A 72089-nucleotide genomic window follows, 5' to 3' on the forward strand; every position below is an offset into this window, starting at 1 on the left:
ATTTATGATAACTTGCAATGAGTCTTTCACATGTGGAGGAATTTTGGTTTCTTTGCAGAATTGTATTAATTTAACCACACTGGGTCTTCGAGGATGAATGGTCTGTTTAAGGTCATGCCCACAGCATCTCAATCAGATTTAATGCGAAACTTTGACTAGGCCACTCCAAAACCTTTCTTTTGTTTTTTTTGTTTTTTTAGCCTTTTAGAGGTGGACTTGCTGGTGTATTTTGGATCTGAACTGATGGCCAGATATTCTCCTGGAAAGAGAAAGAATACAAAACAGCAGACACAATGTGATGCTCTGGGCAATGTTTTGCTGGGAAACTTTTGGTCCTGGCATTTATATGGATATTACTTTGACGCATAGAACCTACCACAGTGGCCTCATTCAACAGAATAATGCTCCCTGTCACACTGGAAAAATTGCACAGGAATGGTTTGAGGAATATGACAAGTTCAAGGTGTGGACCAACCTTCAAATTTCTCAGATCAAGCATCTGTGGGACATGCTGGACAAACAAGTCTGATCCATGGAAGCCCCACCTCACAACTTAAAGAATTTAAAGGACCTGCTGCTAACACCTTGTTACCAGATAACACAGAACACCACAGAACTACTTTAATTACTCAAAGTTGTTTTGGTGGCACAAGGGGGACCTACATAATATTAGATGGTTAACGTTTTGGCTGTTTCTATATTTAAAACCACTTTAAAAATTCCACTTAAAAAAGATTTAAGGTTTGAACACATTCAGTTTGAAACAAAAACTTCTACAACACACCATGTTACCTAGTTGCAAAAACTTAATTTATTAAGAGAAACACACTAACTACATAAATACAATTTGTAGTTCTAGGGTTAGGGTTAGGGTTAGGGTTCTATTTCATTGCATTACATTGTGTTTCATTGCGTTAATACAATGTATTTTATCCAGTTACTCTTCATGGATATATATATTAGGGTTGTCAATCGATTAAAGTATTTAATCGTGATTAATTGCATAATTGTCATGAGTTAACTTGTGATTAATTACAACTTAATTGCACATTTAATCTGTTCTAAATGTACTTAAAATGAATAATTTCAAGTTTTTAATAATCTAATCAAAATGGGCATGGACAAATATGGATGCTTTATGCAAATGTATGTTTATTATTAGTAAAACTATGCTCAACATTGAGCATGAGCTTGTAAATGTTTTAAAGTAATTATGGCATTTTAATTTACATTAATCATCAGGACACCAAATGGAACTTATGCTATGTTTCCACACGGACGGTTTTAATTGTCAGATGTGTGCATCATGGCGGATTTTGGTGCTTGATTTGAAACTTGCCGCATCAGTAAAACAAATGTTTAGTGATTAAAAATTCTTTTTTGGAGGAGTTTTTTTTTTTTATATCTGAGAGAAGAAAGGACATTGTGAATAAATGTGCATTGTGTTGAAGGTTTTAACATAGCCTCTTTTATATTTATTTTTTTATTTATATTTGGAAATGACAAAACAAACAAATGCAAGCTGCAATAATCGTGCGTTAAAAAAATAAAATAAATATATATATATATATATATATATATATATATATATATATATATATATATATATATATATATATACACACACACACACACACACACACACACACACACACACACACACACACACACACATAGGAAAGGAATAATAATAATAATAACAACAACAACAACAATAATAATAATAATGATAATAATAGTAGTTGTAGTAGTAGTGACGTGTGTGTGTGTGTGTGTGTGTGTGTGTGTGTGTGTGTGTGTGTGTGTGTGTGTGTAAAACTGTTGTCAGCGCGTCACTTAGCTTTTTATAGGAAAATTAGCGGCCTCTGTCATTTTGAGGTATAACTACAGGCAATCACGAAATACTTGCTGAATTACAGGTTGTTCTGCTTACTCGAAACGAGGTTACATACTACGTTAATTTCAGGAACCGCTCCCTAAATTAAGAACAGTCTTAAGTACGAGATAACCATGCAAGATCGTTAAGATCTCAAACGTGCTCAGGAACAGATTAATTCCATGTAAACACGATTGTTAAACTCGATTGTTCCTGTGATTTACGTGTGTGTTTATAAACATTATATTGTTATATTATAATATTTGTTATAATGTCATTTCTATTAGTGTTCGCATGTATATAAGATATATTAACATTTCTATCTACTGTGTACAAGTATATATAGGTATATCTATATGACACCTTAAATGATTAAGTGCATGAATACATGTATTAAATTAAGGACATTAAATAATTTAATACAATAGTTATCTCTTTGAGATTTTCATTGAGTGTTAGTTTCGCCACTGACTTGTATTGCCCAGTATTCGCATTAAACTAAACTACCGCATGTCTTGCTTTAATAAATGCAGGCCAGGAACAAAAAAACATCTTTCTGATGTCGCTAGGCAGTAGTAGTTTTTGCATTACCTTATCATTTAGGTAAATGAGTCTCTGTGTAAATGCCTCACATAACGACAAAGAAATATGCTATCTCAAACACCTCAGTCAAGGTCTCAGCTGCGGAATTAACCCGATTAGTAAACATGGAATAGGTTTAGGTCATTTCTTTTAACATGTCTGTGTCAGAGGAATTAGAAAGTTGTGTCACAAGGGGGCGACATTTACACCCAAGTAAACGCCAAGTTGAAAAAAGCAATAAAAAAAGATACATGGGAGAGGAATAATAATAATAATAATAATAATAATAATAATAATAATAATAATAATAATAATAATAATAATAATAATAGAAAATATATAATTGTTGATAAAGATCCCTTCAATGATCATCGCGAATGGACGTGCAGAAAATTCTTCCGAAATACGTTATTCTGAGATATGCTGGACGATTTTGGAATCCAGATAGATGGACTATGTTTTACCATGTTTTAAAAGTACTTAAACGAGAGCAGAGCTTCAGAGGAACTCTCATTAAAAGATCAAAGTGCATGTGAACATCAAAGTTAGTGCTATTGTAAATTACTTCGCGAACCACTGCTTTGCGTTCTTCAAAAGGATTTATTAAAATCTTTTTCTCCCTTAACACAGTTTTTATTATTATTATCATTATTATTATTATTATTATTAATATTATTATTATTATTATTATTATTATTATTATTATTATTATTATTATTATTATTACAGCGTCCACTTAGGGAATTGTAAATTAGTGTCAATACTTTTTTTTTTATCTAGTGTCCAAACACTGCTGTATTTGATATGAGAGTAAATGCACTATAAGCAGATAATAATAAGGAAACAACTAAATATATAATTATGTATAAAAGTAAAAACAATTTAAAAAAAAAAGGTCTGCAAGATAGATTCCGAATCGACTGAAACGATAAATAAATGCTTCACTATGCGGGAAATGGAATACAGCATAGAAAAGCGACAACCCTGTTAACTATTTTCAAAGTGTATACAAAAGAATTTACCTAACAATAAGTGGAAGTATCGGATCTTTAAATACAATGAGAAATATTTGTATTCGTATATTTTACATTCTTTTCGCCTATTATGATAAGATAAAGAAAATGGCGTAGCATCGTATAAATCTTATAGAAATATATATCGCAGGTCTATAAAATGCGGGTAACAGACAGACAGACAGACAGACAGACAGACAGACAGACAGACAGACAGACAGACAAGTTTTAATAAAGTTCGTATATATATATATATATATATATATATATATATATATATATATATATATATATATATATATATATATATATATATATATATATATATATACGAACTTTATTAAAACTATATATATATATATATATGAATTAATATGAAGTCAATGATGAAGTGAAAAGCGAGATATTTCAACAAGCAAACAAACTTGTAAATTTACTGCATAACCTATTTATTATACAAATATTATGCAGTTGTGTTGCCATAAATTGCGGGATCGAATCATTGTTAGCCGATTATTATTTTTTTTTTACAGAATAACTTAAATTCGAACAGAAATAAATATCTCGCACAAATCGAACAGACTAGATCGACAAGCGTTCGATTTCAAACGTATAAAGTCATAAGAAAAGGTACGAAGAGAGACCCCGCCCCTAATGTCCCAATCAGTCGTGCGAATTTTTTGCGCATTTTTAATGGCTAGGCCATGTTGGAAATCATTCCGTTCCAGTCTAGATGTTGCGCTTACCTTCTAGCTCAGTAATCCAGTTTCTTTGACGCAACCACCTCACTGCATTAAAGCTGGTCAAATTTAAGTCTATATTGAGTGTAAATTAGCCCCTCCATCCCTTCCCTCCACACCCCTGTCCTCCTGAGCGTGTGCGCGCGCTGGCGTCAGTGGCGCACGTGCCACACACCTGCAACTTAGGTGCCTCATTTTGTAGTGGGAGGGCGAACAATAGAAAGGGTTTTTAATAATGTCATTCTCTGACTTTGCTGGTCGTGTGAAGTTTCAGTGTGCTTATATTTTCAGTATTTAGGGATACTAACTGTGAGGCCAAAGTGTCACGAAACCCAAGCCATTGTGAGTCGATTGCTTTGATTGTTTTTTTGCTGATCCAGTGGGGCCTGTCTTTATGAAACACTTCGTAAACCATTGACTGGCTTCCAAAACACGGGCATTTGGCTGCACTGCTGCATGCAAGCCAACGATGGCGTCGGTAGTAATTCGGTACGGGTTGTGACAATATGTTTTTCGACTTGTCTTTATGCTTTTTTTTTTTTCTGGCGTGTGTTTTAGCAAAGCATATGCACTTTCCATTAAAATCTTTGATGCAGTGGTCGATGGACTCGAAGGCTAGATTGACTATCATTTAAGCCATGGTGCATATGCATATTTCTAATTCTGTTTACCTATACACAAGCTACATACACGAACGCCTACTAGAGAGTACGTCTAAGTGTACGCTTGTGCATTTCTCCGCAACCCTAAAGAAGCCATGTGTTTTCAAACACCAGGGGGCGTCTTGAAAAGAACAGACAACCTTAGCTTTTAGATAATGGAGCGGGCATTCTTCACACGCGCTACAAAGGACACCCTGTGAACTTATGACAGCAAGGTAACCGATCTCTCGATTTTCTGATACGGTAGTGTCATGTATGTTTTATTCCTTAATTAACAAAGGGTGACGTTGTGTATTCCGCAGTTCTCCTGAACTACGGCCAGGCCCTGACTATTTCCTTTATTGCGTGGAAATATTAAGTGTTTTAACCCAATAATAATAAAACAGAATAATAGCAAATAATAATAACAACTAATATTTTGTAGTTGATTGTGTGTTGTAGCCTATATATTAAGCCGTTAAAAACCACATTTGAATAGTCCGAATGATGCTTCGCAGATTGTAGTATTCACTTAATTTATTTTCCGCGAAATTTTTAGTGTTACAGTTAAATTAATTGAGTTTATTGCCTTTATTTTTATAAAAGAGAAAAATATGTTTACAGTGTTGATGTGCAGTAAATGTTATTGGAAAGTAAACTATTAAAACTGCAACCATTGTTTTATCAATTTTGTCTGTAAAAAAAAATATTGTTACGAAAGAACAGAATTCGTGCTTTGATTCGGCTGGAGGAAATCAAGTTGAACGCTTAAATGCGGTTCGAATATTTACATGTTCATATAATAAACGACACATCCGCATATACTTACTTTAAGCCAAGCGAATCATTTCAACGAAGGTCATTTCGAGGATATCGTTTCAAGCTGATGACAGGTTGGTTTTCGTTTGACGCTGAATGTTCTTGCGTATACCTGAACATTTATTTCACTGGATTTGAAAATAGCAATAAATAATAACCATAGAAAAGAACCTGGATCCTTTTTTAACTTCCCTGTTTTTTATAAGATCTGGCCCGTTCACTTTCGAAATGTATACTTTGTGTCATCTAATGTAGCACCTTTGGAAGTTCACAGTGAAGAAAAACGAAGTATAACAACGACTTTGCGTTAAGAGCAGACTAGGACGAGGGGAACGTGTGTGTGTGTGTGTGGGGGGGGGGGGGTGGATGTGGGTGTGAAAGGAGTGAACACACTGAGATTGGAGGAGTGCTTGATCCTCCAGTGTAAATGACAAAGACGGTAGAGTGCACTAGGCTGAGTGTGAAACACAGAAAGTGACTGGTGATGGAATAATGTAATGGATAAGCTGCGATAGATGAACAGGGTATAATAGGCAGAGAGTAAGACGGATATTTTTAGCGTGAAATAATTTTTGTAAAAAGCTATTTTTAGGGCATAGCATGTTCAAGGTCAAGGCAATTTAATTATATTATAATATTGCATATTACAGCTTAAAAAATGTTTAGTTCTGGCATCCATATTAAACACAAAATCACGTGATATTAGTATTTCTTAATTTGGGGGTTAAATATTGTACATTTACTTACTGTATATTAAATGCTTTAATATTATATGACAGCACAATCTTCTAAAATTGTGAACAGAATTTGATGAGGCTTAGAATGTTTGGTTTTATACAAAGTCTTTTTTCGGGCTTTGATTAATCTCATGTTTCTGGTATTTGGTTCCTTTTAGTGTGAGCTATAAATACTCAAATACTTAAAGTAATATCTTAAGTTTTTTGTATATAATTTTCCCGCCACGTGTATAAAAATAAATAACAAATCATTTTAAATGTTAATCTCTAAATGCAAAAAATCTTTTTTTTCACTATTAAGATATGTGTATTAAAAACATACAACTGTTTATATATATAGATTTTTTAATTGATGTATATATATATATATATATATATATATATATATATATATAATATTTTTTTTTTTTTCCAATTCAAGATAGGGCACATATTGTCCTTTAAATACATACCACCACCACACCACCCCCCACCCCCCGCACTACGTTTATCAGGCTTGATCGCCAGGTGCATCTCAAACCGAAGGTCAGAAGGTTCGAAGCTCCGTAACACATACAAAGGCTAAAATCGGGCGAACGGCCCATGCGATGCTCCACTACCTAATATCAAAGCAAGCTTTCACATGGGAAAAAGAAAAAATCCCACAAAAAATATGTCCATTCAACCGAGACAGTGGTCCAATTCTATAATTATAGAGTTAGTATTTTAATGTGATTATGATTAAATAGCAAGGAACTGTATTATTATAATAATATTTATTAGTGTAAGTTGTCGTTTAGTTGTTGTTGCAGTCACACGTTCGATACAGGTTATGATGAATTATCGTCTTAATGGTATCTCACAAATGGTTTCCGTTTATTTTTAAATGGAGAAGATCACGTGAACGATCAATGCATTTTCTCTAACGAATTAATTACGTGTTATATGTTTCACAATCCAATTCACAAAAAAAATATTTCTTTCTTTCTTTCTTTCTTTCTTTCTTTCTTTCTTTCTATCTTTCTTTCTTTCTTTCTTTCTTTCTTTCTTTCTTTCTTTCTTTCTTTCACACACTCACACACTCTTTCTCTATCTCTCTATCTATCTATCTATCTATCTATCTATCTATCTATCTATCTATCTCTCTCTCTCTCTCTCTCTCTCTCTCTCTCTCTCTCTCTCTCTCTCTCTCTCTCTCTCTCTCCTCTTTGCATTGGTATTTTTTGCGTCTTTCCCGTCTCTCGCTAGCTCTTCGCTCTGGTACCGCGCGTTTGGAGGCGGACCGGCTTAGTTTCCACTCGGCACCAATCGCGTCCTGGCGGCAGTAAACAGACTGAGGAGTGACGCGGTCACTAAGGGGAGGGCGTATTCCCTCACTTCTACCTCAGTTTAGGGATCTCCTCAGCGCTAGGGATCTGAATGGCACACTGTTCGCACTGTGACATCTCAGACAGATTTCCTTGGATATTTTTGTTGTATGTATCGGAGCAACTTTTTGTGATCGGTACAGAAAGAGAGGATCTGCAGGATATTGAAGTTCGCCATATCGCAGGAGGGATAGAACGAGTGCTAAAAACGCTTCTAACCTCCAGCAGCTCGAAATAACAGGTGATTATCAGCGCAGATTGATAGGGTTTACTGTCCTTGTCATGCCTTTGTTGTTGTTGTTGTTGTTGTTGTTGGTGGTGGTGGTGTTGTTGTTGTTGTTGTTGTTGTTGTTGTTGTTTTTGTGGTGGTGGTGGTGTATTGAAAGTCAGCCTTCGGACGGAGCAGTGATGTTGCTAACTGCACTGAAAAGTTTCAAAAGTTGGCCATTTTAGCTACAGGCACAACAGCATTGAGATGATGTGAGTTTAATACTCATGTTGTCGCCTTATACTGGAAAGATAACTTCGAGGAAGTCTAACGATATATTGTACGGCTATTGCAACAGGTCCTGAGCTCCAGGCGAGGCGCTTCTCAGCGGGGAAAGAGTCTCAGCGCGTAACAATGTTGGACGGTATCAAAATTGAAGACCATCCGCTTCGGACCGGACCAGCTACTCTTGGAGTTATGCTAGGTAAGCCTTTGCAGGCTACGATATGGAAACTAAACGCGGCCGTGAAGCGTGAGTACACGTTCTGTTCAACACAATATGCAAAATGATTGTCATTTAGCCTGTCAAATGATTCGCTGTGAAGTTATTTCAGAGGCTGGTCAGATGCATTAATGATCCCCTCTTTCCTGAATATTACAGTTAATTAAATGGCAATTATTAAATGCCAACATTTATCCTAACATTCAAACGCATTCTGTACAGCATACAAATTGCGGATAGTATCTGTGTGTTGCAATTAAATATACCTAAACCAAAACAACGTGCTGGCCGCTAATTTATTTGTGGTAATATATTAATACACACATATAAGAAAGAAAACAAATACATCTGAAGTATTACCTAAGTGAGGTGTCTTTTTAATTTAGGAAGCATTTGTTAATGTCATTTGTGTCAAGGTTTTTTTTGTTTGTTTTTACTTTTTGTATTTAATAGGGCATTATAATGCATTTGTAAAGTGAGAGCAACTATGAGATAATGTCGGCATTCAGATCGAAATACGTGTGTACTTTCTGTGACTGGAGCATTGATTATCGGTTCAAATGAAAATGGACAATCATTACCCGATGTGTTTTTTTGTGCAGGCTCGGAGTGCCATCAGCAGGCGGTGTGTGAAGGTTGCCAGCGGCCCATAGCCGACCGCTTCCTGATGCGCGTCAACGAGTCCTCGTGGCACGAAGAGTGTTTGCAGTGCGCCGTGTGTCAGCAGCCGCTCACCACCAGCTGCTACTTCCGAGACAGAAAACTCTACTGCAAACACGACTACCAACAGTAAGCGCAGATGGCTTATTATGTCTAAAGAAAAACACCCTTCCAACCATTCAGCGGGTAATAGAAGTATCATGGATTCTGTTTGTCTGCTTGTTTCATTCGAATGACTACTAATCCCAGTGGATGCCGTTTTCCCCATGCATCTGCTAATTTGACCATCATTTTAATAGTTGAGTATTTCGATTCCAAAGAGTATGTCTACGTTTGAGGATAAGGAGGTGCCTTCGCTGACTGCCGAATCCCAATCATTCACTTCAGCAACAGTATAAAATTTTTCCACAGCTTTCCACGAACCGTAACGTGCTTATACACAACATAGAGCAATGAAAAAAAAGCTCCTGATTTTAGTGCATTATTACAGAAAAAGAATAGATTGTAGTTTATGTAATATAAATACGTGGTTTTGGTATCAGTTATTTTAATTTAATTTCCGTTTAGTAATCCATACATGCTGTTTATTATTACAATTAATATTATTATTATTATTATTATTATTATTATTATTATTATTATTATTATTATTATTATTATTATTATTGTTATTAAACAATGCTGGTAATTTGGAATAGCCCTTCCAGTTTTTAGGGTACAATTAGTTAAAAATTGTGAACCTGGGGAAAAAAACGTTTTTCAGTCGTGAAACCAAAATATTGGACATCATATTTATTCATTCTAAAATAACCCTGATAACGAATCGTATCAAAATAATTTAATATCTGACACTTCTATGCTGGTTAGATCTATTTATTAATTTATTTATTTAAATTGTCAAGCCATTTGATCTCTTACTCTGATGTAAGAATTATGGAATCCAACATTTGCCCAATTTATGCAGTCCAATATTTCTGCAAAAACAAATACAACTGTGTACATTTGACATTATATGCATGTTTTACGGATGCGATTTTTTTTAAATTATTCAATTCGATTTCAATTTGTCATTAATTTATGTTAGCATTATACTATATATAAAATATTGGTATAGATGTATATATCCATCTATTTATGTGTATTTCTTTATTTCACAACGTTAAGATAAGCAATATTAAATTTAAATAATTAGTTTTGTAATAGCATTTTGAACTTAAGTTGCCGGCATGCAAGAAAAATATTATCTTTCTTATTTTTATTTAGCTGCAGAACATTTTTTTTTTTAATTGTCGTAAAATACATAATAGAAAAGCGACCCCTTTTTACGCGGATTCATTAAATATGACTATATAAAGTTTAATAATGATTAAAATAATGAAGGAAAAATGAAACATTAATGTCGCTAAATTGTCGCCAAATCCTTCATTAAAATTTGTATTATTAGGTCTATTGTTACATACGTATGTGAAGATGTAGAATTATTACAATAAGGAGCAATATATTTTGAACAGTTTATTAAGTTTGGGATTAATATTAGCAAAACATCGTGATCTATTTTGCCATAACTTAAATTCTGATGGTTATGCCAGTGGCGGTAAAACCACTATTTCGCCCACATGGTATGTTTTACGGTTTGGTTAGAGGAATGGTTCAACTAAGATATTAGGACAGAAAAGCTAAATGTCCCCCAGTAACAACCGACTTATTACATCTCTCAAGTACATTTTGGCATTAATTAGTTTTAGAAGCAGTTACCACGTAGTCGAACATTACGCAATTAAGGTGTTTTTTGCTGTTGTCTCTTTTTTTACTATTAATAAGATCACATCCTAAAAGATCACGTTGTTATCATATCGCGAAAAAAGAGCAACACTTTTTTTGCGGTGAAAATACCATGCAAAATGTGCTGATCAGTTGATGCGAAGACTGCTGAAGATAAAACTGTATAATAAATGGTTATTTGGTTAAGTGCTGTAGAATGAAAGATTTTAATACATCGCGGCGGATTTACGAGGAACTCTTTTAGTACGAGCAGACAACAAACAATAGGCTGCATGTATGGCATGACTGTTCTTCCAGCATGGCTAACATGGCCGTGAGCAGCGAGGGTTAACAGAAGAATTTTCATAGCTGGAGCTTTGCTGTCCATCGCCCTGGAGATGTTAGCAGTGCGGAGACACGTCCAGTTTAGCTCCCGAGGGATTGTTTAAGCGGGCTGTTGGTACAAGGTGTGTGTGTGTGTGTGTGTGTGTGTGTGTGTGTGTGTGTGTGTGTGTGTGTGTGTGTGTGTGTGTGTGTGTGTGTTTTCGTGCATGCGAAGTGTAGGCTATTTGCTTAAATATGTGTTACTTTTGATTGTTTATATTATGTGCATTTTTATGGACTCGAAATTGTAAATACCTTTAAGGACAGTGGGGTAATTTCTTTCTCTCTCTTTCGCGCGCGCTCTCTCTCTCTTACACACACACACACACACACGCGCGCGCGCTTACATGCCACGCTATGTCAGAACCATCGGGATCTCTCACGAACGCGTACATTCTTCCGCGTAGCAGCAACGTATTTGTTTATTTTATCCTCAGTTACCGACTACTTTGAGATGTAATTGGCACCTTTTTGACTTTTATTACATTCATTTAGGTTGTAGGCTTGTCATCCCGCAGAGCGCCCGTGGCTCAGAGCGAAGCGTCCTGGCCGTTTGGTTGGAACGCTGCCTAATGACATTCCAGCATCAAACTGATTCATGCCCTGTAATCATGAGCACCATAAATCACAACAGTGGGCAAACGGTCATATTCACACCTCTCACACTGCTCTCTACAGCGCCGAGCTCCACAGGCAGGGATTTATGGTTGCGGCCCAACATCTCCGCTCATCGCTATTAAGAAAAATACATTTACCGGACGATTGACTTTGGATTAATGACAAGCATTTGAGATTTTTTTCAAAGGAATATATTACTACTGCTTTTACTACCACTACTACTACTACTACTACTACTACTACTACAATAATAATATTAACAACAATAATAATAATCATTCTCATCATCATCTTCATCATCATCATCATCATCATCATCATCATCATCATTTATGTTGGTTAGTTAGTAGCCTAGAAATATCAACAATAATAATAATCAACAGCTATTATTATTATTATTATTATTATTATTATTATTATTATTATTATTATTATTATTATTATTGATGTTACTAGGCTACTAACTACACCATGATAATGATACATAATTTATTTGTTCATTTACCGACTTACTTATTTACTTACTACCCTACATATTTATTTAGGCTATTTATGTAATCATGATTTTGACGCCAATTAAACAGGCTTAATTGGGCTAATATTTCAGCAGAATGAGGCGGTGATTAGCTTCATGATTAATTAGTACTGTGACTGATAGTTATATTGTAATACCACCTATTACACTGACTCCTCCCCTGCGCCATGAGTGCATGCTAACAGAAAAAAAAGGTAATTATTACCCTTTTGTAACCTCCAAGCACATTATCAATGTTAATGCAGGCTATAGGATTATTTAGTAAATCCCATTGCCTGCGAAAAATCTAAAAAGCTTATATATAAAAGGTGTTTAATAAATAAATGAAGAACATATTCTAAATAATTATTTGATAGAGATATGCTGTTTTTTTATTAATTTAAACATCTTTTGTAAATGATAAACTCTTCTCAGATTAATTTTTTTTTATAATAATAATAATAATAATAATAATAATAATAATAATAATAATAATAATAATAAGTGATTTTAGGTATTGAAACCTGTTGCATGGGAATAATGGGATTTCACATGGGTGGCATGTGCAACCTCAGCAGTGTGTGTGTGTGTGTATGTGTGTGTGTGTGTGTGTGTGTGTGTGTGTGTGTGTGTGTGTGTGTGTGTGTGTGTGTGTGTGTGTGTGTGTGAGTGTGTGTGAGAGAGCAAAGGAGAGAGCGAGCAAAAGAGAGAGGGCAAGATTTGCTGAGAGGCTAGTAACCCCAGCAGAGAATTTTGATTCAGTGTTGTGACTTTGGTTAGTATCCCAGAGCAGTATTTTGTGCTTCAGGTTTTTCCCTGTAGCACATTTCTGCAAAATGGCTGGTTTATATATGTTTGCATCAAATTATGTAAAAAAAAAACAAAAAAAACAACAACAACAGTTTAGAAACACTGTTTTGACTTTCTTCTTAAATATGATTTCACTTTTCAATTGTGGATATGTTTAAAACTGAGCAATAGCATGGTATTATCTAATATTGTTTTTACTGTTGGTTTAGAAGAATGTGAGGTTGTGAATGCTGTTCCCTGGTGTGCTGATGGGTGTATTTTAATGCTGAGGGGGTGTCCTCCTGCCATGTGTTGTTTTTAATTAGTCCTGCTTGGCGCATGGGACACAGTGTTAGCGCTGACGAGGATGGATTTAGGTGCTGGCTGTGTGTTTGTTGTATTATCACAGCTCTGAATCCCTGTATCCTCCCAACACACTAGGACACAAACACACACACATACACACACACACACACACACACACACACACACACACACACACACACACACACACACACACACACACACACACACACACACACAAACACATACACTAGCTTTCAACCCCTGATGCATTTGCTGTGTAATACTTGTCATTTCTTTATGTTCTTCTGAGTATTTTTACAATATAATTTTCTTTCTTCAATGATGCAGATCTATTTGATAGTAAAAGCAATTACTACCAGTTACACATACAGGCATAGCAGCAAGGAAAACAAACAAAGAACACTGCTTTTAAATTTGTATAGTTAAACATCAGTAATAAACAGACAATGTAAGTGACTTGAAAATGTTGAGGTTGCTGTAGCATGCCTCAGCTCACTTCTCTACTCTAGGCTGCAGGTTGAAACTCAGCCTGATTGTTTGACCCAGTCTTTCCCAGCAGCATTAAAACAATGTAATTATTTAACGTTTCTTAAAAAAATATAGCATTTTATCCTGAGAGGCAATCTTTTGTTGTTTGTTTCCTACATTTTTGGCTTAATCACTAATATTTCAACTAGCTCTCTTTAATTTAATAATATTACATTAATCTTGCATAATTTTTGCAAAAAGCTTTTTGAACTTAATGCATTAAAATAATCAATGGTACATGTACAATTATCAGAAACAACTAATAACATTTTTTGTTATTTGTTTAAATAAATTGTATCCACCTTTGTCTGTATTATATTGATAAAATTACTTGTAGTATACCAGTTCGGATAACTCATATAAAATTGTTCTCATGATATACCTGTAAATTGAAAACAAATAGCATTATCGTTACTGACAGACTGACCCACTCTTGTTGAAATGCAAATGCTTGACCTTGTCTAGAAACATCAACAAGAAGTTAGTGGTACCCCGAAAACATGGTCTAATATAGTAAAACAAAGGCAAGGAAGTCCTTTACATCCACTTTTCACCTTCCATTATTGTGTGGTGTATCCTGTGGTGGGTTTTTGGATAGTTCTTTAGAACAAGCAGTACACTCATTGATCAGCTGAGAAACCAGATTGTTCAAAATGTAGGCATATAAGTGGGCTTATGATGAATGCTTTTCAAGTTCCAGTGATTTCATAGTGATTATATATATTAATTAATTAATTTTATTTTTGCATTCTTGTGTTCCTGTCCTCATATGATCGTGGGCATGATAACCTTCCAGAAGTTTTTCCTCAGAAGGTACTGTAGAATGTACCGAGCTTCTGACAAGTGAGACCCAGCATTCCATCTTTAGCTGTGGTTCAGACCAATGTGATGCTAACGCTGAGGCTTCCAGTACATTTCTCATGCACTCAGACTTTTTACAGGGATGCTAGAAAAGCTTGCACATTGGTACCATGTTGCCCCAGGCCATGCGGACTGCTTTAGCACCCTAGTCACACATTCTAACAGAACATGCAGTGGCTGCTCACAGGCTTGGGTGTAGCTCCAAGCATGGGGCTCACTTTGCCACTGTCTTGTCACGTCCTCACAAGGTACTTAACAGCTCCAACACACATGCTTGCTCAGAGGCCAATGTTAAAAGTGCCAAAACAGAGGAGTTGACACGCGCACGCGCACACACACACACAAACACACACACACACACACACACACACACACACACACACACACACACACACACACTTACTTTTGCCATCTTTTCAAATCCACAGCATGTTTCCATTTATTTACAACATGATATTTTTAACAGCTTGTGCGTGGGCATCAGTCTGAAGCATGCCTGGGGTGTTGATTATGAATTTGGTGAAGGTTGATTTCCTCCTTTTTTATTCTCTCTCTCTCTCTCTCTCTCTCTCTCTCTCTCTCTCTCTCTCTCTCTCTGTCCTTTTTCCCTCTCTTCTTTGCTCTCTCATCCTTTCCATATTATAATAAGATTAGATTCTCTGCAGCAGTAGTAACTGGTCTAAGTGTCAGAGACCTGTTTGTGTATCCTAGGCTGTCTGACTAAGCCCTCGTCTGCTTTGTCCTGAATGGAGGGTCTGGCGGAAGCTGTATGCTCTAATCCCTTTATTCGTGTCGGGGGGAAAAAGCGGCAAGAAAAGGGTGGAACAGGAAAGTGCTCTGGAATAGCACTGCAATGGTTTTGCCTTCTAAGCCCTCTCTCATAGCCAAGTGAGCATGAGAGAGATCTTATTAGGCATATGCATGCACACACACACACACACACACACACACACACACACACACACACACACACACACACACACACACACAGGTTTTCAATTTCTCAGTTGTGCGTGGATACACACTCACTCACACACACACACACACACACACACACACACACACACACACACACACACACACTATTCATGTGTATAGAGTAAAGATATTAAAGAACATAAGGAACGTGGAGCATGTGGTGTTTGAAAAAGTTCTGCACACTAGCATAAAATATTATTCCGTTTCTGTATTTAAGGCAGTGGGATTAAAATGATTAATAAGTTTTTATCTTTGTGTCAGCATGGGGATATTTTTCTGTTTTTGTTTGTCAACATTCAAATGGTCTAGGAAGAACAGTAGTCCAGACTGGAATAAATAAGCTCCACTTTTTTTCCCATTTCTATGAACACTCAGTCCTCTTCATCTCAGGCTTAGTGTCTTCTCTGCTGCACTCACTCTATGCTAGAAGTAATCTTTCTCCAGCTGGAGCACCCAACAGCTTTTTATTTACTCATTCAACTGGTTGGAAGTCTGTTATACTGAGGATCAGATGCACTGAAACCAATGTGATTACAGCAGCTGGACAGTTTTAGCTCCTCACCAGATTGAGCAGCACATCCTACAGCAAGAAACACAAAGATTTTTATGACCTAGTTTTATCTGGCCAAAAGCTTTTATTTTTAGTGTAGATCTTGAATTCCTTTTAAAGTGGTACTATAAAAAAGTATTTAGAAAAAAATCTTGACAGAGATGAACATCTGTGTAGGTGCTCGAAAGCTTAGCACAGGTTCACAGTAATGCATATAACTTTGCCTTGTTTAATTTTTTTTTTTTCTTATGATACAAACTGTGTAAGTTCTAATGCATTATACTTCCTATTAATAGAATCAGTTCAGTCTGAAAGAGAATGGAAGGCTCAAGACCAGCAAATGTTTTGAGCTAGGCAGTCAAAGACAAGTACTCAGTGTGTGCATCCGGGGGCAAATCCTGAGCCACAACCTCAGCAGGCTGTCAAGAACTCTAACTATGCCTCTAACTTGGCCTGTGGTGATGGAGGTGGTGGGAGGTTTAATAAACAAAAGAACAATGTTTAGATCAGTAAGAACCCCAGCACCCTGATTTTGTTTCTAGTTCCATCCCTCAAGTTCTTAACTTGGCTTGGTTTGGGGATGTGCTGCCGATCAGCTCATCTGAAACTGGACTAGCAAAAACAAATGCAAGTGCAAAACTGGAGTGTATTGTGTTTCAATGTCTCCCAGTCTCAGCGGGGCAGGGTGCTCCCCCTGTAAGTGACTAAAATGATTTGTACTGTGGATCGGCTAACCTAAGGCAGCTTCAAAAAGCAGGAAGGGGAAATATTTGGAAGATAGAGAGGTTAGGAGGAGTGGAGGAGTCAACAGGAGGCAGAGTGATGGGACGATGAGAGGAGTATGAGTTGAAGAGGAAGGAGGCCTTATGCCAGTGATAAGCAATTTTACAACTATAGAAATGTTTGATTTACAAAAGTGCTTGGCTGGAGATTTGGAAGAATGGAACACACAGGCCAGTCAAAGATTACTTGATACAAGAATGAGATCATATGACTGATATAATTATAAATTTTCCAAGTAAATGCAAAAATTCCTCAAGATAAAGGATTTTGTTTTTGTAGTAAAGATTGCTTTGGCTATGTTTTGTGTGATGTCAGTCTTAGTTCAGATATGTTTTACCAGTCAACAAAGAGTCAACATCTTTCAAAGATGGGCAATAAAAAAAAAAGAAAAGAAATATAAGTTTTAAAAAAATCCCAACCTGACAGAAAGATAGCAATCATTATTGGCTGTTTCCTCTATTCATTCTCTTTCTTTTTTTCTTATAACCTGGCTAATGCTGGAATAAATTGCTCCATTTGCTAGCACTACAGCTATTTTCTTTTCCTGTAAAAAAAATCAGTTTTCAGTCAGCTGAAATACAAATGGCACATAATGAACACCATTGAAAATGTAGAATTATTTAAACAATAGTAAGTCCGCCATCAAATGGTTTTATTAATATAGCTTTTTTGGTTTAGCTTTAGATATACTATTTGTGTATAGACCTAGTTTGATGCGATTTTGATAATCCTAATAATTCGCTGGCCAGGTGGGATTGCAATAGGGAAAGGCTAGCATCAGGAAAACTATGATTTTTTTTTGTTTGTGGAGTTGTTTGCCATTTCATAGCAATATTATGAAAGCATTACAGGCATTTTAACATGATAATAGCTTTGATAATTGTTTTCTTCTTGCTTTTGATTTTTGAATTGTTCCATTAATGTATCACCAGAGCCTAATAACTATTCTTTAACTTTCTAAGAACACAAATAACCTAAAAAGGAATAAGGACAGCCTTACATTTAGATGAGTGCTATATGCAGAAACCAATCTATCTTCCCACAGCATGGCTGTCCAGTCATGCTGTTTCTGTCGGGTGTGCAAGCATCCCCTTCTCCTGAGGTGGGCCCCTGTGTGTTTTCAGCCGTGAGGAGTGTTCTGTTAGCAGGGGGAAGCTGTCTTGACCTCCATAGACCCTGGACATGAAACTAGAGACGGTGTGTGTCACTCGGATCTCAGCTGGAACGGCGGTGGTGCCATGACCCAGGCTGCATAGTACAGCATGTGGCAGGCTCCTCTAAGTCCGCCTTTCAGGTCTCTCTGTCTGTACACAGTAGAGAAAAGGCCATCGTGCCAAGCCACCTGTGGTTACATGCATGTCTCAAAAAACATCTCCATCTGCACATTAAGCACTGTGCTGACAAAATTAACTTGCTTAACACCAGGATTTTCTCATTGTGTACACACAGTTTTTGAGTGTGCTTAATGACAAGAAGTTCTCTGACCAGATTTGTCTTTGGAATATACATTATCCCCTCAAATGTTTTGCATATGTTCACCCACACCAAAATTTTATATACCAGTTTGGTTCGTGATGGCAAAAAAATCAAGTTTTGCAGACAGAAAGAAGTTGATCGTAGCTGTTAATTGTTTTATAAACCACTAAATCATGTATCTTGTATGTCTTTCACTTTCTGCCTATCTAATTTCTCTACATTTTTGTGACAGACTGTCTGGGCTTTTATCAAAGGCAGTTACAGAATTTATCTTTCTTCTCTCCACACATTTGCTGATCATGCTTTCAACCCAAGCCACAGTAGACTATGCACAGTGATGAGTCATATTCCTTGAAGAAATCATGGTAAATACTGTATATCATAATATACAGTAATATACAGCCATAAGGACAGCACCTCCAACTGAGCAGAAAAAAACCCTCTCTGAAGTGTTAAGTGCTGCAATGTTTTGCTATCAAATGGAGCATGAAGGCTTAGATAGAGGTTTATTATTTCACTCTCAAGATCCTTTTCATTGCTTTTTCCTGTTGCTATTTCTCAACCTTCAAGCAGATTCTTGACAGTTACAGACTATATTTGCCTACAGATGAAGTTCAAGGCTAAACCGCGATTTACACTGTGGCCATATACATTTAATCACAGTGTCAACGGATGAGTTGGCAAGGTCTTTCGAAATCTGTATTAATAAATACTTAAAATGTGGAAAGATATGTGTCAATGTGAAGGGTGGGGGATTTTTAGAGCTTTAAAGAGGTGGTGCTTCTCTTTGCTACCCATTTGACTCCGCCTCTGATGTTATGCCTTTGTTTTAGAAACTTGAGTAAAACTCTGTCTTGGCCCCACAAGGGAAAAGAACATTAGTTGAAGTATGTTTCTAATCCTTATTAACATTCTCCATAGTCATGCATGAAATATAGATTTTGTTCCATGTGTTTTTCTTTTTCTCCACATGGATCTTTCAAAATGTAACTCACTGCATGCACTGCTGTGCATTATTTTATTATAAATCCACATCTCTGAGAAAGTAAAACTGAGAAGATCTCTCTCTCTCTCTCTCTCTCTCTCTCTCTCTCTCTCTCTCTCTCTCTCTCTCTCTCTCTCTCTCTCTCCCCATGTCTTTTTCATATTATGGCCAGTGATGTCATGATTTTTAGAATTCTGTTGTTCCTGTATAAGAATGGAAATTAACATTATCCAGCATCAGCCATCATGCATTCACAAAATTGTAAGAAACCATTATTTTAGCATACTAAAATAAAATATTTTTGAAATTTCATTTAGCAGATACAATTGTCTACAGCAATATGCAAGTACATTTACCATATTAGAAGGAGGCAGAATTTGAAAGTCATTTCAGGTTTATTGAGATAGTTGTTGTGGTAATGTTTGATCACTACCACCACTCTTTTACTCCTTCTATTACATTGTAGGTGAGGGGAGTAGTGCAAAAAAGACCAAAACATGAAAAGCCACAATAACGTGGCTTCTATTGGCAGAACACTGATTTTATGACAATTATATCATCTTCCACAGATTTGTCTTGCTTAAAATCTCCCCTGCATTCAGGAAAGCTATAAAAGTAAGTTAATAGCTCTATGAAGGCTAACGTGCATATAATGCTATATCACAGTCTTCAGTTCCTATTAGTAACGGTCATTAGCTGACCATAGACTGCTAATGCTACAGGCAATTTGCAAGTCTATAAACAACTTCGTAGGGATGCTGTATTTTTCTTCTGTGATGTTTCTTCACCGTTTTGGAGTGAAGAATGTCCTGAGCTCTTCTCTTTGGCTGTAAAGGCAGTACTCTGATATTATGCTGACGGCAATTCTGCCATGCTGTGGTGTTTGATGTTTTTTCTGAGCAGGAACCAAAGTCTTTTGAAGCGTGGGGTCCATGCAGTCCAAGAGTGGTTCTGCTTATTGTTATATGTCATTCTCCCCTCAGCAGTGACCAGCAGGCCCTGATGTGCCCATAACATTTAACGGTGCCTTGGCAACCACAAATGGAAACTCTTACTTTGCCCCTGCAATCAATGATCGTTTGCGTCTCAAGTTGCATTTCTTGCTGTATTTTTTTTTTCATCGCTGCTCCTTTGTTATTCACAGTAATTATTTACCCCCTTGTGTTTGATATTTGTAAGCAAGAAAACATGGGGTTTTAAAACAGGATAGCAAAAAAACCTGTTTACTATTGATTAGATAAATAAAGCAGAAAGGAACAACAACGTTTGTCTTAAGTAATGTGTTGTTCCCTGTATATGCTGCATGTTGGAGTAGGTAAGGAATAGAGAGGGGACAAGGCGGAAACCTGCCTGGATGCTGTGGTTTGATGACATAGTGAAAGATCATGGCTTTGCTATGTGGGTACGTGTATGCATGATGTGTGTGAGAGAATATGTTTTCACTGCAGGCTCTTTGTTTTTTTATAACAGGTTTTGGGTGCAGGGTCTGCTTTAAATTACTCACTGGGATACTCTAATGATAAACAATTCAATCTGTGTGTCCTTTATAATAAAGTTCCCTTAAATAAATTCAAAATGTTTCCTATTGTGGAGTAACTGCTTGATAAAACGTAACGATTGTTACCTGAATAATGTAGCGAATGGAGAACAACTTTGTGAAGGTCAGAGAGCACTTGCTCTAAAGTGAGCAAACATTCTTTAGCATGTTTATCATGTCTGAGCTGTCTTTCTCCAAAGAGAAAGTTGCCCTGCAGTGGAAAACCACCAGAGGCTGGTGAGTAATTGCTGAAGCGGCTGACATTTCAAAGCCCCAGTGGAATCACAGTGTCTCAAACACATTCAGGTGTTGGGCTGACTGCACAACAACGCTTGGTAATTCTGCCATGCTGATGACATTTTAGAATGCTAGGGGTGTCATTTTGACTACTTTTGTATTGATCAAACATGGCACAGACATGGAAAGTAGTAGAAGGAATTTCATCAGGACTTTCTTAATATTGTGATATGAAATTGAGGGTGTTCATCATCTTTCCAGGAACAGGTGACAAATTGCTAGCAGTTTGGTCTATGGAGCTTGTCGGCTGATTAGTCCAATGCATGATTTGATTGTGAGTCCATGTAGACATCTTGCATGAAACCCAAGAGGCACTAAAACTGTCAAAGGCAAGTAACCATTAATGGAGAAGATTCATAATGTCAGTAAGGTCAAAGAGCTAAAACTGTGATATGTAAGGAAACTGATTTTTTCTTTCATGATAGTAATCATGCTGGCATTTTTCCCAGGCCATTTAGAATAGGGTTCATGCCTTTACATTCAGAATTTTTGTTATTCAGAACGATAACAGTCATAAAAGAGACTAAAGGGGGGTCTAATGTTATTTCATGCATTATAAATGATCTATACTGTTAGAGAGTTATCATACTAAACATGGCTAAGGTTTTGGAAAAAAACTTGGACATATGATGTACGATTTCTGTGCCAAATACACTCCTTCTGGATTCATATACGTTTTGGAAAGTTTTTTCGTGTAAACATCATGATGTCATGAAGGGTGGAATACCTTGTATAAGCACTGCTTACAGAAAAGCACGCACAAGGAACCCAGAGTGAGATCATCAGCCCATCACCGTGCTTCATTCGGTTACAGAAGTCGTTGCAGCGATGCACAGGACATGCTAGAAAAGAATGTCTTTAAAACTGTGTGTTTTTGGATGTGAGTGAGGGATCACTTCATTCAGTACTTACCATATAGACACCTACTGCTGTTGCTGCTGTTGCTGCTGTTGTTCTTGATGTTCATTTTTAGACTCGGGATCCGATACTGAATCAAATATGTACAGCTGGATCTAATTGTTAGCTATAATTCATTTAAGACTATAAAGTTTTTGTTCCTGTTTTATTTATAATAAAAATTCAAGGATGTTCTTTTCAGGGTACCTTTACCTAAATTCATAAAATAAGTATTTTCTTAGATTTGGAGACTGATGGGTTTTTTTTCTGCAGAAAAACCTTGTATAAGCTGCTCTGTGCATTCCATGACTGTGTACTATAAAAAAAAAAAAAAAAAACCTGACCCGTTAATAGTGCAGCAGTAACTCATGCATATAATTGTCCTCTGCCAGCAACACCAGTTGGGCCCTTGGCCTGGTGGCCAGATATGCAGTGTCTGGTCCATCATCATTGTTGGGTGAGCCCTAGAGACCCGCATAGAACAAAAGAAGAGCTTTGTATTAGTAATGCAATAGTAGGTCTGACTTTTCAAATGCAATCTCCTACACTGTCTGGCAAGCAGTTTTTTCTTTGTTTTTTGTTTTTTTATCCCAACATGCTGTCAACCATAAAGGATTAAGGCGATAATCTGCTGCCTGTCCTGGGTCATGGATCTGACCACTTTGTCTACATGTGCACTAGTTTAAATATCTGGTGATGTCCGAGTTTGCACACTATGATACAAGTCTCAATACAAGGAATCTGGATGTTTTTGGAGTGGTTGTTCTTAGATTTGAGTCCTGCAGATTAGAATCTGCTTGCTTATTTTTTTACTTTTTTTTATGAGATTCATCTTAGACATATCCATAAATGATTACTGTTGTGATAAAACACAAGCATGCAAAACTATTGTTGATTTATTAAAGCTTTAAGGGCACACAAACCTGAAATGTAGCAAACTCGCTTTGCCCCATAATGACAATTTATTTGGAATAAGGATTGAGTGGAATTTCTTTCAATCTGTCAGATAGAGCATGAGTGTGAGTGAGAACTGGACAGGTGCTGATTGATGGGTGAGGAGTCCTTTAAAATCTTTGACCCTGTATTACAGTTGTACAGTTACACTCTCAGTTTTAATTGGTATTTATTGCTTGTGAGATAAGTGTGGGATATAAGCCAGCACTTTTTCTTACTGATCTATGAGGTGAGAGGATGTTGCTAGTGTGCTAGTGTTGTGTGATAATGTGAGTGTTCTGGATTCAGACTCGACCTTGCCGTCACTCCCCTACTATCCTTCACTGAGGTTGTGATCTCTCACACCTTATTATTTTTACACCACTTTTTCTTCCTTGATGAAAACGGCAACTTATAATTATTTGTTTCTTACCACAAAATATAAAAATATTACATAGAATATTACCACACGATGTCCTTACACCACATTAAAACATTAGCACCCTTCACTTGTTTTTTTTTTTTTTTTTTTTTTTTAAGGTCACCCAAAACATTCATTAAGAGTTATCGGAGAGTATGCACATTTTAATCAGAAAGTGTTTGGGGGATCCTCCCCACACATGTGATGCATGCATTGCTGTGTAGTGGCAGAACATTCCAGACCCAGCAATGTCTCTTCTCAGCCTAAGGGGGCTACAGAAGAATCTAGCTGCTTTGAAGTTGCAAATATTTCCCCTTCTACTGTTTTTCCCTCTTGCACATTCTGCTAACACTGCTCCCTCTCTTTTTTTCCTTCTCTTATTTTAACTTATTGCCCTACCTATTTGTCACCTGTAAGACGATGGTGAGGATGACGGATTACATCTCTTAACGCTCACGTGGCTTTGTTTTGCAAGGATTAATGACAATACGAGAGCTTTCTCTTGGCCCAAACAGACAAATCCAAGCATAAATTAGTTGACACTGACATTCCGAAAAGCATTTGGCCAAGCACCAGAGATTTTTTTTTACATGATTTTTAAAAGCTCTTTTGATTTAATGAAGGGTACTGAGGGATTATATAAATACATATACAATCTTAGATTTTTGTTGGCAAGGTGAAAGAAGCTAATTAAAAATAAAAACTAAAGAATGTAGTTCTGTTGCTTTTGTGTATTCTTTATTTATATATATATATATATTTTTTTTTTTTATGGCCTGTGATGATCTATCTTTATTAACACCAATTAAGAGGTATAACATTAAAAATAGGCAAGAACTTGTGGTTCTCTTTGACTGTCAAAATTAGTTGTCAATTCTGAGATCTCTCTCTCTCTCTCTCTCCCACTCACTCACTCACTCACTCACTCACTCACTCACACACGCTCTCTTTATTAATCATTTGACCTGTGCTGTTATACTCTGGTGGGGCACTTAGATGCGTTTAGCCGCGCCTGCATCTCTGGACCCGCGGGCTGCCACCCTCAGAGCCCACACCAGAGCCTCCATTATTAGCTTTGGATCCAGAGAGAGTGGTGGCCGTCTTTTTTACCCCGAGGGAGATCTGTAGCCGGGATGAGAGATGAAGACAGGCAGGAGTGGTGGGGAGAGGAGGGTTGCATGTGCTGTAATTACTCCATTGATATTCATTCCACAATAACGCTGTCACCGTTCATTTGCATAAGGGCTGTTACCCCCTCACAGGGAAGCAGGTGAGCAAAGGCATAGAATCTGAGAGCTGCTAGACTTCTGCTTTCTTTTCTAGTCCATCTTCAGAAAAGAGAAATGTTGATTTTAAACTAGCTGTCTAATGTGTATGGTAGATTTTAGAAGTCAAAATCAAATTTAAAATATCTATTTTTTAGCTCTCTTAGCTATGCTGTTTGTAAAAGTCATGTCTAAAACTAAACTGATTGGTGCTGCCTAGGTGCCAATAGCTTATTTAATCTATGGCATCACTAGGATCAGCAGGCAATGCAACACTGCAAACATCCATCAAACTAAGTCTTGGCGTCTTACAATGTGCACATCAATCCAGTTTCCTCGAGGCACCAAGCATGCTGGGCAGGTTGTGTAGACGTGTGTTTTTGTGACTGATCCTCCATCTTTGCAGCACAAGGTATTGGGGATGTTTATTTAATGTCACTGATCTTTGCCTTAGTGCCAGTGTGATGAGTATTGGTCATTTGCTGTCTCTGCTGTATTGCTTTTTCTCAGCAGGCCCTGTCCCTCTTTCCCTTCCCTTTACAGTTAGACCCTCAGGTTCCACATCATTTATTGCTGTCAAAAGTCAGGAATACTAAAAAACAAAAAACAAAAGATAGGATGATGATGATGATGATGATGATGTGTGTGTGTGTGTGTGTGTGTGTGTGTGTGTGTGTGTGTGTGTGTGTGTATGTGTGTGTGTGTGTGTGTGTGTGTGTGTGTGTGTGTGTGTGTGTGTCTGTGTGTGTGTGTGTGTGTGCGTGTGCGTGTGCGTGTGTTTGTGTGTGTGTTGGGGACCAAAAAGGGGTGTAAGAAGATGAGAGAATTATCCTGGTGTGCAGCAGAGAGAGAGTAGCGACTCCACAGGGACCTAAACAACCGAAACATAGACAGTTTAGTCAAATCTAAACTGTTGAATATTTAATGGAGCCGGGAGTGTTTATTTAGTTAGCCTGTCGATTTTTAGTGCACTGTCAATAGCAGGTTCATGCGCTGAGCCCTGATGATCTTTAGTGTCTCTGTTCCCTAGGGTCAAAACACTAAATGCAATTATGGGAGCCCCCCCCCTCCTTCTTTCACCAGTGCAATGTGTTTGATATTTTTACTGATCTAATTTGCAATCTGGTAGTTTATTGTTTGGCATTTTAGTGGTGCTCAAGTGGCGAGGCAAATTTGATTTCACCTCATAATTCTTTATAACATCATTAATGCAGTTAGCGCAGTGGAGCAGGTCTTAAATAAAAACATGGGAATCTGTCAGTAGATGGGCACATCTCTGCTTTTATTGTCTCTCCCCTCACCTTAAATCCAGTCATTCAAATTTTAATAAAAAATTGTCACCAGTGTCAATGTAAAAATATATTACTATAAAAATCTGTTCCATCTGAAATGATGCACGTAATGTTTATCAAACATTTTGAATATTTTGATGAGTAAAGCCAAAACTATCAGGAATTAAATAGTTGAAATATGTTATTGAATTTAAAAGGTTAAGATTAAGAAGTTTTTTTATATATCCTTTCCTGCCTGTTTCTAAGGATTTCTGGTCCATGCTCACAGTTCTCTCATGGTTAAACTTCCACCTTGTTCCCACCTACAATATTTTCTTAATGGCCTTTGTTGGATTTATTTTAAAAGATATAATCAATCTAATAATGTATGTATTTATTTAAATTTATTATTATATTATTATTTTGTATTCAGCATGGCCTGTATCTGTCAAAATAGCTTCATACCAATCCAATCGCATGAAAATAAAATCCACCTGCTTCCATATTTATTTGAACTTCCCCAATCCCGATACACATCTCTGCTGAGAGGTAAATTGCTTAAAATAAAACTAGTTGGTTGAATTGAGCATGTAAAATCGGGCCATAGATTGTATTAACTGTAAAATAATAATTAAGCAAAAAAAAAGGCATATGGTTGAAAAAATACATTGTTTTGGCTAGCCTAATTGTAATTTAAACTCTGCTGGTTGTGTGATGCTAGCTAGACAGGTAAGAAGGCTAGCATTAGGGGGTTCATTCAGTAGTAGCTATAATACGGCTAATGTGCAGGGCTCTTGTAAGGGATCTGTTAGTCGATGATGGATGAGAGGCAAGCCACCCAAGCCTGAGCCTTTCCTCACTTGAGAGTCTGTCAGCTTCTTGAGTGGATGAGCACAATTAGCGTTGAAACCAGAGATCAGGCTAATCTGATGGCATGCTTCAACAGCGGAGAGGGGGGTGGTGGTGGTGGTGGTTGGGGGGGTGGGGGGTGTGAGCCTTGTGCAAGTAACTACAACTGAGAAAAGTGTTAGTTTCCATTTCCACATATGAGAAAATATTTCCACACAATTTCTAAACAATATAGAGAGATTCATATGAAAGCTAGTGATAGATAGTGAAGTTGTACTTTTCACTGTACTCTTTACAGATGTTTAATATTCAGACCAATCATATATTAAAATATCACAAAATTCACAATCTCTGTTTTATTTAGAAAATGTGTTTTCCATATGTTTGTTAAAAATGGGTGTAGAGTGTCTGTGTTTGCACGTGTGTGTGTGTGTGTGTGTGTGTGTGTGTGTGTGTGTGTGTGTGTGTGTGTGCATGAGACTGCCTGTGTGTTAAGTTCAGCGCGGGGCCGGCGGTGCACATACCATGTGTGAGATGATATGTCGGGCACGTCACAGCAGTACAAGTGTGTTTCATAAGCTAGCTGCACATCAAAGAGCGGCACTGTCCCTGCCCGTCAGCACTGTGTGTGCGTGTGTGTGGACGTGTGTGACTTAACCTGTTCTCACCTGATATATACCTGCCATTGCTTGAAGGATTAACTAGGTGTAATTGAAAGCCTCTTTGTTGATGGCTATTTTAACACATTGAGGTAAGAGTCAACCTTTAGACTTATTAGGAACGCTGCATTTAAAGTGTTATGTGAGTGTGGCTTTTTCATAGGCCTTTTCAGTGCCTCGCTGCATGAGGCTGCCATTTATTACACTGTAATACAATGAGAGAGGGGGAGAAAGAGAGAAACCACAAATAGCAGCAGCCAAAACAACAAAGGCACCACATAGTGGTAGGATTACTTTCTGTCAATGCCCCTTTTCTTTTCCATAAAAAAAAAAAAATGTAAATTATTTGATAATATTACACAACGTGTAATAAGTGTAAAAGTTTTCCTTTTTAATTAGATACTAGTTTCACTGAAAAAAAGAAAGTGGAAAAAAGTTTAAACAGGTTTTACTAAGCATTCACGTAAAGTTAGCTGTGTTAATGTTAACATATTTAGATTTTCTTAATAGAATTGTTTTAAAATATTAGAAATAATGTACATTTTATGTAAATGGAAATTTCAGAAGATACGAGCAAAGCTTTCTAGATTTTTTTAGTACTACATTCAAGCTGCAAAGTGAAGGGCTATACGAAACCAGAAGGGAAATATTTACTATGTTTTGACCTTTTAGACTACCTCATACTTTCTTCTTCTGCTTAAGAGATTTCATTTTAGCTCATATTTTCTGACATAGCACATTTGACTGCATAATGAGGGATGACAATTAGAGCAAGCCAAAGAGAATCAGAGGCTCTCGGTTGCTCTTGGCAGAGCGGCTTCTTGTTGGAGCTGGCTGGTGGCAAAGTGGAAACAGATGTGGGCTTGAGGGTCTCCCAGCAGGGCCTCTGATGCCCACTGCCATCCCCACATCGTCCTCTCCACACAGTGACACACACCACGCTGGGACCTCACTCATGCTGGTAAGATTTGGTTTCCAGCAAAATTTGAAAAGCTCTCTTGCTCTTTTCTGGAGTCTCAGTGTTAAGGGCTTTGGAATTAGGAGAAACAAGCAACCGAGTGTGTCTGATCCATGTTTTCTGTCTACATTCATATTCTTTAACCTCTCAGATTATAGCTAGTGTTTTGTATTTTAGTCTATTGCTTAGATTTTCCCCCTTCCTTGCTCTTTTTCTACCTCCCATTTGCACACTTCTGACTATTCCATTCTGTCATGCTGGTACATTTGGTCTATTTTCTCTAGTTCTCTGTATTCCCCTTTGTGTCTATCCATGTTCTTTGCCATTCCAGTGTTTCCCCATTCTCTCCATCTCACCCACTCTGCCCAAAGATACTTTTAGCTCTAATTTGATCTTGCTGCCATATCTGAGGAATATGATTACATTTGCGAGAGGAAAACTGTGGTGGAGAAAAAAGAAAAGATTTAGTGCATGATTTATTACGTACGGGCTCAGTTGCAGCTGCTATATTTCTGTAAGCCATGCAAGTTTAGCCTGGTCCTCAAAGATTACATTAGAAGTTGTGTACAAAATCTGGGGTATCAGATATATATTTTATTGTTATTATCATTAATATTATTATTATTTTTATTATTATTATTATTATTATTATTATTATTATTATTATTATTATTATTATTATTATTATTATTACTAGAGTGGTCCATGTCCATTTTGAGACATTCACACACACACAGTTAATGACTTATTTGTTCTGAAGAATGTTAGCCTGTTGTTTCTTCTGGACAGTTGTGCCATCTTGCCTCACAATATTGACATCTGTGAATAGAGATGAGGGCAGTAAGAGAAGGAGGGAGGGAGTAAGTGAGAGAGAGCCAATAGAACTCTATTGATTTGTTTAACAAATTAGCAATGATGGCAGGTGCAGTTGCTGGGGCTGGCTGACGGGGTCAGTACGTCATATGGTTGCTAACAGACAGAATATTGCTCTGATCTCTTCATACTCACACAATGGCTTTGGGGAGACCCCTGGGAAATAAGCCATCTCTTGCACTCTCTTGTGCGCGTGTACACAAACACACACACACACACACACACACACACTCATCAATGTCGCTCCTCAAATTAACTCCCTGTAAGCTTAAGCTTCGATTCATAATTATTCAGTGCCTCCTTTTCAACTCCAACCTTTCCTCCCTCTGCCACCATCATTCGCTTCCTCTCCTCTGTCACTTTTCCTGAGTGACACTTGGTGTTTGATCTGGGGGAATTAAATTAGCTTCACTGACCTGAGAGCTTTGTAGCCAGATGATGGACATGGGGAATACAGCTTGATGTCTGTCTGTTTAGCTGTCTCCCTCTCTAATCTAGCTGTCTGTCTGTAAGATAATAATGCTATTGCCTGTACCTCAGCATAAATACAAGCTCCAGTTTTTGATAAAATTGTACCCTTCATTATCTTCATATAGCTTCCATTTTTTTTTAACATTGACCATTATTACTACAGGACTGAGAAAGGAAGATGTAAGATGACATGTTTTGTTTGTAACTCACAAAGCTTATGTGTTTTGTGATAAATCAACAGTCATTAATGACAAATTTCTATCACATCTCTTATACAGTGATGTCCTATTGATTTAATAATTTTCCCCTCTTTAAGAACATTGGCATTTGTTTTTGCAAGGCAAAAAAAGAAATCAAGCACACAGAGGGACTGGTGCTCAATGCCAAAGCATAGTGGTTCAATTCTTAAGGGATTTAATCTTTCTGTGATATTTAGCACTGTTTGGGCTAGCTGGCAGTGAATGCTGCAATAATTTCACTTCATATCCAGAGTCTTAAAACACAGAGTCAAGTAGTGGTCAGCTTTAGTGCATGTGAGTGTTACAATATAATATCAATTTATTTATTTATTTTTTATCAAGCCACTTATGATTTTATATAACAGAATCTGACCTCTACAAATCTATATCTGTATCTATAGAAATATTTAGCATTTTCACAAAGTTACATAAAGTCACACATTGTAATTCAAGTTCATGTAGTTCATCCAGAAAGTAAGTTAAGTAGGTACAAATGTTGTGTTTACGATTATTCTTTAATGTAATAATTATGTGTAGTGACAAAAGATGCAAGATATCCTAACAAATAATCATCCATGGCAATGCAGTGCTAGACACATTCCATGTCTCTAGACAGTACATTTTCTTTTTTTTGCGTGAGCTGCATAAGGCGATATGTTCAAATGCTGCATCTAGAATCTTTAAAATGGTTACAAGCCATTCTGATACAGTCTATAGAGGGCTAATCGCCCCAACAGCTCTCTCCCTTTGGGCACTATTAGGAGGTCGAGCAAATGCACACTGTACCCTGACACAATAATACACACAGCCCGATACTCTAATGATATGTCTGCAATTTAGATAATTACCAGCGGAGAGATAAACTAAAGACTGTATTCTATGTTATTGGATCTGCTGTATTGCACTTACTGGGCATAAGTAGCATTGGGGTAAGGTTTGTTTTCTCAGGACACCAGCAGTGGGCAATCAGAGATTGAGTGACATTAGAAGTGGTTCCTTTAGTGTTCATCTTTAAACCCTTAGAGAGAACACTGGCTGGTTAAAAAAAGACTTTCACCCTAAAGTTTGAGAAGCTCAACATAAACCAAGCAAATCAAGTATGAATGAAGATAAATAATGTTATGAAAAGAAAAACAGTCTTGTAAAAACACTGGGTCTCCAAACCTTGGAGGGCCAGTACCTGAAGTGGTTGAAACTCATCATTTGTGGTTTTTGTGTTTCTTGGGCTGTTTCTCCTGTCAACCTCTTGCATGCCTGGTCAATAAGTATAAAGCCAGCATACCTGCCTTTGACAGGTTGGCTCATGATATAACCTTAAATTGTTTTCTGAAGTGGAATATCTGAATGTGAATGTTTGTATATGATGGATGTGTTCATAGTTCAAACAAGGAACTTGGTATTTAGTTCTTTATCTAACGCAAACCGGGATCAAAAAAACCTATTTCATTTTCTCTCTCTACTGTATACATAGATACAAGAAAATAATTATTTGTTTCTTTATAAAAACACAAATCTTTTTAATAGGGTTTTTTTTTTTTTTTTTTGCCAATTTTAATTTATTTATTTGCTTGTTTGTTTTTCTTTTCTTTTTGATTTTCTATCTTTTTTTTGGCAGTGGGATGGGGGTTGGGTGGGGGCAACAGAAAGGGTCAGATTTTTACCTTCTTAATTAGATGAGGAAAAGCCTAATTAGGTTAAATTCATTATCTACAGGTCTGGAAATCAAGCGCCACTACTGAAAATACGGTTAGTGTGCCTCTCATCCATCATGCTCCTAACTAACCAATTTACAGCCCTGACTTTTGCATGCCATGTTATTAGCTTGTCATAAACTGTTAGCTTTAGAATCCTTGAATACCAGGCCGCTTTTATCACATTACTTTCTAGCACCATGTCGTCCCTTTTTGGCACATGATAAAGCACATAGGCAATAATTGCATTACACACACCACAGATATACAGTTTAAACAACGTCCACTTAAAGCTAGCTTCTAATCCTTTCTAATTAAGACATAATATTTGTGCCCTTTGCAAACACTGGCTTGTACAATGTGACCCACTTCCTGTTAAGAATATTGTTGGGCTTTTTTGCATTTAATGGATTTTCGTATTCAATACATTTTAAATATACTTAATCCATTTTTTAAATTCAATTCTCATCACATCTAAAATTATTAATAGAAGTTTGTTTTCATTTGTTTTGTTTTTGTTTGTCATGTTACTAGTTGTTTAATTTTTTGTTGGATGAGTTGTCATAAATTGTTTCAAACACCCTTTTCAGGTACAGTCTGAACCATGTCCTAAGTCACACTTTTGCTTTTATTTTGCACACACTATTTTTTACATGTATTAAAAAAAAAATATTTCTGTTTTTTATTTGGTTGCTTATTATTTTACAATATGGCTGACTTTGAGCACAGGAGAGCTCTGGGTTGAATTTGTAACTCTTCACCACAAAGTCCGAGAGCAGTTAAAGGCTGTATCATAATGAAGGTCTATTTAGCAACACATGGTTCTTGTCGTCCACATTGTGTCTTAAAGTGAAATAGGGACTGGGAGAGAGTGATGGAAAGTGGAGTGGAGTGGTGATGTATTGTCAGCATAGATTATTGGCCTCAGAGACAAAAGGCAAAAGGGCAAACGTGAGAAATCATTGGGCAAGGCATAGCAGTATTACTCAAAGTTTACATGCTCTAATTTCAGATGATACTGTATAATGGGCCTTTGTCAATGGGCTCTTCACAAAATGTATGGTGGCAGGTCATATCAAAGACTGGCCTTAGGGCAAGATACACATTGGGGGAAACAGGGGGAGTGCTTTCAGTGGTGTCTTGGTGCAGTGGTCCCTGCTGACATGCACCTGGGGAAGGGTGTGGGGTTGGAGGTTTGGAATATGGCCCTGAGGCACTGTCTTTCTGTTGATTTTTGTTGGTTTAAGGGATGATGATAGCCCTGGGGACGACCGTCGGCTGGTGGGATGTGTTGGGGAGAGTTCTCATCTGCCCCATGTGATCCTCTCTGCTGAAGCGGAACCATTAATTAGAAATGGTATTAATTCTTAAAGGCTTTCTAAGGATGTCAGTCTTCCAGGGCATATTGAATTTCTAAGATTTAGGCATGCAACTTGTGTAAGAAATGTTTTCCAAATCATCTGAAAGACAGTTAATCTTAGAAGGTGTGGAAAGTTCCTTCACTAGTCAAATACTTGCACCTTTACTGACGTATTTGTTTTTGCTTTAATGCTATATGTCATTAGTTTGCACTTTCTTGTCTAGTAGAGCTGTCAGTAAATTCCACATTACACACACACAAACACGCAGCATCTGCATATAGAGATGGCCCTTTTGTGCTTTGTTGGCTACATATTTTGTTGATATTCCTTCCCATGTTATTTTGGTGTTTATTTCTGTTTACTTGCCCAAATCTGTCTGGGTACGTGTGTCAACATATATAAGTACAAATTAAGTGTGTGTGTGTGTGTGTGTGTGTGTGTGTGTGTGTGTGTGTGTGTGTGTGTGTGTGTGTGTGTGTGTGTTTGTGTGTGCGTGTGCGTGTGCGTGTGCGTGTGTGTGTGTGTGTGTGTGTGTGTGTGTGTGTGTGTGTGTGAGTGTGTGTGTGTGTAAGAGAAGAGGGGAAGGGGGTGTTTGTCCCTGTCCCCTGATTCTCCTCATCATTACTCATTGTGTGTCCTGGAGTGCTGCCTCCGCATTGTACAAGCAGCTGCCTTTTCCACCGGCTGTGTGTGTAGAGAAAAGCCCACTCCTGTTCACACAATGCACTGCCAGAGTGTGTAAAATTGCTCTGTCAATGCACACTCCCTTACCCAAAGGCTGTCTAGTAACATAATATATACACCCTCCCGTCGGTCAAAGAGCTATCAGGAGCAGTGAAGGGAGTGTGCTGTCTGTGTGTAACAAAGACTGCACATCTGATCAGTACTAGCGTGTTTACACACACACTGACTTGCATGCACAATGCGCTTGAACCAGCTGGTAGGACTGCTTAGAGTCCGCAGTGCTCAGCTGTGAAATGGCAAATTAACATGTGGGTGTCAAACACTGGGAGGAGTAGAGTCATGATGATATGTGGCATGTAGGTCACAGTACATACTTCAAGGCTGCAGCCAAGAAATACCTCCGAAATTGTCATCTAACACACCAATGCCAAGCCATTTTGCACCTGTTCTATCTGGTTCTAAGTCCAATCTGAGTAGACACATTAAATGCATATTTATTCATTAAATTATCCTTCAAATAACTGCTATAGTTTTTTTATGATAGTGTTTGTTGTAATTCACTATTCTTTAGTGTGATATTAAAGTACATAATTGATACTGATTTGTATTTATAAATATTTTTTATACAATGTAAAACAATACACATAAGCAGTACACTTATACAATCATGCAATTATCCAATCATGTACAGTAGCAGCATAAAATCATAAAAGCATGGTATTGAAAATATGAAACAGTTGAAGATTTTTCTATTCTTTAGCTCTCCAGTTTAAGCCTTTGCTCATTCTTATCACTAGATTGCTGTTCTTGTCTGTGAACAGGGTACAACCAAAAGTCCTCTTCTGTCGTTGTAGCCCATCCAGATTGTGAAGATAGGTTATTTGAGTTATGTAGCTTTTCTGTCAGCTACAAAAAACACTTATTGCTTGCAAAACTGCCACCCGTTGATTTATTTAATTTATTAATTCATTTTTATTTGTATTTATGAACTTATTTTATTTTTATTTTATTTTATTTTTATCTTTTTTTATTTTTTATTTGTATTTTTTTTGGGGGGGGCTTCTTTATGTACAAACAATAGAGAAAATCTAAAGCAATAGAGACTTTTTTTAATGAAAATAATTTTTTTTTATATGTTTTGTAGAAAATTAACACTGTGAAATGATTAAAATTTTTATTACATACATCATAGATTGCATATATATATTGCATGCACCCTGAGACTATCAGGCTTTTTAATTTTCGGCATTCAGGATTTTCAGTTGTAACTGTTAAAGTTAGTTGAAAAATATTTTTCCTATAATATACATACATTGGAATAGATCGATAATGTAAGCATACCATATAATATTATACAGTATTTGCAGTATCATTCCATAAGCAAAACAGCAACTTGTCCTTTTGTGTGTGTGTGTGTGTGTGTGTGTGTGTGTGTGTGTGTGTGTGTGTGTGTGTGTGTGTGTGTGTGTGTGTGTGTCTCTGGAATGGATGGTTTCTGACTGAAAGAGAAAGCCTCTGGTTTGAAGCTGACTGGACGGGTGGTCTTTTGACTTGGCACGTGCCCCGTCCCATGTGACATGTGATATCCCTGCGTCCTTGCTCCACTGCCAGTTTGTGCCAGCAGGGACTTTCACATCATCCTACCAGAGCCAGCTTTTTTTTCAAAAGGATCTCAGCACACAGTTTTATTCACAACAAAAGATAGTTGCAACCTTCCAATGCATTGTACTGTTTGACTTAAAGCGATTTTTTTATACACAAAAATGAACATTTGAATTTACTTGGTATCTATGTTACAGAATTACTGGTAATTTTATATGTAATTCATGGCTATTGCAGTCTCTAAAAAAAACATTATTAAAATATAAAAAATTTGCCATAGTACATAATGTTGCAGCTGACCTCCAGAATTTGGTGCTTTAAACCAAAACAAGGAAAACAATGTTTAGCTAATAATAATTGAAGAATGTCGGAAATACTTCTGTTATGTTGATACTCATTTTAATGGGTGGCTATTTTGTTATTGGCTCTACATACTGCTTTTCCTCTTTATAATACAAGGGAATCTAAAGCTATCTCTGAATATCTGAATACTGCCCCAGGGAACCCAACCAGTTCTCCTAAATGTGTGGAGCCTGACAAAAACAGCCCAGCTTTACACCAAGCAAGCCCCTCAGCCTCCATATTTTACTTAAACTGTTGTTTTGAACTCATTCAGTCTCTGGGATCTTCTGCTTGTGTGGTGTAAAAAAAAGATATAAAAATATTTAGTTTTGTTGCCTATGAATAAGCAGCTTTTAATAGTAATGGCTGCAGTGCGTAATCGGTGTAAATCTCGGCAGGGGAGTGTTCTTCCCGCGTGTGTGTGTGTGTGTATATAGGGGGATGGGGGGGGGGGTGTTTGTCCCCATCTCTTTCGTGCATTCCAGCATCACTACTCTCATTTTTTTTGCCATTGTTGCCATGGTAACATGCCCACATTTTTTTTGCACCAGCCCCACACACTGCAGACATCTTTGTTTGGCTAGTGTAACTCCATTGCACAATAAAAGATGCTTTTCAGCACACCACCAGATAATCTTTGACTGACTTCTTTGTAGGGAGCTGCTTATCACAAATTCAAATATAGTTTCTGTATGCTAATCTTGGTGGTAATCCCTAACCTTTGGATTCTAAAACACCCTTTGAACAAAGAAGCGTTGTTTGTTTTTCATTTTCTCTCTCGCACCCCCATCTTTCATGGCATCATTTTTGTGGCCTCCAGCAAGGAAACATTGCAGGGTGAAATCATCATCTTTACACTTTAAGATCTTTGTAATAAATAAGGTTTAATAATTTTTTTAATTTTTTTATTTGTAAACCATTACAAATCAGAGAACGTAAACATAACCTACAAAAATACTTTATGTTGCATCCATATCTTTCATAATTGTACTAGAATCAGCCATGGTGCTTAGCCTTCTTATGATTATGATTATGATATCATGTATCATGATACCTGGAAGTGAAGTGTAAGGAACGTAATGCTGAGTAAATCATAATTTAACTGTATCAGAGTTCCATGTAGCTGAAGTAGTTTCTCATCAAGATAGGTCCTAGTGAACTTTAACCTCTATCCCTGAAGCAAATGTTCCTAATTTTTGCCTCTGGCTGTTGAATCCCAGTCTCCCAGACACCACCATGACAATATGTGCCTGCTAGGTCTGGCACATCCGTTATGGCCAATGTGTGCTCTCCCCACACTGCAGAGAAAACTACTTCTTCAGCTCATTCATCAACAGCCAGCCTTCTGGTGCTGCCATGGCAACGAGGCTCTGCACAAATCTCTTTTTTAAGAGTATTTAAGTTATGTTTTAACGTATCCTGTTTAAACAGTCAAAGAAAACAGATATGTAATAGTGGTTTTAGAGCAGCATTCCTGAATGATTAAAATAAAATAAAAAAAATCATTTTACTCAAACAATAGAAGAAACTATTTATCTTTGTTGAAAAAGAAAACCTGGATTCATGAACAAACTGTTTCTCACACAGTGATCGTCAAAAGAACAAAAGTTGTTGCAATTTTAAAATGTATGTAATGTAATTTTAGAGGACACATACAGTATAGCATAGATTTAGTCTTCTAGACCCCTTTTTCCATGTGGCTTTCTTTTTCATGACCTCCATACTTTCATACCTTCTGTGTTGCACAGAGAACTAATATGGGCCTCTTCAGGAGCTCTTCAAGGGGTCAAGAGTGCGGCTGTTGACTTTATAACTCTATCGAGCCTGCCGTTTCACAGCTAGCTACCGACTTTAAACAGGTCTATTAAATGGGCATTTGCCACTTCTTAGCCAGACAGAAACAAGTCAGCCAAGGAAGGGGGTCTACCAGTTTGGAATGTGCTTGTCAAGCTTACTGAAATATACCATGCTAAATGGGGCTGCTATGACCAAGCTGAAGGATGGGGATAAAATGCAAACTGACTTTTACAGCTGTATATTCTCTCTCAGTTTGAGTGTTTTTTATCTTGGCATCTATTTTGTCCAACATATTACAACTTAGTTTGAGGCTCTGTGAAGGACTACTAATTGTCAGACCTAAGAAACTAATGGTTAAACAGATGTATGTGCAATTTGTCTTTTCATATAGACAAAAAGTAAACCTTAAATTACCTCATAAGTGATTAAGACAAAACTAATTTTACCCATCATATTTATCAAATGTTAATTATTATGAATTTACTATATACATTATATATTTATTTATTATTATATATTTTTTGATAAATATATAATTTCTTACATTTCTAGGCTGATCTGACAGGTGTGGAAATGTTTTGCCTTCTTGATTATTAAGTGAGTCAAAGAAGGGAGATTAGAAAGTGCCAGAGTAAACAGACAACTCTGGATTCATCTTTACATTGCTTAAGCTTCTGCTGCCACAGAGGCTCTTGATTTTAAGCTTAGCCCTAATCTCTGTCAGGTAAACAGAACCCCTGCCTTAGTGCAGTAGCATCCAAATAATGACAGGGTCATCCCTACTAATTAAAACTTTGGTAAACACTCCTCCTCTTTCAAATATCAATAGACAGGGAGGAAGAGGGCTAGCAGGGGCACACACAAACACAGCAAAGCTTATTCTCCAGCCTCTTCTCCTGTCTCTTTTCTCTGTAATCCACTATCTATTCATCCAGGGTAAACTTCTCAAGATGGACAGGGCATGGTTGTTGGTGGGGAGGGGGCAGTTTCTTCTTGCCCCTGTATGGAGCTGAGGAATTTTTCATTAGTGAACAGCTGGGTCAGAAGTGGCCCCAAAGCCATCTTAATATTGTGCAGGCACACAGATTAGGTCTCAGTGAAAAGGAGCTTGCATGTGATGTTCTTTAACAGATCTCTACTTTGCATATTTGCAGAGCCCTTATTGAAGAACACCTTATATTACTGTTTGTTTTATTTTTCCGACTAAGGCTTCCAGGGGTCAATAGTAATTATAAAGATCCTTGCTTGAAATGTTGCTTTTTAACCAACTCATTGCTGGAAATTCCTCTCATCTCTCCCTCTCCCTCTCCCTCTCTCTCTCTCTCTCTCTCTCTCTCGCGCGCTCTTATTCTCTCTCTCTTTTTCTGGCTCTGTCTCGCTCTTAAAATTATATATATATATATATATATATATATATATATATATATATATATATATATATATATATATATATATATATATATGAGAGAGAGAGAGAGAGAGAGAGAGAGAGAGAGAGAGAGAGAGAGAGAGAGAGTATGTTTGTACTGTATGTATAGTTTACATGAGGTAACATGGCAATGAAAAAAAGATGGAACAATTCTCTTTGGGAAGTTATGGCTTATAGCATGCATCTGATAATTATTAAACTCAGTATGTTCATCCCTAGCTATTTCAAAAGACCCAGTTATGTCTACTTTAACCTCCAATTGCCAGCAAAGGCATAAGTCTGTTGGATATCATTTATATTGAATAGGAAGGGCTATAGAATTATTAGCATTATAAAACAGACATTGTACTGGTGAGGTTTTAGTGCTGCAATTTCTGGGTGTTTCTCTGCATTTCCTGCTTTTTTCTACAATGTCTGTGTCTTTGAAACACTGTTGCTGTTTAATTTTATATTCCTATTATAATTATTTTATTTGTGTTTTCTTATGCTATTTTATTGACTTACTGTTGGCCATATAGTTTAAAAATAATTACCTTTTTCCTCTCCCCCTTCCTCTCTCTTATTTGGAGTGTGCATGTAAAGATGTCTAGTCTCCAGCAGGGCTGTAGAGAAGATGGGCATTACTGCAGGCTAGGGTTACAGGACTGAAGGAGGGTGATGAGAAGCAGAGCAGGCTGAGGAAAGGCAACTATAACTCAGGCTCCTCTGCTTCGTATATATGAATGCACTCATCTCTTACAGCGACAATGTGTCACTGATTCTTATAGTCCATACTTTAGATGCCAAAATAAAAAAATAAAAATATCAGAACAAAGAAAATTTCAGATCAGTTATTAATGTCTGCCTTGGCAGATATATATGATGATGAAGTGAAATTTCTGCCTTTGTTTATGTGCTGAAAACTGGTGTATAGTTAATGCATTCATATTTAATGAATCATCATTTGGAGCATATGGAGCATTAACAATTGTTAGCTTCTTTGCTCAACAGTGAGCACTGAAAAAAAAATAGATATCAGTCTTCTCCAGCATTCATGTTATTCTTTCACAGTCACCACCTCACACCCACACAGTCTCCTCTTTCTCTCGTGTTCTCTTTTTCTTCTTTTCAATACTGTCACCTCGTATATAGGAACTGTCGTGCAGTATTGAGCATGCTTGCTGGAGAAGTCCAGCTGATCAAACAGATTCTGTGTACCTGTCTGTCTGATCTCTCCACTCAGCTGTGTTCTCATCTCCGCCACAGGCCACCCTGCTGTCCCTTTCATTCTCCAGTGTTGCCATTTCAGCTCTCATTTACCGGTGTCTGACCTAAACAAAATAAATGTTTTATAGAATATCTTTTCTAAGAATAAGATTTTTTTTTATTTGACATTAATATAATTGCTTGCACTCCCTCTCTCTTTTCTCTACCTATGTGTCTGTCATTGTTGCACTTGGCTCAGTTACTTTGAAAAAGATGTTGAGATATGGGCTGTTTAGAGTATTATATTCACCTATATCTCCTTACTGCTATAGTAATTCATTGAGATTGAAAGTGTAGCAGGGTTCTAAGCTAGACACATAACTTCTAGAACATTAATTGGACTTGATCAGAGATCACAATTGCAATCACAGATAAAATATTTTCTATTAAAGTCTCATCAAATGAAAATGCAACAATGTGACTTCTACAACTTTTATGTAGTAAATATTATCAAATAAATGTATTTACTTCATTATTTTTATTTAATTGGTATATTTGTCACACTAAGAGTAAAATAAAGTGATATGCAATGTCATTCATAGATAGATAACGTCCACTATAGAAAATGCTATATAAAAAAGTAACAAAAAATATAAATTATTACAAAAGTAACAAATTGTTTAATGTCTAACAAATATGACCAAGTGATTATGCAGATACCTGCAACAATGTCTACAATTATACTAGAACAGAGATGACACTAATGCTACAGCATGCACAGTGCTTTAGAGACAAATCTACTGCATCCATAACAGTGAAAAGGATGGACGAAGAACATTCTCCACCAAGATGACTCATGATAAGACACAGGTCTCGGTTTAGATCACATTTTGTGAGCCACAAGAGATGTAATCATCATCCCACAATCTATGGAAACCGTGGGTGCATAATTTGGTAGATATTTCTCCAACACATGAAGAGTGTCAAAGTGAGGAATGGGAAGTGTCTTCTGAGACCTTTGCTTAGTGTTCCTCAAGAGAGACACAAGAGAGAGCCCAAAGATTGTTCTGATGGAGATGGCAACTCTGAACCATTAGAGATTGTGCACATTCCCCTCTCTAATGCATTTTACTTTTACCTGCTGGGAGTTTAATTAAAAAACAAAGTGCCTCAATTTAAAGCTCATTACTATGCTAATTTAGTAAAGAGGGGGAGGCGATTAAGCCGCTCTTAGAGCCGCTCTCTCGAGCTTGCCCTGGGGACTGTGGAAAGACATGGCAACTCTTTTATTTTGCTTCATTATTTTACACTGTAATCTCACCACACTAAAGAGAAATGCTGATACTAAGCATTAATGGAGGCCAATTTTCTTATGGATTATTAAACAGAAGTTTTTTTTGCTTTAATTAATATAGTATCTTTTTACTTTAATGAAACAGCATTATTTAGAGTGTGGTTAAACTTTAAGGACTTTAGTTATGATCTACTGCATTGATAATGTGGCCTCTCAAATTGTGTTTCAGTATGAGAGGTTAGTCTTATAATTCCTGCTACATAATGCAAAGAATATACATGTTTGTCCAACCAAGCTTTATTCACAGTTAAAGCATAAATGCTCAGTGCAGTAAAACCAGTAGTAAGTACATTAGATGCTACAGGTATTAAAGTACACTTAAACTGGCTATTATTAACAGCATCCTATTTAAGCTTCGAGAATGACAAAAATGAATAGGTGATATGACAAGGTAATAAGACACAGGCCTCTGAATTTTAATTACATTTTATTTGTAAAGTACAATGGACATTGTCAGAAAAGCATCTTTACATATATAAATACATATACAAATACATTCATTAATACATTCATCAAGTGGTTACCAGAGGAAGCTATTTCTGCTCTTTTTTGTCTTCTCTGTCTGATGATTTTATATGAGTATTTCATTGGTAGTGTCACAGTCACAGATGCAGGGCAGCATTCCAGAATCTATTATCATCATAAAAAATGCCACTGTAAAAGACCACAATATTGCATAAATGCACGGCACTATAAAGACCAAAAGTGCCAAAGGGTTAAAAAAAAGGTGTATGGATGAGGCCTGATTATCATTAAGGCATAAGCAATTATACAAACAATCTACTAATAATATATAATAGTTGTGCACATATCAAAAATAGTTTTGATCATAAAAAAAATATTTTTTGTGTATAGCTCCCCTTTTTAAACATTATCTTTTTTTTGGTTCACAATTACAATGTTATGTGGCCTTCTTTCGGCTTCTCCCGTTAGGGGTCGCCACAGCGGATCCTCCACATGTTTGATTTGGCACATGTTTTTACGCTGGATGCCCTTCCTAACGCAACCCTCCCCAATTTATCCGGGCTTGGGACCGGCACTGAAAGTGGCTGGGGTTGGCTCCCTGACTGGGGATCAAACCCGGGCTGCAGCGGTGAGAGCGCCGCATCCTAACCACTAGACCACCAGGGAACCTCACAATTACAATGTTATGTAAACTATTTATTTGAAATATACAAATAAAATACTATGAATTACACTAAATAATGTACTGTATATAATCAATAATTGATGGGACATTAGCTACAACTTGCCTATCTTTACCTTAAAACAATTTTCTGAATCTGAATTGGCTGTAATTAAATATAATATGAAAATAAATAAATACCAAGAAAACTTTATATAATTATACAACAATAAAACACCTTTATGCACTTGCTGTTGTGTATTACTTCACCATCTTCTTAAAAATCCCAGCTAAGATCTTCTCTGGCCTCAAAAGCCATGGATGCTCCAGAATTTACAAAGGTCATTTTGGCATTCCCACAAGCGACATTCATGTTATAATTCCTGCACATGAAGCTTTGAGACCACAGAATTAGTTCAATATAGTACAATATTTCTCCTTGATCTGCTTCAAAATTCCTCATTACTTATGTCTTTATGATTGGCACTGAATACACAACCAGGGGAGCTCGGCTGGTGAAGCCAGAGGAATGGTGTTCAAAGCGATCGTTTACAGCTGTCCTCCTGGGTAATCCTTATCCTTTCTCTGTCTTTGATGAAGATGTGGTGACATAAGAAGTCATTCTGCTGTAAACTGTTATGACCTCCCCCTCATGCATGTTCAGCAGAAAGCAAGAGAAGAATAGGTGGGGAGAAAAGCATGTGTTGCTAAATGTACGCCAATTATCCAGGCTAGCCCCCACCTCTTTCCCCCTCCTCCAGGCTTGTCTTTTTATCTCCCTCTGGTCTGTGATCCTTATCGCCAAGGCAGAGGCATAGAGAGGAAGGTCTTTTGTGGTGGGGAAATCATTGGCAACATGTGGTGAAAGCTTTAAGATGTTGTCACACTTTAAGTTGCTCATAATCTGTTCAAAGAAAAGACCACATACTCCTGTAAGCGGGCTGCTTTGTGGTCTAAAGGAGAGAAAAAAGAGGAACTGGAAGGTGAGAGCCTAGTTTTGGCAAGACAGAGGACATGAAGATCCATTGAGCTTAGTTTTCAACTCCCCATTTAGTTCTTTTTTATTTTTCTTCCACAAAAATATCATTATCTAACAGACCATTTCTGAACGTTCTTTCTTCTCCCAGCAGCCAAGACTTTTAGAAAAATTGGAAAGATTCCACAAGAAGCAAATAATTTAAATCAAATTATCTAAATTATTTGATCATTTTCCTATATGTTTGATTTTGGTCAAAGTAAAAAAAATAAAAAAAAATAAAAGGTTTACTGTTTTACAGTACACTTGTTGCTCATAGATGCCACAAGAGAACATTCCTCTGGGAAAAGTCCAGGCATGTGAGCACAAATAATTTGAATGACAATTTATTTTGTCTGTGCATTAAAAAAGTGAGTGTAAGCTGATAATGATCACCTGGGGAGTATTCTGGGGATTATCTCAGATTCTGTTTATGGGGTCTTGGACTAGGAGCGCCTGTCCAATCAAAATTGCGTCTGCTTTGCTTAAATTACACCTGCTGTTCAGGTGTTGGTAGGGGAACAGACATGTCCACCATTCATAAACACTGGACCTTAGTCCACTTTCCTCTCCCTTCATTATGCTTATTATTTTCACTTTGATTTGTGTTCATTCTAAAATGATGTTATTTCTGTGCTTTCGTGGGAGATGCCATTTCTGTGCTTTTGTTGTCATATAATGTGTAATACTGTAAAAGTACAATTTGATATCTACAGTGCTTACTAAATTTAACACGTATATAGCATTTTCTTTAAAATAATAAAAAGAAAAAAAGAGAAAGGACAAAATTTTTTTCCTTGAGATCAACCAATGATCTCAAACTGAGATCGTTCAAATATGATCTTACGTTGTGCGTCCAGTAGCAGTGTTTGTACTTATTGAGTTTGTAGAGCAGAGTAGTTTGAAAAGGCCCAGATGTGGGCCTGTGTCCAGCCCCAAAGAGCAGCAGCTCCACTGGAGTTCTGTCTTTCTTCTCTCGCTTATGGCTTTCATCTTAAACCACAGGACAGAAATCCTCTCCAGACCAGGCACGGCATCTGAGACAACACTGACCTTGTTTATACCATTGTTTATGACATTTGCTTTGCCCCTATGCTTGTAGCAGCCTTGCTAACAGGAAGTCTGGACGCTCAACGCATTGCTGTACTCTTTTGCTAACTCAGGCCTCGGGCTGTTAATCAGGTAATGTTACGGGGGATTGAGAGTGGTGACTCCCCCGGCTGGCCTTCGCCTGCTCACACTGTGGCGTTGTTTTTAAAGAGCATTCTTTTGGCGCTGAACTTGGAAAGGTATTAAAATGGGATTAGGGGCTCCTCCACAATCCAGTGCTTGTGTCATTCATTGGCTCTCTCTCTCTCTCTCTCTCTCTCTCTCTCTCTCTCTCTCTCTCTCTCTCTCTCTCTCTTTCTGCCACCCCCTGCCTTTGCCCTGTTTGATTGTGGATAGCAGTGGGAGTTGAAGTGACTGTGCCTTTCAAAAGGAAAAAAAGGGGTAGGGTTAAATCCCTACTCCACTGCTCCCTGCTAATTCCTCTTGTTCCTCCAAGAAGGATTTACTTCTGCTGCCAGCCCTGTGAAAGGCTTTCTCTGGCCATCCGAAAAGTTAGCCATCGCCTTCCTGCCAGGGTGTGGTTGCTATAGCAGGGGCATCATGCATGGCTATTCCATCTGAGATCCTGCTGAGAATGTCGAACTTGGGGGGCGGGGTTGACGACAGCCAAAGAAGTCAGGATTAGATTCCAGGACAAAGCTGGACAGGAAGACTTCAGAAGGAACGAATGGGAATTACAGCAGCAAAAATAATGCAAAGTGACAGAGAGGGGAAATAGAAAAATAATGGCTTACAAGATTAGTGCAGGAGGGTAAAAGAGGAGGAGACAAAAATAAAGGGATGAAAAAGAATGTTTTCATTTGGACAATAAGTATCTCAAGAGCATGGAGCGGAGAGGTGAGCAAGCGAATCCAGGAAGTGCCACGGCAGCTCAAAATGGTAATTTCCAGCTTATCCCTGTTTTCCAAGCTTGATCTCTCAGGCAAGGATTTTCATCATTGAATAAACATTTGAACTGGACGTGTGGATAGGATCATGACAGATTCATCATCTATGAGTCTGACAGGACCGACATGCAATAGTTTAATTTAACTTATAAATACTTTGTTTAAAATCAAACAGAAAAATTACTGTTTAGGATAAAAGTTCAATCTGCCACAGAGCATATGTTTGCAGGACAAATAATGTAATTGGGAGTGAAATGATAACATTATTCCTGCTATCAGTACATAATTTATTTCTTTTTTTTTTTACTTATTATTGACTATATTAATAAAATGATGTATTTATTATATATATTTAATAGGGGAAATATATGATATATAAATATTAGGGGAAAAAAAAAAAATTGAGGAAATTGCCAAGCTTTATTTCGGTATTATACATGCTTATTTAAATCATGGGTAAAATTAAATATATATATATATATATATATATATATATATATATATATATATATATATATATATATATATATTTATATATATATATATATATATATATATATATATATATATATATATATAAATTACAAACCAGAATCTCCACCCTTCTGGTTTATTCCCACCCTTATTTTGGTATATTCCTCCAGGTAGCACAAAATTGCTGAATGTGCCATTTTTAAGGTATTACCACTATCCTTTGTTGGGAAAAGCGCCTTAATCTTCTTAATGTTTAACAATAAATCAAAGATTACTGCCTTTCCTAATTCCCAACACTGCCAATGTTCATATTGTTGTTGTCCTGATAAGCTTTAAATGCTGTCACAGGTACTTATGAGAATTAAATACCCTGTAAATAAAGTCATTATTCATTTTAAATATTTAGCATATTTAACTTACACAGTGGCGTCTTGGAGAATGATAGGGCACTTTAAACAATGATTATTTTTACACATGGGAGTAATTACAACAAATGTCACAAAAGACAAACAAGATAAAAACCACAACACTAATACCCAGTTATCCTTTTCCAAACATCAGTACAGCTGCCCACCACACCCGGTGTGTTCAATGCATGGAATATCAATATGTATATCAGCATTTTACAAAGCCATTACCATTACAAAGGCTACCATTGCTACCCCTCTCATGTGGCCTCGTATTTACCCATATTTATCACTGTCTGCCAACCATGTCTAGTATCAGTAGAAGATGGTGACTAGCTTTCTCTCTTTCTCTGTCATAGTGCACAATGGCATTGATGCAAAGCTTAGATATAGGCAAGCACTGCAGCAGCTGTCCCACCAGCCCAAGCAAACAAAAGAGCCAGAGCTAATAAATCAGCTATGATGGCCTGGACAGTATCACACTCATTCACTTCCTTTAGCAGGTCGTTTAATCTCTGGCTCTATGCCTTCAGACTTAAGCACAAGGATGGACTGTCTCAGCTTTGACTATAACAAAAAGTTATTATCTGAGCACAGAGGAAATGAAGGCTATGGTGACAGCTGGATTTCTCCAACAGTTTGTGATAAACATGTGAGTTGTGTGTTTTTTGATCAAAGAGCATATGTGAGATCCCTTTACCTTGCAGTTGGAGATAAGTATGCTGGAGCAGCTATAGAAAGATAAAGTGATCATTTGAACCTGTGTTACATTTATATTGTAGCCAGTTTTATAGCCTAATTATTATAAGATTTACGTCAAACACACTAACAATTAACTCGTAGGCAAATGAGTATTTCACAGAATGTAATTTTTGTCACTTGATGTAAATAATATTGATTTTGGTATGATTTAAGATATGACTTAAATGTCATTTAGAAGCTGGTCACTTTATCCTGTAAGACATGACTTGGAGGCGTATTGTTCCAGAAGCAGCAGGACTAATCACTGAATGTGGTAAAGCCAGTGATTTGTGGTGCTGATTGAGGTTTGCTGGTGCATTTGGAGCAGGGCAACAAGCATGCATTTCCTCTGATTGGGCTCTGCTGAGGCGTTGAGAGGTTATCCAACGTGCTTTAACAGATGAGCTGCTGTCAAAAGAGATCACCCAGGGTCCTAGCCACACACCCACTGCTCCCTTAATCACAGTGGTGTGATGGACAACCACATGTAGAGACATTCCTCATCACTACAAACTAGTATTCCCTAAAATCCAACAGTGGCAAACAATATATAAGCACAAATCAATTAAATACACTATGTGTTGTTTCTCATGATTTCTTAATATGGTTTCTGTCTCCACAGATTATTTGCTACAAAATGCAGTGGATGCCTGGAGAAGATAGCACCCACAGAATTTGTGATGCGGGCGTTAGAGTGCGTTTATCACCTCAACTGCTTTTGCTGTTGTGTGTGCGACCGACAGCTGCGCAAAGGTGACGAATTTGTACTGAAAGACGGCCAGCTGTTGTGCAAGAGTGACTATGAAAAGGAGAAAGATCTGCTTGGATCAGTCAGTCCAGATGACTCTGATTCGGGTAAGCAAATAAGAAATACAGGCTGTAGAAACCTTTTTCAGGTTATTATTTATTGTCCTCCAGATGATATATATATATATATATATATACTCTGAATATTGCAATATGTTGTGGTCTTTTTTTTTGCATGCTGACATAATAGTGTATGCATATTATCCACATTCCCATTGAAATAGTACAGACATAACATGGCTGGATAATCTGGCAGCCATGAAGGCATAACTGTAACAGAGAGATGCTAAAGCATATTGATGGGATGCTGCTGGAAAAACATTTAAACAGCAGATCCCTGTGAATAACGGGGTGGGGTTTAGGTGGGGTTTCAAGTTTAGCAGCAGACCTATGCTTCTTATCAGTCCTCTGTTCCACACTAAAATGTGTGTGTGCACACTGTCTTTAAAGGGCCAAAGTGTTTCCTAGCCTAATTGGCACTTGCCGCTGATGCCGCAGAGGCCACTAAAGGGCCGCTGCACCAAATTGCAGCAGCCCTTCATTTCAGGAAACTGTCACTTGGGGATTGTAGCCATTACATGGGTTTTTAACTTTTGAACTCTGCCATGTCATGGAGTTTAGCTCCTTTTCTAATTACGATTATTATTCTATCACACATAAGCTGCTTTGTCTTATTAGATGAAACCTCCATCCACTGAACAATAAAGCCAATCCCCCGCTTGGCTATTGTAATTACAGTAGGAGAGCCAGGAGCCATTTCATTTAGATGGCACATTAGTACGACCTACTAGAAGAGATTATCATGACTGGGGAAGGCTTTGATTGACCGCCTGAGGATCACACGTATTATCACTATCTTATTGAGACATGGTGATTAGTTGATTGAATAACATCATATATTTTTTTTTTTGTTTTAAAAGTCTTAATGTAAAAAGGAATATTGAATATTTTATGTCAAGCTGGGATAAAGATTTAGCATTTTGTTTTTGCAAACATAATGTGCGCATGGTCATGGGTATTGATTAGAAGCCTACAGACTTTGTGGTTTTCCTATCTACTTCACATATGTACAGAAATTCCACACACTTATTCTCCCTACAGTATAGCATCCTTTGTGTGTATTGCATCTTATCAAAGATTTATTCAGTGCAAAACAGCCGAAGCTGTGTGTTATTAATTATAAATGACACAATGTCCAGTCCAGTGACAAATGTGCATACTTCATAGTGCTTTGCAAAATGCGGCTGTAGCCTTGTAAGAGGATGTGGCCTATTCTTTCAGCAATAAATTGATAAAAGTATTAAAACCACATGTGTCTCTTGTCATTATGAATGTTCTGTGTCTGAATCTCCTGAAAATGTAACAGAACAAAAACATCTATTCATCAATAGCCTGTCTGAAAAATTACAGAGAAATGTGCTGATTCCTGTGAATGATGGATCTTTCCCCAGAGAAGAGCGAGGATGAGGAGCTGGATATCAAGCCGGAGAAGTGCTCTGGAGGCACGGGCAAAGGGGATGATGGAAAAGATCCAAGGAGACCCAAACGACCACGTACCATCCTCACCACGCAACAGAGACGGGCCTTCAAGGCTTCATTTGAGGTGTCATCAAAACCCTGCCGAAAGGTGAGCCACTGCAATGTGGCAGCAAGAGACAGACCTGCTGTTTTTTGGATTGTATGACCTTTGATATTTTATTCAAAATATTGCAATACTTGTTAGACAGCATGTTCTTTCACAAATAAAATATTATAGTGTTGATGTACAACATGTTTAAAATTTTCTAATGAAGGATATAAAATGTGTATAAAAAAGGATTAAATAAAATAACTTGTACGCTATACACAAAAAAGAAACATACTAAGCAGTCCTTTCATAATGTCTCTAGTCATCTAGTTTCAAATTTAAAACTAGTTTATGAAGCCTTCAACGAGATAAACCCCACTGTAACTTTAGGCAGATATGCCGTGTTCATAGTGTACATCATTGTAATTAGCAAGTTCAACATGTATTATTTGTACTACTTTACTTTAACAGTGCAACACTTGAAAACAGTTTTCGCAACAAGCTACAAGGTCAATGTGTATGTTGGAAACAGTGAATAATATTGTCAGTGTTTATGAATTCAACCAAGATTCGTGTTTCTATATTAACTGAATCTAATACTGCTATAAACTTATTTAAGAGAAGAGAATGTGCACCTGAGAAGGTGCTGTTTATAGTGTGAACTCCATAAGCAAAAAAGAAACTTCCAGATGGAAAATCAGAGTGATAAAGTTGAAATTTGAAGTTGAGGGAGCAATTTCTTTAGCTTTTACCACTTGAATGTTGCAACTTTGCCTTGAATGCAGCAATAGCATGCACATCATTAATCTCATGACTGAGGCCTGAGTAATGACTGATCAAATCTTCAGAAATTAAGTGTATTTACAGAGTGTGCTCCAAGAAGACTCTGTAAAAAAAATTTGAATATGTATTAGAATACTTTTGGATCAGTTTTCTTGAAAACTGCCATATGTGTGTCTCTTGTATAAATTACAGGATTTTATTTGTAATTAAAGCTAATAGTGCTTAAACTTAAAACAGCTTAGTTGGTATATTGAATGTTAAATAATAATGATAACATGATGTTTAACGCTGCTACTAAACAAAAAAAATGCCTTATTCGAGATATTTTAATGAAAAGTTGCTCATTTTGATGCCTTTGTATGCAGGTTAGAGAAACCCTGGCTGCTGAAACAGGCCTAAGTGTACGTGTGGTTCAAGTGTGGTTCCAGAACCAGAGAGCCAAGGTGAGCCCTCATAACATGAACTCTGACCATCCATCACAATGTATTACCTACATGAACCCAATGATGTACAGCCTGAGACCAGATAACACTACAATCTGCAAGTAATCCTCCAACCACGGTGCTAAAGCAAAGCCCTCCACAGGCACTGCCAAAAAGGAGAACGCTAGTGGGGATAGAGACAGCAAATCTTAGCCATAATCTGCCTCGGGCTTAACCTCAGTGCATTCCACAAAAAACTCCCTGCAAGGGAAAGAGTGATGCACTCACATCCATCGCATTCTTATGTTAGTGTCTGAAACCCACCTTCTAGCTCTGATGCTATCTTCAAAAGCCCCAGGATAATATAATGTATTCAGATAGACGGCTATGTAGTTCAAGTAGAGGTGAACAACAAGGAACATCAAATTTTTTTTTGAGTTAGAAAAGAGCAAAAGACTAAGTTTGGGATGTCCCGAAGTGTTCTGATTGTGCCTTTATCTGTGTTTTTTCAGATGAAGAAGTTGGCCCGAAGACAGCAGCAGCAACAGGAGCAGCAAAACTCCCAAAGGCTGGGCCAAGGTACAGTGACCCAATATGAACCTCATAGCAAAATCTGTTTGTCTAAAGAAAAAAATCCTTGATGGTTAGGTGATTGGATGATATTCATTGGTATGTCAGTGGTTATGTCTTCACCAGACCAATAAAATACTGTAAACTGCCATAGTATACTGTATGCTTACATGATTGATAATTCTTACTGAATTTCCCTTTTGTGTTCACTTTTGCGTGATGTAACGTCAGTGGTGTCCAACCTCAAACAGAGCTCTGTCAGCGGTAAGAATCACAGAAAAAAAAATTGTGCAACTAGGGCTATGCAGGATAGTCTTTGGAGGTGGTATATTAATTTACAATACAAGCACATTAAAATTTGCCTGTATCTTGACCCCTCCACCCACCTTCTTCTCTCTAGACTGAAAACAACCTTGCATCCCATTTTTGACAGACTGGTATCTAATGTTTCTTTTCACTCAAGCACAAGGACAAGCTAGGCTCTATTTCTGATTTGGATACTGATTGCTTCAGTATTGTTACACATCTTGTTGTCCTCACATTACTATGACAAGTCATTTCAGGTCAAAGTTCCCCTTTGACTCATTTATTCCATATTAAGTAGTTCAAAAGTAAAAAAAAGTGTACAGTAGATTTAAAACCTACTGATAGTTTTTTATAAGATCCTTTAACAATTCGACATAGGTAAAAATATTATTCCAAACACCATGCATTGGAGCCTTAATTCTGAATTGAATATTTACTCACGCTATTAAAATAGCTATTTGTTGCTTTCTTATATCAACTGAACCACTGTTACTGTCTTCCCTGTCAAGAAAACCACTTGATATTCGTGAAGTGCTTAAAGCATATTCATTACAGCAGCTTTTGTGTCTGCAGAATTACAGAAAGTCTGATTTTAATGCTAAGATGAATGTTATCACTATCACTACTAGGTTATCATTTTGGCATTTCTCAAATGCATTTGACTACATGCACTAAATTGCAGAAAGAATAAATGCGATCACAATGGTCATGTTGGCAAACTTGTTTTACTCTAAAGCAAAACATAATTAAAGACATCAGCATAAAGTAAATTTAGATTGAAGATCTCTAGAGAGATAAGGTAAGAAGCATGCATTTCTGTTGTACAACATGAGAACAGTTCTTTCTCTCTTTACTTTGGGGAAATCCCAAAGCTAATATTGACATTTTACTGCTGAGCAGACCCCCTTGTACCTTCTCCGCTGGAAACTCATAATCCAAAGATCATTGAATCATCTTCAGCTATAAAGCAAGAGTAATAATACTTTTATTTTATAGACCAATGTTAGACTATCCTCATGGTGCATCCAGTTATGAGGCTTTATCACAAACTCGGCTGTAAAAAAAGATAAATAAATAAATTAAAAAGGGCACAGTGCTGGATTGCTGTCAAGTGCCAGAACTGTAGAGTCATCACATCTACACAAGTTTACAGTTCCACTTTTCTAAACTCTGACAGATGTCATTCAGCAGTTCTGTGGTATCTTACAGTTACTTTACATCCCTGTCTTTTTAAATAGATCATTCATGTAATTTAGATGGACAATGATCTCCCTTACTGGTCAGTAATCCATGTCTAACTCCAGCAATATTGTTTTCTTAACATTATGAGAATTAACTGAAAAAGAAGCTTTGTGGGGAAGCTGACATGGCCATGTGGGACAGTAGAATGCTTAATAAAATATAAAAAATACTCCTAAACCACTGCAGTACAATGTAAGCTACCCTCACCAAAATGTTCCTATGTGCATCCTGATAAAATTGATACCAACGAAAAAATAACCTTGATTGCACCACAATCAAGAAACATTTAATGGAACATTATGGTGTCTTTAAAAATAAATTTTAGACATTCTTACATGGGCTTACCACTCTAAAGAAAGATCTGAGATGGCAGCCTTGTGTTTAAAAGCCACAAGACTTCTAACTCTTAGCTCTTGGAGGAACTCATGGAGAATTTCTCAGTTGGATTTAGCTGCAAGAATCATGTTGTGCTGAAGCATGTTTCTTGTTTGCAAGTGTTTGGAGCGCAGATTATTTTAGATTGAAGATACTATTGTTAAAAAAATCTCTGTATCAACAACCATTTTTCCACAATAAACCAACAAATAAATGTTTTGCATTAGCTGCATGAACTGGGCAAGGTTTTTAAAAGTACCAAAAGTATGATTGTAGGGAACAGAAAGAGTTGTTCTCTGGGTTTTCAATCTAAAATCTAAAAGCATTCTCAGCATTCAGTCTTATGTTATATTCCAATTGGTTTTCAGAGGTGATGTCCAATAGGATGGAGAACATGATGAACTCCTACACACCACTGGCCTCTGCACAGCAGCAGATGGTTGCCATGGAAAATGGCTACACTGCTGATGCCTTCCAGCAGGGTCTTACCCCACCTCAGATGCCTGGAGATCACATGAACCCATACGGTTAGTAGTACACCATGTGTTCAGACTTTTTTTTTGTTTTCATAAAGCAACCACACCATGGACTTTTAAGCAATCCATGTATTTTTCAATAATAATACAGTCACCAAGATACATAAAAAATTTGCGGTTAAGCAAACCACTACTAGAAAACAATAATAGCACACAAATAAGTCTAACTACCGATACCTGAAATACAATGAATACAATTAAATTAAATTATCCCCATATAGCCTGTGCTCCCTACGATGGCCCTTCATTTTAGTTCCAATGCCAACAATCATCTTATCTATCTATGTGTTTGAGTATAATATGTCCTTTTATAATATGTAGTGAAAACACGTAAGGACAACATTACTTAATCATGACGTGTGATAGTCTAATCATGCAGACCAAAAGTACATAGATCAATTTTCAAAACACACAATTAAAAAACACTGATTTGGGAAATTACAAGCATTGTAAAACTAGTGTGCACTCTTTGTTGTCATTACAGACAAAAGCTCATAAGACCAGAGAGAAGTTCCTTGTAATAGTTTTATGGCCTGTGTTCCCAATATTATTAACTCCATGATGAGTGTTACTCATGTATGTTTGGTCACAGATAAACAATGAAGAGGTCCCAGGTGCCTTGTCATCCATTCCCTTTAATGGCAGGGCCCCAATCCCCAGTTTCATCACACTCCAGCTCAGGGTTTATGGCGTAACAACAGGAAACAGGCAACATTGCCAGCTCATTAAAAAACCATAGCCCATCAACCTGTCACTGTCTTGTGTAATGGTGTCATTAAGATTGGAACTGAGTATTAAGCCTAACTGTGCCCACAAGGAAAATGGCAAAAAAAACTGAAGATTAGCACAGAAGCCAACATAACTGTATGCTTTTGTTGATTAATTTTTTGTTTAAACACATTTGATTTGTATTTGAATGTCTGTTGCTTTCATTGCATAATTATAATTTGTGAAAGAACTGTATTAAATAAATTGGCAAAGAAAATATATATTATAATAGAAAAAGAAAAAGAAGATAAATAACCATGTAAAGATGAGGAGAATATTTGTAAATACATTCATGCTTGAATTTATTAAACGCCATCGGTTAACCTCTTGTCATTTTCCACAGGAAATGACTCCATATTCCATGACATTGACAGCGACACCTCCTTGACCAGCCTTAGTGACTGCTTCATGGCTTCTTCAGAAGCAGGCTCACTGCAGGCACGTGTGGGAAACCCGATTGACCGACTTTACTCCATGCAGAGCTCTTATTTTGCATCATGAAAGCAAAAAAGGACAGGGACAACCAAATGTGGGTTCACGTCAACCCACTGCTCCCTTTATTACAAGCCTTGGAACCAAGTACTCTCAGCAAAGACCTCTACTATGGATGAAGGGCCAAAACCAAAAGCCCAAAATATGAAAAATCACAGAACTTAAAAACATCGTCCTTGATATTCAATAGAAAAAAATGCAGCTCAGGACACCTGGTTTTTTGAGGCTGACAGACTTTTTCTAGATATGTTTGTACAATACTTTCACAGAAGTAGCAGGACTTGTCAACATCCACCTATGGTAGGAAAGATGTACATTTGAAAGCCCTGAAGCCACAAACCTCAGTCCACAGCATCCTGCCAAGGAAGGCTGAAGATCAAGACATTAATCTCACAATGCATGAAGTCATATTCTTTGTGAACATGGCATTGAAAAAGAAAATCTTTAGAAAATAGCTGAAAAAATTTTGTGTTGTTGAGATATTTAAATGTGATGTTTGGACTCTTGTTTTTATTTGTATTTTTTTGTTATGTTCAACATTACATCTTTATCATGTTAATAGGTTTAGCTATGAAAGTGGAGTTAGAATTTGTAGAGAAAAGAGGAATGTATAGTGAAAGTGTACATGATTGTATGAGGATGTGTGCACTTGTGTGTGTGTGTGTGTGTGCTTGTGTGTGTGTGTGTGTGTGTGTGTGTGTGTGTGTGTGTGTGTGTGTGTGTGTGTGTGTGTGTGTGTGTGTGTGTGTGTGCGCCAGTATGAGTGTGTGAGCGTTTAATGTAGTCACCTACCTGTATGTGTGTTGTGCTTCAGCGTGTTATAGTTTGAAAGACAGACAGCAAAAGCTCTATCCTTGTGTAAATATATGTTTCCCGAACAAATCAGCTGTGCATGTTCAAATGGAGAACATTCTATTTATTTATCTAAACCATGCTCTTGAAGGTACTTAAGTAACTAAAAAGCTTTATTTAAAAAGGAGAAAACCACATCAAGTAGTTCAAGCATTATTATCACTCATGTATATTATTTAACAATTAAATATATCCCCTTTTCCAGCTTAGATGTAAACCAGCAAATGTGTTATAAGCCCAGAACCAGGGCTTCTCAACCAGTCCTAGAGAACCACTGACCTGGTGAGAATTTTGTAATTGTGATTCAGCTGATTATTAAACCTTTCCTCATTTGGATCATGTATGTTGGCAGTGAGGGAACATTGGAAAGCTGTGCAGTTCAGTTGGTTCCCAAAATGGAAGCTGAGAAACCCTGCTCATAAACATTGACAAAATGCATTTCCAAATGTGAACACTGCTAAATTGCCAAAGTTTGTTGGTATAATAAATAAACGCTGTTTCTCCTGGCTTTTAAAGTTCTTTTGATGACAGTATGTATGTTTTTGCTGCTATGACATAACACTAATTCAATTATTATTAAGCCTATATATATGTGCCTAATTTACTAATTACATGCAAATGTAAAATCATGTGAAGTTTTTTATCTCAACATGCATGCTGGTTTACATAGTGCATTTAGTGCATTGCCCAGTGTAGTCCAAACAAGTATAGAACAAGTAAATGGATAGTGTATTAGGTAGTGATTCTGTGATACACTTCCAATATACTGTACTTACATTTTATTATAGTATTTAAGATTCAGAACCAACTACTGAATTTGTGCTTAAGACCATTTTACATATTTAGAGACAGGCTACCACAAATTTTTTTTTAATAAAATAAACAAACAAACAAATAAATAAATAAATAAATAAATAAATAAATAAATAATAAAAGGAATTTGATATTCAGTTTAAGCATAAAATTTTGTTTTTGTTTATTATTAAATAATTAAAATAAAAGTAAAACATGACATAAGAAAGAACATATTCTGAGGTGTGTATTCTATGTACACATATTCTATGTGTTTTTTTTTACCCAAACTGTTACCACAAAGTTGGAAGCACTCATTAACATAGGATTCTTTGGATGCAGTAGCATTACATTTTTCCTTTAGTTGAAGTAGGAGAACTAGGAGACCAGTTTCAGCATGACAATGCCCCACTAATAATGCCATTGAGGCTGAATGTATTGATTTATAAGAATGTTGTACCTTTGTCCATCTCAGACACTACTCAGAATATACAGAATTATTTAGCAACTGTAATATAATATCACACAATACAGTAGTGAGACAGGCATCATTACTGCCTTAAAGATTCATGGTTTCTAATTTATCTCAAACTCAGATTACTGTCTGTTCTCTCTGTGTCCTTTTGAGTTTCCTACTCTTAGGTTTCTTCCAAATTTCTGAACACAAACCAGTAGGTGGCTTGATTAGGCTAAATTTTACTTAAGGTTAAATAGATGTGTGCATGAATGGCATTCTGCAATGTTCATGTCTATTATTCGTTGGACTAGTGCCAGATTCACGGGGATAATTACCAGAAAAAATAGGTTAAAAAAATGAAGTACAGATGCAAAATATGTCCTTGTTAGTCTGTTTTGTTTACATTCATAATACTTTTATACATTTATTTAATACTTCATTATCTGAATAAATGACAGTACAAAACATGAGTAGCATTTTAAAAAAGAAAACTTTTTACTTGAATGAATATTACATTCAATATTACATATCCAATCTTTAAACTACAGTTACATACTGTTTAGCCACTAACACAATTCTGAAAATTAATATGTATGTAATATAAATGACAGTTTGTTGTATCATTTGTTTTACAGTATTTCAATATAACATTTTTTTTTAAATATCATTATCTTTTGCTAATTTTGGGTATGTGTGTTGTTAATAATATAATAATAATTATGATAATAAGAATAAGAACCCAGCCATGAGGGTTGCACAAGCCAGTGCACTCTTAGTGCCGGTCCCAAGCCCAGATAAATAGGGAGGGTTGCATTGGGAAGGGCATCCAGCGTAAAACATGTGCCAAATCAAATATGCGGATCACGAAAAAGAAATTCAAACCGGATCGGTTCAGGCCCGTGTTACCAACGACCGCCACAGGTATCGTTAGCCAAAAGGGTACCGGTGGAAATTGGGCTACTGTTGGCCGAAGGAGGAGAAGGAAAGAAGGAAGACATCTACAGAGACGGCAGGGAAAGGAGAAGTGTAAGAGAGTAGAGGTTAGGGTTGGCACTTTAAATGTTGGTACTATGACTGGTAAAGGGAGAGAGGTAGCTGATATGATGGCGAGGAGAAAGGTAGATATGTTGTGTGTTCAGGAGACCAAGTGGAAAGGGAGTAAGGCCAGGAACATTGGAGGTGGGTTTAAACTGTTATTTCATGGTGTGGATGGAAAGAGAAATGGTGTAGGGGTGATTATGAAGGAAGAGTACAGTAATAGTAGGGAGGAAGAGTACAGAGTTTAGTGGAGGTGAAAAGTGTTTCTAATAGAACGTGAAGCTGGAAGTTGAAGGGGCGATGATAAATTTCATCAGTGCTTATGCTCCACAAGTGGGCTGTGCGATGGAGGAGAAGGAAAAATTCTGGAGTGAGTTAGATTAAGTGGTAGAAAGTGTACCTAGGAATGAAAGATTGGTAATTGGGGTAGATTTTAATGGGCATGTAGGTGAAGGGAACAGAGGAGATGAGGAGGTGATCGGTAGGTATGGTTTAAATGAGAAGAACTTGGAAAGGCAGATGGTGGTAGATTTTGCTACGGTGGTAGATTTTGCTAAGGATGGAAATGGTAGTGGTAAACACTTATTTTAATAAGGAGGAGCATAGGGTGAAGTATAAGTGTGGAGGAAGGTGCACACAGGTGGACAATGTTCTATGTAGGTGATGCAACCTGAAAGAGATTGGAGACTGTAAGGTGTTGGCAGGGGACAGTGTAGCTAGACAGCATCGGATGGTGGTCTGTAGGATGGTGTTGGAGGTGATGAAGAAGAGGAGGAGAGTGAAGACTGAAAGAAGAATAAGATGGTGGAAACTAATGGAGGAAGACTGTAGTGTGAGATTCAAGGAAGAGGTCAGACAGGAGCTTGGTGGTGCTGAAGAGGTGCTGGATGATTGAGCAACTACTGAAGAAGTGTTAAGGGAGGCAGCTAAAAAGGTATTTGGTGTAACATCTGGAAATAGAAAGGAAGACAAAGAGACATGGTGGTGGAATAAGGAAGTGCAGGAAAGCATAAGGAGAAAGAGGAATTGGGATCGACAGAGAAAAGTAGGCAGGAGTACAAGCAGCTGTGGCAGCAGGTGATAAGGGATGTGGTGAAAGGAAAAGGCATATAAGGAGCTGTATGAGAAGTTGGACACTAAGGATGGAGAAACCGATTGTACCGATTGGCCAGGCAGGGGGACCAAGCTGGGAAGGATGTGCTGCAAGTTAGAGCAATAAAGGATGGAGATGGAAATGTGTTGACTAGTGAGAAGAGTGTGTTGAGAAGATGGAGGGAGTATTTTGAGCAGCTGATGAAAGAGGAAAATGAGAGAGAGAGAAGGTTGGATAGTGTGGGGATGGAGAAGCAAGAAGTGAATAGGATTAGTAAGAAGGAAGTGAAAGCAGCAATTAATAGGATGAAGAATGGAAAATCGGTAGGACCAGATGACATACCGGTAGAAGCATGGAGATGTTTAGGTGAGATGTCAGTGGAGTTTTTAACAAGGATTTTGGAAGGTAAGAAGATGCCTGAGGAATGAAGAAGGAGTGTCTTTAAGAACAAGGGAGATGTGCAGACCTGCAGTAAATCCAGGGAAATTAAGTTGATCAGTCACACCATGAAGTGATGGGAAAGAGTAGTGGAAGCCAGGCTGAGAGAAGAGGTGACCATCCGTGAGCAACAGTATGGTTTTATGTCGAGGAAGAGCACCACAGATTATTAGCTTTGAGAATGTTTGAGCTGCATTCCCAAAGCTTATTTGCTTTGAGAATGTTAATGAAGAAGTATAGAGAAAGTCAGAAGGAGTTGCATTGTGTGTTTGTGGATTTAGGGAAAGCGTACAAAGTGTACAGGACATGTATTAGCCAGTAAAAGTGTGCAGTAGGAACGACACACTGGTTCAAGGTGGAGGTTGGACCGCATCAAGGATCGGCTCTGAGCCCTTTCCTGTTTGCAGTGATGATGGACAGGTTGACGGATGAGGTCAGACAGGAGACTCCATGGACTATGATGTTTGCAGATGATATTGTGATTTGTGGTGAGAGTAGGGATCAGGTTGAGAAGAAACTGGAGAGGTGGAGGTACGAGAGAGAAGGGAAATGAAAGTCAGTAGGAGTAAGACAGAGTACATGTGTGTGAATTAGAGAGAGGGCAGTGGAGTGGTGCGGTTGCAGGGAAAAGAGGTGGAGAAGGTGGAGGAGTTTGGGTACTTGGGGTCCACAGTGCAAAGTAATGGAGAGTGTGTTAGAGAAGTGAAGAAAAGAGTGCAGGCAGGGTGGAGTGGGTGGAGAATAGTGGCAGGAGTGATTTGTGATAGAAGGGTATCTGCAAGAGTGAAAGGGAAAGTTTATAGGACTGTGGTGAGACCTGCAATGTTGTATGATTTAAAGACAGTGGCATTGAGTAAAAGACAGGAGGTGGAGCTGGAGGTAGCAGAGCTGAAGATGTTGAGGTTTTCGTTGGGAGTGACAAGGATGGACAGGATTAGAAATGAGTTTATTAGAGGGACAGTGCATGTAGGTCATTTTGGAGACAAGGTGAGGGAAGTGAGATTGAGATGGTTTGGACATGTACAGAGGAGGGACATGGGGTATATCAGAGGGAGAATGTTGAGGATGGAGCCACCAGGAAGGAGGAAAAGAGGAAGGCCAAGAAGGAGGTTAATGGAGGTGGTGAGGGAAGACATGCAGGTAGTTGGGTTGAAAGAGGCAGATGTAGATGACAGAGGGGTATAGAGACAGATGATCCACTGTGGCAACCCCTTTCGGGAGAAGCCGAAAGAAAAAGAAGAAGATGATAATGAGAATAAGAGTAATGATAATAATAATATTCATAGGAATAATGATTATTATTATCATTATTATTTATTATTATTAGTAGTAGTAGTATTAAAAGATTAACTGAATATAATAATATTTAATTTAACCAACCTCTATTTTGTTTATTTTAATGTACTGGTAAATTTTTGAATTCCTTTACAGCGACATTATGTTTTCATTTGACTGTACTGAAAGGACATTTGTAGTGTTTTCTGATTACATAATTATAAATGTGATTAAATGAAGGCACTAGTGGACTGAGGTATTATAGAGCTATTTAAAAAAGCACCCAATATTATACAAATATTAACATGAATTACCTAATACAATAAATCTTTTTTTTTTTTTTTTTTTTTTTTTTTTTTTTGTGTGTTTGTAAGAATAGAGTTTCCTGTGTCGGTGTGCCCTACCATTGAAATAACTGCTCCCATCTATAAAGTAATACTAGCAAACCATAAAATACGTGAGAATAATTTGGTGAACATGAACTAGGTTATGCTCAGTGAACAAGCAAAATTGTGATAAAATGTGACATCATAAAATAATGTTGTAATTATTGGGGTTATTTAAAGAAAGTTGTGTGATTGTAAACAAGTAATCAGGTGTCATTAGTAATTAGGTGACTGTAGACAGCAATCCATAGAAGCTTAATTGTAGGTCATATGACGACCAATCTCATAGTTATGCGCTACAGGCTGAATACGCATATTCTGCAAATGATCAAGTTTATTTATTTGTTTTTTTTAGAAGGGTTTTTAAAAAATCTGTTCAGCTGTTCAAGGATTTGTTTTTTAGGTTTAAGATATAAAAGAATTAGAGCATTATACAGCTTCTGATGAGCCTTTTGCACAATTAGGCCTTAGACTTAAATGTTGGACATTCTCCGCATTTCTATATTTATTTGTACAGGCTGTGAAATGGCAGTGGAATTAATTAAAATGAAAATTAGAACAAATACATTATCATTATAAAGTATTAAGGCTATGATATCCTATAAACAAATCCTATGATATCCAATAAAATCATCTTATTTTGAAATAATAAGTGCACATGCTATAGTCATATTATAGTCATGACATTTACCACTTGTTAAATTCCTTGTTATGACCGATAGTGATATTTTGATTCTTATTTCAGAAGTTTGCCTGTGACATTTTATGGTTATGTCACAAAATTAAAGACTGGTTTACAAGTGCTTTTTATATTTTTATTATATTAATGTATATATAATATATAAAATATATGTTGCTAATGTGGCCCGTTCTTGTCGATTTCTTCTCTACATCATCCAAAGGATTCGACCATTTCTGTCCAGACAGGCTGCCCAGGTGCTTGTTCAGTCTCGGGTGATTTCGAGGCTGGACCACTGCATCTCTCTGCTGGCAGGTCTCCCTCTGAACGCTATTTGTCCACTGCAAATTATCCAAAATGCAGCTGCACTACTTGTGTTCAATCTGCCCAAGTTCTCCCACACCACCCTTCTCTTCACTGGCTTCCAGTAGCTGCACGTATCAGATTCAAAACACAGATGCTTGCCTACAAAGCCAACATCGGACCAGCCCCATCTTTCCTTAGAGACCTCATCACACTTCGCAAAGCACCACGCTGTCTGAGATCCGCCAGCACTGGTCGACTGGTACCACCTTCTCTCAAAATGAGAGGTAAGTACACTTCAAGGCTCTTCTCTGTTCAGGCACCGAGGCGGTGGAATGAACTTCCCCTAGATGTTTGTACAGCGGTACTAGCTATCTTTAAGCGACAGTTGAAGACCTACCTCTTCCTGAAACACTTAAATTAGCACTTTCCAAATTTTCTTTGTAAAAATCAAGAGTTGTAGGCTGATTTATTTTCAATTGTAATCTAGCATACCAGTGTATATTTATTCATTGATAGAGACTCAAAGCACTTTTGTCGCTCTGAAAAAGGGCATCTGGACATCTGCTAAATACGACAAATGTAAATGTAAATAAATCTCTAACAGTATGATAGCTAAAACAGTATAAAATACAGTATTAAATTTTTTTTTATATTAAAAAACTTTTTTTTTTTTTTGCCAGGCACTGCACACACTGGAGAAGAGAGACTTCTTAAAAGATTATGCCAGCTTTATTTGGAAGTGTACTCATGTGCATTTGCCAGTACACAAAGTAAATAAAGGAAGACCTCTGCCATGAAATAGTCCAATTACTTCAGTGCTTTATGTTCACCATCAAATCTACAAGCAAACAAGACACTGGAACAATTAATGTGCAACATACAGAGATAATTTCAGAGTATCATGTATTAATATGCTATGGGATTTTAATATTTTTACACAGTGGGGAAAACAATGTCATTAATTCGCATAGTGTTAAGTGGCGTTCCTGCCCCTGGGGTTTGGCTCTGCTCACAGCCAAAAAGAACTACCTTGTTCACAGGTATTAGATCTTAATCTTGATAAGTCAGTTTCTGCTTATTAACATTCATCCATGAAAACATTTAAGATTTGCAATTGTTAAGTGACAATGTGAATTTGATTTCATTTATTTATTTTTTTTATTAGTTCATTATATGTTCCTTGGTGACAAAAATTCTGCAAACTCCTAACACTACCTGAAGCAAAAAGCTGAACTCTGCATGACATAAAAAAAATAATCCTGACTGATGACAGCATTCATTGTTGGCTTCTCTAAAAGCAAATACCCTGTGCACATTCCATAAGCCCAGAAGGAACCTGTAAAGCATGAAAACGGAAGTGTTCTTATAAAGATGTATTCTAAGAGAATTCTGTAAGAACTCAGTCCCAACTGAACTAAATATATTCAAAATAGCATTGTCTTTGTATTTGTGTTTTTAAACCCTTAGTTATGTACTATGCATTCTCTAAGCAAGAATTTCTTCACTTTAACCTGATATTAATTTCATAACATGCTTACATTTTCACTGTTAATACCATAACAGGAAGATAGGATTTCAGTTATCTATCACATAAACCTGATCTGGATCTGGGTGCTAGGATCTGTGAATGCTTGATAAGTGTAAGGATAATCTGAGTTTGGTCTTTAGAGGGCACGGAGTTACTAGAATTTTAAATAGCACTGAATAATTCCTCATTTTAAAACTAATGTCATTTCTTTGTTTTGTACAAACTGTTTGGTTAAGTCATACACAAACCCAGAACAATAAATAGGGCTCTGTATCTTAAATTCCTCTGTATGTACAGGCTTGGGGCTGTGCTCAAGCAGCACTTGCCTTCGGCCCCTTCTGATCAGATGGCAGTATATCTTCAGTCTTATCTTCTCCTCATCTGCCATCACAGGTGTTAGTGGGTGTGGTTGTCTATCCTGTCCGTGTCAGAGCAGGCCTTATCTGCAGATCCTGTACAGGAACACTTTCATTGTCCAATACTGAGAAGAGAAAGAGCAGTTCAGAGTCAAAACCTGGCAAAAGTTTGGCACTTTAAAATAATCTTTCAAGTACTTTACAACAAGAGTAAATGATTCCAAACTGAATAATTTTACCATGGTACACAGTCAACAGGAAAAACCACCTATTTGGCTTCAGGCGACAGACATATCAGAAAATGTGTTTTTATGTGTGTGTGCATGTGTGTGTGCATGCATGTGTGTGTGTGTGTGTGTGTGTGTGTGTGTGTGTGTGTGTGTGGGTGTGTGGGTGTGGGTGTATGTGTGTGTGTGTGTGTGGGTGGGTGTGTGTGGGTGTGTGTGTTTTAAGATTTCGATGGTAGGTGGTACATGCTAAAGAAGACTTCACATAAATGCTAAGACCCCAAATTTTCAACAGCTTGCCATCTTTCTGGTGCCATCTTTTTCCCAGGTTAAGTGAAACACACATCCAAATGTCCACATGATGTAAATGAAAACATGTGAGATGTTTACATGATCATTACAGGAGTTTTCTGTGGCAGCTGCACAATCCCTTGTGCATCAGGTTGTGATGCATTGTGTGTTCTGATTCCTGTCTATCGTAACCAGCAAAAACCTTTTACAATTTGGGGTAGAGTAGTTCAGTTTAACCAGATGTATATTGTAGTGTTTATCCTACAAGTCCTAGCAGGGCACAATTGCAGACACACTTCAGACAATCTGAAAATGCCAAATTTTGATATCTTTTTTTTTACGGACAGCAACATCTGACAGGTTTCCTAATACCACCATATTGTATGTGATACACCCATAAAATATAATGTTAAGCAAAGCTAACTTTAATCAGAGAGTTGCAATGTATTTAATGACAAAAGTTTTCCTATTTACATACGATTGATATTTATTTGAATCTGTGATAGCCTTGGTACAATTTTCTCCCTCTGTCATGCATTCTTTGTATGTTTGGGTTTACCCTCTCTAAACAGAACGTTTAATTTCTGCAAGTAATCCATGTTGGTATCAATAACTTGGTCTCTAAAGCACCAGATTCATGTGTCAGAAATGAGAGCATATCTCATTTTCACCAAACGCATATAAATGAATAAAGACCTCTGTCACCAGTTATTGACTAGTGCTGAATCTTCTCTTCACAGCGTGCCTGATATACAATTAGAGAGGTGACCTGAGAAAGCAAACATTTCTTGGTTAAGAAACCAATGGATATGCACATGCACATACGTAACCTTTGACATTTTACACATTCTCATCCAGGTTCTCTGCATTTCTGGCACCTCATAGTAAATTAGACCTGTAATAATATTTTTGCTAGATTACCTTGTTCCCTCATTTTCCATATGCAGTATACTCTGACCACACCCCAATCCAGATGCTGCTAAGGGAAAGTTCCATGTATCAGGAGATTTTATTATACTGATTAAATGAGTGGCCTTCTAAGTGCACAGCTTGAGATCTGACAATTAATAAAGCTGTTCAATATAAAAATTCTTAAATATGTCATGGCACACTCTATAAGAATTTTCTACCTTGAAAACCAATAATCCTATGAATTAGGAAGGTCGAATTTTTATTTTACCATTATTATTTTTCATGTTTTAACCGTTTTTTACAAGTATGTTTATACACATTTCTATATACAGTATACTGTACTGCATTCTTTAATTATACAGACCCTCAGCTTGTATTTCATTAGTGCTATTTTTTAACAGCCTCTCAATTATCTTTAAAAAAAAGCAAAACCGCATATTCCTTAGTCGTATTAAGCCAAAAGTGGTTAAAAGACAGTCAGGGCCTCTCCTTTGTCTGGCTTAGTCAGTATTCTATAGCCTGGGACTAATCTTTTGAGTTCACAACAAGTCCAAATGGGATCCAAGGCAATACAGTGCTGTTTAAATCTACATTATTTTATTGCCTGTGGTTCATTGTTAGTGGGAGTTTTAAACCGACGTCTGACACTTTTAAATGAGTTGGGTTTTTCTTGCTCTTTTTTGCTCTCTTTATTTCTGTCTATCTGTCTCTTGCTCTGTGTCATTGGGTTTGGTCACTATTAACACTTTTTGTCCACACTGGAGGCAGATCTGAGAAAAAGGACACAAGGCCCAGGGGCCATTTGTGCAATACTTGTGACCTCAGGAGTAACACTTGAAAGCAAACAGCCTATGGCTATTTTAATGCTTCTTTTCTCGCACCTTTCCCACTCACCTATACTCTAGACACCTTACAACTTACATACATTCATGAATACCTCATATGAAGGTAGAATGTGAAAGACCAGATTATTTACCGATATACTGTAACAATTTTCATATGAGAAACATATATTTGACTATTTTATTATAAAATGTTTTTTATCTCAATATTTATGTTAAGATACTGCTTTCTTAATGTGCTAGGAGATGAAGTAGGTCTAATTTGCAAAGTAGCATCCATAACCACATTGAAAGGTGCTCATTTATTTGAACAAAATAGCTTTAATAAATTCTCTGCAGCTGTGCATGAAGATTTACATGAAGTGAACTAGGCTTTCATCAGCTTAACCTCAGCTCTCTCATATTCATAAATTCATGTGCTGCCCTTTAAGAAATCCTGCCCTGGAACAAAGCCAGAAATAGACTGACTATAACAGTGCTGTAACTTCTCTAAGTAATAAAGAAAGTTGATATTTTGGGTCTGTGACAGGAACCTTTGAAACATCATTGTTGTAGTGTTTTATCATCTGTGCAAATTCTCTAAAAAGATTTAAATATTGTGCTTCTAATAATCCTAAAACTCCTACTTCTATATAGGTACCATTAACATAGTACTTGTCAAAAATTTAAGGCAGCAGGTCCTACACGGGACCTAATGCAGTGTGGATTTTAATGCAAATATTTATTATTTAAAAAGCAAACCTTGTTGTTTGAAAAGTGTGCTTGTGTCCTCCATTATTCCTCTACATGTTTATCTTGTAAACCACAAGCTGTAATTAAATGGACCATGTATTGTCCCCATGTATGTCTAAACATTGTTTTCCCTTGTAATTATACGTTTGTGAGAGATATCATCCATGCTCATATTTGGCAAATAAGTAAATGCAAAAGCAGATGTTAATGTTTTCCTAATTCAGCAACCCTTTGTAAAGTGATATTGGTAAACACACAGCCACTAAATAGACAGATTTTTTTGTTGTTGCTTGGGACAAAGGTGAATACTAAGCTCATTTTAAATAAAAATCAATTTATGAGTTTTTTATTTGCTAGATAAATTCTAAATACGTTCTTAGCGTTAATTAGTTATTAGCAAATAGGTAAACATATGGGTGTTGAGAATGATTATAGAACAGGCATTATACTTTCCACAATCTCAGTGATCTCATGTTACAATTGTGTTATTTAAATGCACACATCAAACCAGATAATGTTCTAGTAGAGCAGGTCTTTGCTAACATTAGAGAGGCCCTCTTTTGTGTACTGGGACTGTGCGAAAAATGCATAGGCTCTTGCATATACCTTAAGCACTGCAGAACAGTGAACCATCCTGCTATATATCACCCTTGATAATCTTGACAGCACCCAGCATAGCCAGTAAATCTCAGGTAGTGCATGCATGAATGCATCGGTCCACAGTAAATATTTAAGCCAACAGGCAGTAACCGCACACCCAAGCTAGCAGGGGTCTGGAATCAGTGCAAACTCTGTCATGTACTTTCTATTTATTGCACAGGCCTAATACCACCAATAAGTGGTCCATTTTCTTCCCTCAAAGAAAGCCATTGCTGTCTTGTACCGCTTAACATGCCTCTCCAAATGTCATCCTGGTTTGGAGTTTTATTAATGATACACCACAGTCAGAATAACTGAATTTTCTTAGCGTGTCGTAGTATATTTCAGTTTAAAATGCAGTAAGAGTTCTGTAAAGGAAATACATTTGAAAAAGAAATGGAAGTTTCTGCATTTGTTATAAAAAAAATCAATGTATCTGGTTATTCATTTCACCTCTTTAGGGCTGTTCTGTTGACATTTTGACCCCAACACACACATTCAAACACAAAATAGTGGAATCATTTATTAGTGCGTAGAGTCAGATGGCTAATCGTTACAGTTGATTTAGCAATGCCTCCCAAGTTGATTGACCAGCCTTTTTTTACTGGCTCATTAGTCATGTGACATAGGGTTGTGAACTGTTTTCCCAGTGAGAGTAGTTCATGTCTAGGCCAGACACTAAAAAGGATTAAATCCACACAATCAATGCAAAACAACAAATCTGCCAAAATCCAATCTGCTAACTTCTCAATTATTTAAGCCCTTGTGCTTTGTCTGTGGACCACTGCTTAGCTTTTCTCTCCCAGCCTGACTATTAAATGCTTCTTTAACAGACCTAGCTAAATGACAACATGGCTAGCTTTGGGGATCAGTATAGCCACCTGACCTTTTGTGATTGACCTGATAATGACTTGTTTTCATTGGTTAAAACACAGGGCTTTAACACTGTCACCTACTTGACCCAGCCTGACCCCCCCAATGAAATATTATAGGTTGGGAATGACAGTATGTAAGCAGAAGAGTGTACTGTGGAGCTTTACAAAACTTTAGTATGTGTTTTGTAATAAATATATCCAAAAGATGAATGTTTACCAAAATGTATTTTTCTGTTTCTTTTAGCCATATTATTGATAAACAGTGGAATGTGCCCTACTCATAGTACAATATTACATGCTTTTAATTGAATCCGGATTCTTTGGATACCTGACAATTTAGTGATGGATTATTTAGATGATTCGTTTCATCACCTGTCCTGGGGACTGGTAGCTCAGTGGTTAAGGCGCTGAGTTACTGGTCAGAAGGTTGGGGGTTCAAGCCTCTGTGTTGCCAAGCTGCAGCTCTTGGGCCCTTGAGCAAGGTCCTTAACCCTCTGTGCTCTAAGGGCCATGTATCATGTCTGACCCCAGATTCCGAACAAGCTGGTAAAAAAATAATGTCAATTCCGTTCCTCATTTAACCATTTGTATTATTAGCTCCTACTCAACTATACTTTAAAATGATAGTCTAGGTTCTTGGACATTTTCCAAAGGTTAGAACATCTTAATTTCTCATTGTGTCTTCCCTTAAGAGCCAGAGTTAATAATTAACTTCAATGCTAGTTGGGAGAAAAATTTTACTTTTTTTGTAAGACTGGTGGTAAGGTTAATTGTAGAATTTGCAGAGTGGCCTATTTCTCTAGATTTGGCTTAACAAAGATAGATTTTGAAATTAACTTGTTTGAGCTAAAACAATGAAATAGGCTTTCCTTTGAGAGCTTGTCTGTGACAGAAAGATAATTGCTGAAAGTGACTAACATTTATGCACAAAATACACATTAGGTTAAAGCCATTCCACCTAAGTAAATCTGTCTGTAAATCTGTCAATTTATATATTTTATGTATAGATTAATATATATAATCCATTTTTTTATTGATTTTTTTTATTTTTTATGTAAGCTTACACTTTTATAATCATGTCTGTGCAGAGTCTCTCATGTTTCATGTTGTGTTGGTAAACAGATTCTTCTTCGAAGCTATTAGACTCCTATATTTCTCATTGTCATGTACCATAAAGGAAGTAGATGCAAGTACAGCATCTTATTACATTTGACAAAACCTTAAAAATAAAACACAAAATAACTAGAAACATGAATATCAATAAACAAAAATCAAAATCTGAACATGATGACATTGAAAGACAAATGGGAGACAATATGAAGTTATATATACAAGTGCTAATAAAAGTCTCAAGAAACAGGAGTAAGTGAGCAGTGAGATTATGAACAAGGAAGTGCGGTGGCTGTTGTGTAATGCAGTCCCTAGGAATAATCCTTATACATATTTAGTTTTGCGTAATGATAATCTCATGTTTTATCTGTGTTGTTTTATGTAGCATAAGGATCTTGGAGGAGCATTTCACTGTGTACTGGACCATCTGTGTGTGTGTGTGTGTGTGTGTGTGTGTGTGTGTGTGTGTGTGTGTGTGTGTGTGTGTGTGTGTGTGTGTGTGTGTGTTTGTGTGTGTGTGTGTGTGTGTGTGTGTGTGAGAGAGAGAGAGAGAGAGAGAGAGAGAGAGAGAGAGAGAGAGAGAGAGAGATATGAATGTGTGCAGAATCAAATAATATTACCACTTTTGCATTTTACAAAACTTTTGGTAGGTTCAGGAATTAAGTTATGAAGCACACAGTGAATATAATATAAGCTACTTACAGGGGTTGATTTTATTTACTGGCTACAACACTACTGAGCACACTAAATTCCTAATTCTGCTGATGTCCAATAAGTACATGTGAACACAGAAGCTCAGTGTTTGATTGGGGAGGCTGGGGACGGCATGACTGCCATCACCCAGCACTGGACTTTGCCCTCTATCACCAGGCCAGTGTAAGCAGGTTTCATGTGTCCACTATGGTGTGTGTTGATGTGTAAGTAGTAGAGCCCTCATCCGGCCTGGCTATGTGTCAGGCTGTGTTTGTGTTGACATATGGGCTCGTGTGCAAGCATGTGTATATAAGTTCATTTCGCAGCTTGAATTTCAGAGCAGGAAGGCAGTGTTTCTAGTGCACGGCACCTCGCAGGAAAAGCAACTACTGCAGATGCATGACTGCGTGTGGCCTTTATAAGGCACAGAGAGCATGGGTTTTTCCTCTCTCTGTCTTACTTTTCCCTCAGCCTTTCATCAAACAGGGTTCCGCACCTTCTCACTGAACACCACTGCTTACTTCCTCTGCTGAAAAGAGTGAACAGATATGCTAGCACAACTGCTAACCACCCAGTGCTGTAATGCAGAAAATGAATGGAACTTATGTGACACCTGTGTTTTGAGTTTAAGCTGATATTAGTTCGATGAGGTTTCCACAACAAACTTTATGAATGTTTAGATTTGTTTATGAATTTCTTAGACTTTATGTGAGAGTTTAATGTGTAATAGAATCAGGAAGGATGTCAGTTTTTTAATTATACATATAATTTATATTATATACAATGCTTTTTAACAATCTTTAAAATATGACACCAATTCACCAGAAATCTTTTGCCTAATCTTCCTGGATGTAGTGTCAGTCAGTATAGAAATGACATCCATGATACATTTCTCACACCTGAAAAATAATATTCTGACAAAGTCCTTGAAGAAGGAAGAAGAGGAACCTAGACAAAGACAGCAAGCCCTGACAGAAAGTAAAGTTGTGAGCCCTGTTGGAATCAGTTCCTGATTGCCTGGAGCCGAATCCAGCTGCCCACAAACTTCTCTTCGCCAGTGGTTGTGTGCTTTGAAGGCACTGCATGTCATTTCTTGCCTCTTGACATCTCTGGGAACATTCAGTTCTCTCTCTTACACTTTTCTCTC

General features: G+C 37.2%; 1 protein-coding gene across 3 annotated transcripts; it reads left to right on the plus strand.

The window, feature by feature from the left end:
• Window positions 1-4999: 4999 nt before the first annotated feature.
• On the plus strand, window positions 5000-56781 carry lmx1bb (LIM homeobox transcription factor 1, beta b). Of its 3 annotated transcripts, none has more exons than XM_083554551.1 (9): window positions 5000-5088; window positions 8321-8494; window positions 9067-9253; window positions 48176-48408; window positions 49812-49987; window positions 51076-51153; window positions 51645-51711; window positions 53994-54152; window positions 55273-56781. In XM_083554551.1, the coding sequence occupies exons 2-9, from the start codon at window positions 8377-8379 to the stop codon at window positions 55428-55430; spliced, it is 1176 nt and encodes a 391-aa protein (XP_083410677.1). In that variant the 5' UTR covers window positions 5000-5088; window positions 8321-8376; the 3' UTR covers window positions 55431-56781. The 3 variants fall into 3 exon arrangements, with proteins under 3 accessions (XP_083410677.1, XP_083410676.1, XP_083410678.1); XM_083554550.1 differs by lacking the exon at window positions 5000-5088 and adding an exon at window positions 7859-7995; XM_083554552.1 differs by lacking the exon at window positions 5000-5088 and adding an exon at window positions 7859-7995 and having other exon boundaries at window positions 8321-8446.
• The last annotated feature ends 15308 nt before the right edge of the window (window positions 56782-72089 follow it).

Source organism: Silurus aristotelis (assembly GCF_946808225.1).
Source record: "Silurus aristotelis genome assembly, chromosome: 11".
In the NCBI taxonomy this organism is placed as follows: Eukaryota; Metazoa; Chordata; class Actinopteri; order Siluriformes; family Siluridae; genus Silurus; species Silurus aristotelis.

Excerpts from the sequence above, each read along its gene's own strand:
- lmx1bb (XM_083554551.1), top strand. The coding sequence starts at position 8,377 with ATGTTGGACGGTATCAAAATTGAAGACCATCCGCTTCGGACCGGACCA. Across the intron at positions 48,409-49,811 it reads TCCAGATGACTCTGATTCGG|AGAAGAGCGAGGATGAGGAG; the intron begins GTAAGCAAATAA and ends ATCTTTCCCCAG. Across the intron at positions 51,154-51,644 it reads TCCAGAACCAGAGAGCCAAG|ATGAAGAAGTTGGCCCGAAG; the intron begins GTGAGCCCTCAT and ends GTGTTTTTTCAG.